This window comes from Eleutherodactylus coqui, chromosome 5, assembly GCF_035609145.1.
Source record: "Eleutherodactylus coqui strain aEleCoq1 chromosome 5, aEleCoq1.hap1, whole genome shotgun sequence".
NCBI classification, from domain to species: domain Eukaryota; kingdom Metazoa; phylum Chordata; class Amphibia; order Anura; family Eleutherodactylidae; genus Eleutherodactylus; species Eleutherodactylus coqui.
In genome coordinates, this window is record NC_089841.1 from 260,729,321 (window position 1) to 260,801,409 (window position 72,089).

The following is a 72,089-nucleotide window of genomic DNA, read 5'->3' on the forward strand; positions in this document are numbered from 1 at the left end:
ATTACATTGTTTGTCTATCCAATGATCATGCAGATGTAGGACAAATTAGTAGACAACACCGACTACCGCGTTTCCCCCAAAATAAGACCTACCTCGATAATCAGCTTTATCCTGATTTTCAGGGGGGGTCTTGATTGGTTCATCGAGTGCCAGCTTTGATTGGCTGAGGCGCTGTTCCTGAACCAATTAGAGCAATAGCTTGCTGGAGGCATGGATATTCAAGCTCTGTCGGCAGTGAGGACTACACAGAAGTCTGCAGAAGCACCGCAGCCTAGCAGGAGGGACCTGAAAGGGCAACTACTAGGTAAGTATAAGACACCCCCTGCAAATAAAACCCTGTGCCTCTTTAGGGGAAAAATTAATATAAGACAGGATCTTATTTTCAGGGAAACACGGTATTTAGAAAACTAATCCCAATACTGCAAATATTTGGTCAATCAAACCAATGCGGCACAAGCCCACTTGATTGTGGTAACCAATAAACATACCATAGTACCAGATGATTTTACAGCTGCCCAGAGTTGGATATGCCAAATTACAGGAACAAGTTGTTGCAGTTTTGTGGATTTTAACCCCTTACTGACGGAGCTTTTTTGTTTTTTTCCATTTTCGTTTTTTCCTACTCCCTTTTAAAAAATCGTAGCTCCTTAATGTATCCATCGACGTCGCTGCATGTGGGCTTGTTTTTTGCGGGATGAGTTGTATTTTTCAATGGCACTATTTATTGTACCATATAATTTACTGAAAAACTTTTTAAAAATTCTAAGCGGAGAGAAATGGAAAAAAAACCGACATTCCACCATCTTTCGGTGCATCCTGTTTCTACAGCGCACAAACTGCAACAAAAACAACCTGATATTTTTATTCTATGGGTCAGTACGATTACTACGATACTAAACTCATATAGTATTTTTTTTGCTGTAGTACTTGTATTTTTTTTTAAAGATATTTAATTTTCTTCAATTATTTTCTGCGGTCATTTTGTACGCGCAATACCTTTTTTATTTTTTCGTCAACGTAGTTGAACAAGGACTCATTTTTTGCAAGATGTCCTGAAGTTTCCGTTAGTATCAATTTGGAATACATACGACTTTTTGATCGCTTTTTATTGCATTTTTTCTGGGAGACAGGGTAACTAAAAAAGTGTATTTCTGGCGTTCTTTATTTTTTTTTTCGGACGACGTTCACCGTGCAGGAAAAATAATGCACTACTTTGATAGATCGGACTTTTACGGACGCGGTGATGTCAAATACATATTTTTATTTTATGATTTAGATTTTTTAATAATAGATATGGCAAAAGGGGGGTGATTTAAACTTTTACAACTTTTTTTTTTTTTTTTAACAATTAAAAAAAGTTATTGATTTTTTTTTTACTTTACTTTGAAGTCCCCCTAGGAGACTTTAACATGCAATGCTGTGATCGCTCCTGCAGTATGACGTAATGCTATACCATTACGTCATACTGCTTTTTGACAGGCAGTCTATCAAGCCACCTTGTGTGGATGGCTTGATAGGCAGTCTGTTAAGGCAGGCCTGGGGCCATTCATTAGGCCCCCGGCTGCTATGGCACCTGCACAGCTCCCCCGATCTCACCGCGGGGGGGCGTGCGGGACCCCCGAACAGCGTTCGGGGCATTTAATGGGTTAGTAGCCGAACGGCCGAGCGCGGCTATTGCCCGCGGGTGTCAGCTGTAATAAACAGCTGACGCCCGCGCTGTATGGAGGGAGATAGCGCCGCTACCTCCCTCCATACACATCCTGCAACAGCAGGACGTAGTTTTACGATAGCTCCGTCACTAAGGGGTTAAAGGTAATGTGCAAATTAAAGTTAGTGTGCAGGTAGTGGCTGATATAAGAGATAAAAGAACATGAGCAAAAGTAGGATACATGGTATAGTGACATATTTTCAGTATTCAATCCTAGTAATTGGTTCAAATCCATTGAAGGATGCATTATGGGTATAGTTCAAGCTTTATTCCAAATATTATTGCTATGCATAGCTGTTTATGCTGCATTTAAAATTTTATTGGTTTGTAAACCTTCTTTGCCAAAAATGTGTAAGAAAAACAAAATGAGTTACCAAAGTTGTACGCCCTTAGGAGTGTCCAAGTGATCAAGGTTTCTCTTTAACTCAAGAGTTCTCAAATTGGGGAATGGAGTAAAGACAAGTGCTCCCTAGAGGAAGATGAAGCACCTAAGTCTTCCCTGTGGGATTAGCCTAAGGGATATACTTGGTTAGAGAATAAAAGTGTAATCAAAAGGGGTAAAAGATGTCCAAGTAAGATGATCTGGGTTACACTTATTATTCATGGATTAATACAGCTAAGTCTGAAGCTCTTAAGGCAGCACAAACCTGACTGCTTTGTCCTTGGTAGTGGGGTATAAAGGGACATAGGCGTAGCGTCAGGGGGTGCTGGGGTCGCCATGGCGACCCGGCCCGTGAGCTCAGGGGGCCCCGGGGGCCCCGGGGCTGCCCTCCCCATACCTCCATGCACATTCAGTGCATTAATGGCTGACCGTTCTTTCCCCCGCATGATGCGGCAGTCAGAACAGCCAGCCTGAGAGGAAAAGCAGGGATGTACTTACATGGGCCGGCAGGGGAGGAGAGAGGAGGTCACATGGGACGGCAGGGGAGGAAGTCACATGAGACGGGAGGGTACAGGGATCATGTGCTGCCCCCCCCCCCCCCCCCCCTCCCTGCTCCCTGCTGAACGGGGAAGCTTCTGAGTTTACCTCTCCTGCTGCTGCTGTCACATGGAGGAGAAGTGGACCGAGCCCTGGGGTAAGTGTATATATGTGTGTGTATCTGTCTGTCTCCCTCCTCTATCTATCTATGTATCTATCTATCTCATATCTGCTATCTATCTATCTACCTACCTACCTACCTACCTATCTCATATCTATCTATCTCCTATCTATCCCATATCTGTCTATCTATCTATCTATCTATCTATCTATCTATCTATCTCATATCTATCTATCTATCTATCTCATATCTATCTATCTACCTATCTCATATCTATCTATCTATCTATCTCATATCTATCTATCTAATATCTATCCCACATCTATCTATCTCATATCTATCTCCTATCTATCTATCTATCTATCTATCTATCTATCTATCTATCTATCTATCTCCTATCTATCTATCTATCTATCTATCTATCTATCTATCTATCTATCTATCTATCTCCTATCTATCTATCTATCTATCTATCTATCTATCTATCTATCTATCTCCTATCTATCTATCTATCTATCTATCTATCTCCTATCTATCTATCTATCTATCTATCTATCTATCTATCTATCTATCTATCTATCTATCTCCTATCTATCTATCTATCTATCTCCTATCTATCTATCTATCTATCTATCTATCTATCTATCTATCTATCTATCTATCTATCTATCTATCTCCTATCTATCTCCTATCTATCTCCTATCTATCTACCTATCTCCTATCTATCTATCTATCTATCTATCTATCTATCTATCTATCTATCTATCTCCTATCTATCTATCTATCTCCTATCTATCTATCTATCTATCTATCTATCTATCTATCTCCTATCTATCTCCTATCTATCTCCTATCTATCTATCTATCTATCTATCTATCTATCTATCTATCTATCTATCTATCTATCTATCTATCTCTCTCCTATCTATCTATCTATCTATCTATCTATCTATCTATCTATCTATCTAATATCTATCTCAAATCTATCTATCTATCTATCTCCTAAATATCTATCTATCTATCTATCTATCTATCTATCTATCTATCTATCTATCTATCTATCTATCTATCTATCTATCTATCTATCTATCTATCTAATATCTATCTCATATCTATCTATCACATCTCTCTCTCTCTCTCTCTCTCTCTCTCTCCCTGGTATAAGTTATAAATCTCCCTGGATTTACTGTATTTATTTGCACCCTTTACACAGAATTAAAAAACGCATCAAAACTGCATGCGGTTATTAATAGTGTCTGCAGCTCCTTTAGGGTGACTGCCCACTACATTTTTTTTCACGGTGAAATTCGCAGCGGTTTTTTTTTCTGCAGGGGTCTATGGGACTTGTAATGCTAAAATAGCGATCGCGCAAAATCGCAATTTACCGCGAAATCGCGATTTTGTGTGATCGTGATTTTAACATTACAAGTCCCATAGACCCCTACAGAAAAAAAAACCGCTGCGAATTTCGCCGTGAAAAAAACCTCTAGTGGGCAGTCCCCCTAATACCGTACGCGGTCTTTAAATACTGCATGCAGGTTTTTTATGTGTCTTAATTGTGGTTCTAAAGTACAACATAAACATGACCCCCCTGAGGCCGCTCTCACATATGTGTTCAGAAAACGCAGCACAAAATCGTGGCATTTTTACCGTAATTTCGAGCAGCGTTTTTGAACACAGGTTACAGCGTTTGACAGCACTCTTCAATGCACCCCATCGTTGTGATGGGTGATGAGATGTGTTAAAAACCACAAAAATGCAGGAACAGAACAGACAGCTCTCGAAAATCGCAGTGTTAGAAACACCGTGTTCGAGCACAAATTTGAGTAACTTCATTAAAATCTCTGGGGGAGTTGTACCGCGGTTAGTACGGCACTCGGGGCGCTGTGCTAATAGCGGTAAAAAGCGGTGTGTGTGAGAGTGGCCTGCGGGGCTACAAACAAATATTCATGTAGTGCAGGAAATGCATCATGTTTGGAAAGATTACGCAAGGGACAGATCATGTATGCAGCACGATCTAGGTATGGGTATGGGGGCGTGTGGGGTGGAGGCCCGGGGTGGGGGGCCCCGAGCTGAACTTTTGCACCCAGGCCCCTGAGCCTTTAGGTACGCCCCTGTAAAGGGGGTTTGAGAGTTTCCTGGAGAACATATTATCTCCACTGCTTTTAGACAGAATGATTGTCGTTCAAGCAAGCGAAAGTGAACGATAATCGTTTATTCTAAGCGCGAGCCAACGGTTCGACGACGAATGATAATCGTTCACTTTTCGTTAGTCGTTCATTGTATGGAGACATAAAAATCATCATTGGCTTGTTCACTCATTGTTCGGTTTAAACAACAATTGTTCAGTCCCACTCATTCACTTATATAGCAAATGTAAGAGCTATTTTTGAGTCAGACCAAGACTTCAATGGAAAGGGGGTTATGGGATACATAATTATTTAAGGGTAGAATTTCAACAGAAATTGATAGGCGCAGTCATTTCTTCAATACCTGCAACCATTTTCAAGTTATGGCTACTATCATGTTGAGTATTCCGCACAAATGTGAAATTTTCCTCGACCATTCTTTAATAGGAAAAGTAAAGGGGTCACAATTTCAATTTTCAATTCTAAGCATGAAAAAGTATCCGAAAATCTGCGTTACATGAGTTCAATTCTCAAAAACCATAAAGCCTAGGAAAATGATTTGTATACTGAGAAGAATCTTTCGCACCTCTATATGTATATACTGAGAGGAATCTAATGCTCCTCTGTATGTACTGAGAAGAATCTACCTCACCTCTATGTGCATATACTGAGGAAAATCTACCTCACCTCCATATGTATATACTGAGGAGAATCTACCTCACCTCTATATGTATATACTGAGGAGAATCTACCTCACCTCCATATGTATATACTGAGGAGAATCTACCTCACCTCTATGTGCATATACTGAAAAGAATCTACCTCACCTCCATATGTATATACTGAGGAGAATCTACCTCACCTCTATGTGCATATACTGAAAAGAATCTACCTCACCTCCATATGTATATACTGAGGAGAATCTACCTCACCTCTATGTGCATATACTGAAAAGAATCTACCTCACCTCCATATGTATATACTGAGGAGACTCTACCTCACCTCCTATGTGCATATACTGAGGAGACTCTACCTCACCTCCTATGTGCATATACTGAGGAGACTCTACCTCACCTCCTATGTGCATATACTGAGGAGACTCTACCTCACCTCCTATGTGCATATACTCAGGAGACTCTACCTCACCTCCTATGTGCATATACTGAGGAGACTCTACCTCACCTCCTATGTGCATATACTGAGGAGACTCTACCTCACCTCCTATGTGCATATACTGAGGAGAATCTACCTCACCTCTATATGTATATACTGAGGAGAATTTACCTCATCTCCTATATGAATATACTGAGGAGAATCTACCTCACCTCCTATATGTATATACTGAGGAGAATCTACCTCACCTCCTATATGTGTATACTGAGGAGAATCTACCTCACCTCCTATATGTATATACTGAGGAGAATCTACCTCACCTCCTATATGTATATACTGAGGAGAATCTACCTCACCTCCTATATGCATATACTGAGGAGAATCTACCTCACGTCCTATATGTATATACTAAGGACAATCTACCTCACCTCCTATGTGCATATACTGAGGAGACTCTACCTCACCTCCTATGTGCATATACTGAGGAGAATCTACCTCACCTCCTATGTGCATATACTGAGGAGAATCTACCTCACTCCTATGTGCATATACTGAGGAGACTCTACCTCACCTCCTATGTGCATATACTGAGGAGACTCTACCTCACCTCCTATGTGCATATACTGAGGAGACTCTATCTCACCTCCTATGTGCATATACTGAGGAGACTCTACCTCACCTCCTATGTGCATATACTGAGGAGAATCTACCTCACCTCTATATGTATATACTGAGGAGAATCTACCTCGCCTCCTATATGTATATACTGAGGAGAATCTACCTCACCTCCTATATGTGTATACAGAGGAGAATCTACCTCACCTCCTATATGTATATACTGAGGAGAATCTACCTCACCTCCTATATGTATATACTGAGGAGAATCTACCTCACCTCCTATATGTATATACTGAGGAGAATCTACCTCACCTTTTTGTGCATATACTGAGGAGAATCTACTTCACCTCTACGTCTATATACTGAAGAGAATCTACTTCACCTCTACGTGAACGAATGATAATCGTTCACTTTTCGTTAGTCGTTCATTGTATGGAGACATAAAAATCATCATTGGCTTGTTCACTCATTGTTCGGTTTAAACAACAATTGTTCAGTCCCACTCATTCACTTATATAGCAAATGTAAGAGCTATTTTTGAGTCAGACCAAGACTTCAATGGAAAGGGGGTTATGGGATACATAATTATTTAAGGGTAGAATTTCAACAGAAATTAATTGGCGCAGTCATTTCTTCAATACCTGCAACCATTTTCAAGTTATGGCTACTATCATGTTGAGTATTCCGCACAAATGTGAAATTTTCCTCGACCATTCTTTAATAGGAAAAGTAAAGGGGTCACAATTTCAATTTTCAATTCTAAGCATGAAAAACTATCCGAAAATCTGCGTTACATGAGTTCAATTCTCAAAAACCATAAAGCCTAGGGAAATGATTTGTATACTGAGAAGAATCTTTCGCACCTCTATATGTATATGCTGAGAGGAATCTAATGCTCCTCTATATGTACTGAGAAGAATCTACCTCACCTCTGTGCATATACTGAAGAGAATCTACCTCACTCCTATATGTATATATTGAGGAGAATCTACATCACCTCCTATGTGCATATACTGAGGAGACTCTACCTCACCTCTATGTGCATATACTGAGGAGACTCTACCTCACCTCCTATGTGCATATACTGAGGAGACTCTACTTCACCTCCCATATGTATATACTGAGGAGAATCTACCTCACCTCCTATATGTATATACTGAGGGGAATCTACCTCACCTCCTATATGTATATACTGAGGAGAATCTACCTCACCTCCTATATGTATATACTGAGGAGAATCTACCTCACCTCCTATATGTATATACTGAGGAGAATCTACCTCACCTCCAATATGTATATACTGAGGAGAATCTACCTCACCTCCTATATGTATATACTGAGGAGAATCTACCTTACCTCCTATATGTGTATTCTGAGGAGAGTCTACCTCACCTCCTATATGTATATACTGAGGAGAATCTACCTCACCTCCTATATGTGTATACTGAGGAGAATCTACCTCACCTCCTATAAGTTTATACTGAGGAGAATCTACCTCACCTCCTATATGTATATACTGAGGAGAATCTACCTCACCTCCTATATGTAAATACTGAGAGGAATCTAATGCTCCCCTATATGTACTGAGAAGAATCTACCTCACCTCTATGTGCATATACTGAAGAGAATCTACCTCGCCTCTATATGTATATACTGAGGAGCATCTACCTCACCTCCTATGTGCATATACTGAGGAGACTCTAGCTCACCTCCTATGTGCATATACTGAGGAGACTCTACCTCACCTCCTATGTGCATATACTGAGGAGACTCTACCTCACCTCCTATGTACATATACTCAGGAGACTCTACCTCACCTCCTATGTGCATATACTGAGGAGACTCTACCTCACCTCCTATGTGCATATACTGAGGAGACTCTACCTCACCTCCTATGTGCATATACTGAGGAGAATCTACCTCACCTCTATATGTATAGACTGAGGAGAATCTACCTCACCTCCTATATGTATATACTGAGGAGACTCTACCTCACCTCCTATATGTGTATACTGAGGAGACTCTACCTCACCTCCTATATGTGTATACTGAGGAGAATCTACCTCACCTCCTATATGTATATACTGAGGAGAATCTACCTCACCTCCTATACACATATACTGAGGAGAATCTACCTCATGTCCTATATGTATATACTGAGGAGAATCTACCTCACCTCCTATATGTATATAATGAGGAGAATCTACCTCACCTCTATATGTATATACTGAGGAGAATCTACCTCACCTCCTATATGTATATACTGAGGAGAATCTACCTCACGTCCTATGTGCATATACTGAGGAGACTCTACCTCACCTCCTATGTGCATATACTGAGGAGACTCTACCTCACCTCCTATGTGCATATACTGAGGAGACTCTACCTCACCTCCTATGTGCATATACTGAGGAGACTCTACCTCACCTCCTATGTGCATATACTGAGGAGAATCTACCTCACCTCTATATGTATATACTGAGGAGAATCTACCTCGCCTCCTATATGTATATACTGAGGAGAATCTACCTCACCTCCTATATGTGTATACAGAGGAGAATCTACCTCACCTCCTATATGTATATACTGAGGAGAATCTACCTCACCTCCTATATGTATATACTGAGGAGAATCTACCTCACCTCCTATTTGTATATACTGAGGAGAATCTACCTCACCTTTTTGTGCATATACTGAGGAGAATCTACTTCACCTCTACGTCTATATACTGAAGAGAATCTACTTCACCTCTACGTGAACGAATGATAATCGTTCACTTTTCGTTAGTCGTTCATTGTATGGAGACATAAAAATCATCATTGGCTTGTTCACTCATTGTTCGGTTTAAACAACAATTGTTCAGTCCCACTCATTCACTTATATAGCAAATGTAAGAGCTATTTTTGAGTCAGACCAAGACTTCAATGGAAAGGGGGTTATGGGATACATAATTATTTAAGGGTAGAATTTCAACAGAAATTAATTGGCGCAGTCATTTCTTCAATACCTGCAACCATTTTCAAGTTATGGCTACTATCATGTTGAGTATTCCGCACAAATGTGAAATTTTCCTCGACCATTCTTTAATAGGAAAAGTAAAGGGGTCACAATTTCAATTTTCAATTCTAAGCATGAAAAACTATCCGAAAATCTGCGTTACATGAGTTAAATTCTCAAAAACCATAAAGCCTAGGAAAATGATTTGTATACTGAGAAGAATCTTTCGCACCTCTATATGTATATGCTGAGAGGAATCTAATGCTCCTCTATATGTACTGAGAAGAATCTACCTCACCTCTGTGCATATACTGAAGAGAATCTACCTCACTCCTATATGTATATATTGAGGAGAATCTACATCACCTCCTATGTGCATATACTGAGGAGACTCTACCTCACCTCTATGTGTATATACTGAGGAGAATCTACCTCACCTCCTATGTGCATATACTGAGGAGAATCTACCCCACCTCTATGTGTGTATATACTGAGGAGAATCTACCTCACCTCCTATGTGCATATACTGAGGAGACTCTACCTCACCTCCTATGTGCATATACTGAGGAGACTCTACCTCACCTTCTATGTGCATATACTGAGGAGACTCTACCTCACCTCCTATATGTATATACTGAGGAGAATCTACCTCACCTCCTATATGTATATACTGAGGGGAATCTACCTTACCTCCTATATGTATATACTGAGGAGAATCTACCTCACCTCCTATATGTATATACTGAGGAGAATCTACCTCACCTCCTATATGTGTATACTGAGGAGAATCTACCTCACCTCCTATATGTATATACTGAGGAGAATCTACCTCACCTCCTATATGTATATACTGAGGAGAATCTACCTCACCTCCTATATGCATATACTGAGGAGAATCTACCTCACGTCCTATATGTATATACTGAGGAGAATCTACCTCACCTCCTATATGTATATACTGAGGAGAATCTACCTCACCTCCTATGTGCATATACTGAGGAGAATCTACCTCACCTCCTATGTGCATATACTGTGGAGACTCTACCTCACCTCCAATGTGCATATACTGAGGAGAATCTACCTTCCTTACCTCCTATGTGCATATACTGAGGAGAATCTACCTCACTCCTATGTGCATATACTGAGGAGACTGTATCTCACCTCCTATGTGCATATACTGAGGACACTCTACCTCACCTCCTATGTGCATATGCTGAGGAGAATCTACCTCACCTCTATATGTATATACTGAGGAGAATCTACCTCACCTCCTATATGTATATACTGAGGAGAATCTACCTCACCTCCTATGTGCATATACTGAGGAGAATCTACCTCACCTCCTATGTGCATATACTGAGGAGAATCTACCTCACCTCCTATGTGCATATACTGAGGAGACTCTACCTCACCTCTATATGCATATACTGAGGAGAATCTGCCTCGCCTCCTATATGTATATACTGAGGAGAATCTACCTCACCTCCTATATGTGTATACAGAGGAGAATCTACCTCACCTCCTATATGTATATACTGAGGAGAATCTACCTCACCTCTATATGTATATACTGAGGAGAATCTACCTCACCTCTATATGTATATACTGAGGAGAATCTACCTCACCTCCTATATGTATATACTGAGGAGAATCTACCTCACGTCCTATGTGCATATACTGAGGAGAATCTACCTCACCTCCTATGTGCATATACTGAGGAGACTCTACCTCACCTCCTATGTGCATATACTGAGGAGACTCTACCTCACCTCCTATGTGCATATACTGAGGAGAATCTACCTCACCTCTATATGTGTATACTGAGGAGAATTTACCTCATCTCCTATATGTATATACTGAGGAGAATCTACCTCACCTCCTATGTGCATATACTGTGGAGAATCTACCTCACCTCCTATGTGCATATACTGAGGAGAATCTACCTCACTCCTATGTGCTTATACTCAGGAGACTCTACCTCGCCTCCTATGTGCATATACTGAGGAGACTCTACCTCACCTCCTATGTGCATATACTGAGGAGAATCTACCTCACCTCTATATGTATATACTGAGGAGAATCTGCCTCGCCTCCTATATGTATATACTGAGGAGTATCTACCTCGCCTCCTATATGTATATACTGAGGAGAATCTACCTCACCTCCTATATGTGTATAGAGAGGAGAATCTACCTCACCTCCTATATGTATATACTGAGGAGAATCTACCTCACCTCCTATATGTATATACTGAGGAGAATCTACCTCACCTCCTATATGTATATACTGAGGAGAATCTACCTCACCTCCTATATGTATATACTGAGGAGAATCTACCTCACCTTTTTGTGCGTATACTGAGGAGAATCTACTTCTCCTCTACGTCTATATACTGAGGAGAATCTACTTCACCTCTACATGAACGAATGATAATCGTTCACTTTTCGTTAGTCGTTCATTGTATGGAGACATAAAAATCATCATTGGCTTGTTCACTCATTGTTCGGTTTAAACAACAGTTGTTCAGTCCCACTCATTCACTTATACAGCAAATGTAAGAGCTATTTCTGAGTCAGACCAAGACTTCAATGGAAAGGGGGTTATGGGATACATAATTATTTAAGGGTAGAATTTCAACAGAAATTGATAGGCGCAGTCATTTCTTCAATACCTGCAACCATTTTCAAGTTATGGCTACTATCATGTTGAGTATTCCGCACAAATGTGAAATTTTCCACGACCATTCTTTAATAGGAAAAGGGGTCACAATTTCAATTTTCAATTCTAAGCATGAAAAAGTATCCGAAAATCTGCGTTACATGAGTTCAATTCTCAAAAACCATAAAGCCTAGGGAAATGATTTGTATACTGAGAAGAATCTTTCGCACCTCTATATGTATATGCTGAGAGGAATCTAATGCTCCTCTATATGTACTGAGAAGAATCTACCTCACCTCTGTGCATATACTGAAGAGAATCTACCTCACTCCTATATGTATATATTGAGGAGAATCTACATCACCTCCTATGTGCATATACTGAGGAGACTCTACCTCACCTCTATGTGCATATACTGAGGAGACTCTACCTCACCTCCTATGTGCATATACTGAGGAGACTCTACCTCACCTCCTATGTGCATATACTGAGGAGACTCTACTTCACCTCCCATATGTATATACTGAGGAGAATCTACCTCACCTCCTATATGTATATACTGAGGGGAATCTACCTCACCTCCTATATGTATATACTGAGGAGAATCTACCTCACCTCCTATATGTATATACTGAGGAGAATCTACCTCACCTCCTATATGTATATACTGAGGAGAATCTACCTCACCTCCAATATGTATATACTGAGGAGAATCTACCTCACCTCCTATATGTATATACTGAGGAGAATCTACCTTACCTCCTATATGTGTATTCTGAGGAGAGTCTACCTCACCTCCTATATGTATATACTGAGGAGAATCTACCTCACCTCCTATATGTGTATACTGAGGAGAATCTACCTCACCTCCTATAAGTTTATACTGAGGAGAATCTACCTCACCTCCTATATGTATATACTGAGGAGAATCTACCTCACCTCCTATATGTAAGTACTGAGAGGAATCTAATGCTCCCCTATATGTACTGAGAAGAATCTACCTCACCTCTATGTGCATATACTGAAGAGAATCTACCTCACCTCTATATGTATATACTGAGGAGCATCTACCTCACCTCCTATGTGCATATACTGAGGAGACTCTAGCTCACCTCCTATGTGCATATACTGAGGAGACTCTACCTCACCTCCTATGTGCATATACTGAGGAGACTCTAACTCACCTCCTATGTACATATACTCAGGAGACTCTACCTCACCTCCTATGTGCATATACTGAGGAGACTCTACCTCACCTCCTATGTGCATATACTGAGGAGACTCTACCTCACCTCCTATGTGCATATACTGAGGAGAATCTACCTCACCTCTATATGTATAGACTGAGGAGAATCTACCTCACCTCCTATATGTATATACTGAGGAGACTCTACCTCACCTCCTATATGTGTATACTGAGGAGACTCTACCTCACCTCCTATATGTGTATACTGAGGAGAATCTACCTCACCTCCTATATGTATATACTGAGGAGAATCTACCTCACCTCCTATACACATATACTGAGGAGAATCTACCTCATGTCCTATATGTATATACTGAGGAGAATCTACCTCACCTCCTATATGTATATAATGAGGAGAATCTACCTCACCTCTATATGTATATACTGAGGAGAATCTACCTCACCTCCTATATGTATATACTGAGGAGAATCTACCTCACGTCCTATGTGCATATACTGAGGAGAATCTACCTCACCTCCTATGTGCATATACTGAGGAAACTCTACCTCACCTCCTATGTGCATATGCTGAGGAGACTCTACCTCACCTCCTATGTGCATATACTGAGGAGAATCTTCCTCACCTCTATATGTGTATACTGAGGAGAATTTACCTCACCTTCTATATGTATATACTGAGGAGAATCTGCCTCACCTCCTATGTGCATATACTGTGGAGAATCTACCTCATCTCCTATGTGCATATACTGAGGAGAATCTACCTCACTCCTATGTGCTTATACTGAGGAGACTCTACCTCACCTCCTATGTGCATATACTGAGGAGACTCTACCTCACCTCCTATGTGCATATACTGAGGAGAATCTACCTCACCTCTATATGTATATACTGAGGAGAATCTGCCTCGCCCCCTATATGTATATACTGAGGAGTATCTACCTCGCCTCCTATATGTATATACTGAGGAGAATCTACCTCACCTCCTATATGTGTATACAGAGGAGAATCTACCTCACCTCCTATATGTATATACTGAGGAGAATCTACCTCACCTCCTATATGTATATACTGAGGAGAATCTACCTCACCTCCTATATGTATATACTGAGGAGAATCTACCTCACCTTTTTGTGCATATACTGAGGAGAATCTACCTCACTCCTATGTGCTTATACTGAGGGGACTCTACCTCACCTCCTATGTGCATATACTGAGGAGAATCTACCTCACCTCTATATGTATATACTGAGGAGAATCTGCCTCGCCTCCTATATGTATATACTGAGGAGTATCTACCTCGCCTCCTATATGTATATACTGAGGAGAATCTACCTCACCTCCTATATGTGTATAGAGAGGAGAATCTACCTCACCTCCTATATGTATATACTGAGGAGAATCTACCTCACCTCCTATATGTATAAACTGAGGAGACTCTACTTCACCTCCCATATGTATATACTGAGGAGAATCTACCTCACCTCCTATATGTATATACTGAGGGGAATCTACCTCACCTCCTATATGTATATACTGAGGAGAATCTACCTCACCTCCTATATGTATATACTGAGGAGAATCTACCTCACCTCCTATATGTATATACTGAGGAGAATCTACCTCACCTCCAATATGTATATACTGAGGAGAATCTACCTCACCTCCTATATGTATATACTGAGAATCTACCTTACCTCCTATATGTGTATTCTGAGGAGAGTCTACCTCACCTCCTCTATGTATATACTGAGGAGAATCTACCTCACCTCCTATATGTGTATACTGAGGAGAATCTACCTCACCTCCTATAAGTGTATACTGAGGAGAATCTACCTCACCTCCTATATGTATATACTGAGGAGAATCTACCTCACCTCCTAAATGTATATACTGAGGAGAATCTACCTCACCTCCTATATGTAAATACTGAGAGGAATCTAATGCTCCCCTATATGTACTGAGAAGAATCTACCTCACCTCTGTGTGCATATACTGAAGAGAATCTACCTCACCTCTATATGTATATACTGAGGAGCATCTACCTCACCTCCTATGTGCATATACTGAGGAGACTCTACCTCACCTCCTATGTGCATATACTGAGGAGACTCTACCTCACCTCCTATGTGCATATACTGAGGAGACTCTACCTCACCTCCTATGTAGATATACTCAGGAGACTCTACCTCACCTCCTATGTGCATATACTGAGGAGACTCTACCTCACCTCCTATGTGCATATACTGAGGAGAATCTACCTCACCTCTATATGTATAGACTGAGGAGAATCTACCTCACCTCCTATATGTATATACTGAGGAGACTCTACCTCACCTCCTATATGTGTATACTGAGGAGACTCTACCTCACCTCCTATATGTGTATACTGAGGAGACTCTACCTCACCTCCCATATGTGTATACTGAGGAGACTCTACCTCACCTCCCATATGTGTATACTGAGGAGAATCTACCTCACCTCCTATATGTATATACTGAGGAGAATCTACCTCACCTCCTATACGCATATACTTAGGAGAATCTACCTCACGTCCTATATGTATATACTGAGGAGAATCTACCTCACCTCCTATATGTATATACTGAGGAGAATCTACCTCACCTCTATATGTATATACTGAGGAGAATCTACCTCACCTCTATATGTATATACTGAGGAGAATCTACCTCACGTCCTATGTGCATATACTGAGGAGAATCTACCTCACCTCCTATGTGCATATACTGAGGAGACTCTACCTCACCTCCTATGTGCATATACTGAGGAGACTCTACCTCACCTCCTATGTGCATATACTGAGGAGAATCTACCTCACCTCTATATGTGTATACTGAGGAGAATTTACCTCACCTCCTATATGTATATAGTGAGGAGAATCTACCTCACCTCCTATGTGCATATACTGTGGAGAATCTACCTCACCTCCTATGTGCATATACTGAGGAGAATCTACCTCACTCCTATGTGCTTATACTGAGGAGACTCTACCTCACCTCCTATGTGAATATACTGAGGAGACTCTACCTCACCTCCTATGTGCATATACTGAGGAGAATCTACCTCACCTCTATATGTATATACTGAGGAGAATCTGCCTCGCCTCCTATATGTATATACTGAGGAGTATCTACCTCGCCTCCTATATGTATATACTGAGGAGAATCTACCTCACCTCCTATATGTGTATACAGAGGAGAATCTACCTCACCTCCTATATGTATATACTGAGGAGAATCTACCTCACCTCCTATATGTATATACTGAGGAGAATCTACCTCACCTCCTATATGTATATACTGAGGAGAATCTACCTCACCTTTTTGTGCATATACTGAGGAGAATCTACTTCACCTCTACGTCTATATACTGAGGAGAATCTACTTCACCTCTACGTGAACGAATGATAATCGTTCACTTTTCGTTAGTCGTTCATTGTATGGAGACATAAAAATCATCATTGGCTTGTTCACTCATTGTTCGGTTTCAACAACAGTTGTTCAGTCCCACTCATTCACTTATACAGCAAATGTAAGAGCTATTTCTGAGTCAGACCAAGACTTCAATGGAAAGGGGGTTATGGGATACAATTTTCAATTCTAAGCATGAAAAACTATCCGAAAATCTGCGTTACATGAGTTCAATTCTCAAAAACCATAAAGCCTAGGGAAATGATTTGTATACTGAGAAGAATCTACCGCACCTCTATATGTATATGCTGAGAGGAATCGAATGCTCCTCTATATGTACTGAGAAGAATCTACCTCACCTCTGTGCATATACTGAGGAGAATCTACCTCACCTCCTATGTGCATATACTGAGGAGACTCTACCTCACCTCTATATGTATATACTGAGGAGACTCTACCTCACCTCTATATGTACATACTGAGGAGAATCTACCTCACCTCCTATATGTACATACTGTGGAGAATCTACCTCACCTCCTATATGTATATACTGAGGAGAATCTACCTCGCTTTCTATATGTATATACTGAGGAGAGTCTACCTCAGCTCTTTGTGCATATACTGAGGAGAATCTACTTCACCTCTACGTGAACGAATGATAATCGTTCACTTTTCGTTAGTCGTTCACTGTATGGAGACATAAAAATCATCATTGGCTTGTTAACTCATTGTTCGGTTTAAACAACAATCGTTCAGTTCCACTCATTCACTTATACAGCAAATGTAAGAGCTATTTTTGAGTCAGACCAGGACTTCAATGGAAAGGGGGTTATGGGATACATAATTATTTAAGGGTCTAATTTAAACAAATTGATTGGCGCAGTCATTTCTTCAATACCTGCAACCATTTTCTAGTTATGGCTACTATCATGTTGAGTATTAATAAAGTTGTTGCTGTGTGGTATGTAAAACACTAATCACATGTCTTTTCAGGTACCAGAAGGGGTCTTTAACAATCCAAGATAGAATTGAGATCATGCTGACAGAAGTTCAAGTGAGATCACTGAGGCTTTCAATCAGGAACACAACCAGTGAGTGCACGTACTGTTAGAAAACTGATTCAGAAGTTCATGCATATTGGTAGTGTCCAGGACAAGCCAAGAGCTGGTCATCAGGGCAGTGTTTCTGATGCTGAGGGGCATCTTGTTCACAAATTTATAAATGCCCATTGACAGAATTTCAAGGGCCATGTTCATGCTGCTGAGGAGAATCTACCTCACCTCTATATGTATATACTGAGGAGAATCTACCTCACCTCTATACGTATATACTGAGGAGAATCTACCTCACCTCTATACGTATATACTGAGGAGAATCTACCTCTCCTCTATATGTATATACTGAAGGGAATCTACCTCACCTCTATACGTATATACTGAGGAGAATCTACCGCACCTCTATATGTATATACTGAGGAGAATCTACCTCACCTCTATACGTATATACTGAGGAGAATTTACCACACCTCTATACGTATATACTGAGGAGAATCTACCTCACCTCTATACGTATATACTGAGGAGAATCTACCTCACCTCTATACGTATATACTGAGGAGAATCTACCTCACCTCTATGTGTATATACTGAGGAGAATCTACCTCACCTCTATATGTATATACTAAGGAGAATCTACCTCACCTCTATGTGTATATACTGAGAAGAATCTACCTCCCCTCTATGTGTATATACTGTGGAGAATCTACCTCCCCTCTATGTGTATATACTGTGGAGAATCTACCTCCCCTCTGTGTGTATATACTGTGGAGAATCGACACACCTCTATGTGCATATACGGAGGAGAATCCACCTCACTTGTATGTGTATATTCTGAAAACAATCTAACTGACTTCTATGTACATATACTGAAAGGATGTAAAGTGCATAAGGAAGCTGCTATTGACTGCAGGCATATAGCATGCCTTTAAGGCCAAGAAGGTGCTGCAACCTCCAGTATGGGGGTAAATTTGAATAAAAAGGGTAGTTTTCTTTTTAAGGGTATAAAGTGAGGAGTGGGAGCCTTGGAACGTTCTGCAGAGGGACATCGGTACATGCAGGCTGAGGAGAATCTAATGCGCCTATATGTGTATTCATATTTTATTCCTCTGAAGTAACCACGACTTCATAAAATTTTGCGTGCGAACAACAGGTAAACAATATAACTCAAGCAAAGCCAGTTATATCAGCTAGTACTGTGTATATAGCTTGCAAAGGTTATAAGAGAATACAGTACAGTTAAATCCAGTGACTCGCTGATGTTATCTCTGATTACAGTTGTTCACTCTCACTTTTCCTCTGCATCTTGATCAAATATCTAGATTGCATTAAGCCCTGACCCATCTCTGCAAAATTTATAAAGGAGCCGGTCAGAAGTTTCGACTTGCAAAACTGCTGAAAACACAACGTAACTTTAACAGATCCAAAGGTTTTCACTGGAACTTGAATGTGACATTTTAAAAGTCTTTTTGCTTCATATGTCAAGTTTTCGTCGGGATCTGTTGCTTTATTTAAAAAGATAGAATGTGAAAGAAAGAAAAAACAATCCTGCGCTCTGGGTGACCTCAAAGGAGTTTTTTTGTGCAAATTGCTAATGATTAGCTATCTCCTGGAGTGAATGGAGTGAGCCCAAGGAGGTGACATATAAAGGTGTTTATTGAGTAAAACGGGAAGGTGCAACGAGTTTCGGAGCTGAAACAAGCTCCTTTCTCAAGCACAATAATCTGCTTGAGTTCTGCAGGCATCTATGCAGCTGAGTGCAGCCTCCGTGCGTGGCCACAGGTCACTAGAGATGGCGACAGCCTCTACTGCTGGATCCTCCTCCACATGAACACACAGCCCGCTGGAATATCCCCAAAACCGGCGCCCTAGAGCCCGAGCCTTCCCGAAAGATACTCCAGCCGAAAACAGATCCTTTGTACGCTTCACGTTCCCTTCTTCTCCCGTCCCTGGCAGAATGCCGCCCAACAGCGAATGAACAGTCCCCCTCCTCGTCTTAAAAAAGATTTAATACATGTGTTAATACATTAATTATTCAACACCACTCCGTATATGATTTTTCTGTTGTGCATGCTGAGGCTTTGTGAATGTATGCACATTATCAAGAATTTCTTACATTTATAATAAATACTAGCTGATATACCCGGCTTCGCCCGAGTTAATTTGGTACTGGTGTTTATCTGGTTTTTCACGTGGAAAATCTTATGAAGTCGTGGTTACTTTAGAGATACTGAGGAAAAACATATGTTCACCATTTTGCATAGTTCTCTGCGTTACTCAGGAAACACCACGTGGAGGTAACCATGCGACGTTTCCTTCATATAAAATGACATCAGGAAGTGAGAGAATTAGATTACGTACATAAAATTTGGACACTAATTCTTTTGCGCTTAGAATTGAATAATCGAGTTGGGACCCATTAACTTTTCATATTTATGACACAATCAATGCTCGTGCCAAATTTCCCGTTTCTATGACACCGGAAAGTGAGAAAATTACATTCCGCACGTAAAATTTGGACGCTAATTCATTTGCGCATAGAATTGAATAATCGAGTGGGGACACATTAGCTTTTCCTATTTATGACATAATCAATGCTCGTGCCAAATTTCCCGTTTCTATGACACCGGAAAGTGAGAAAATTAGATTCCGCACGTAAAATTTGGACGCTAATTCTTTTGCGCATAGAATTGAATAATCGAGTTGGGACCCATTAGCTTTTCCTATTTATGACATAATCAATGCTCGTGCCAAATTTTCCGTTTCTATGACACCGGAAAGTGAGAAAATTAGATTCCGTACGTAAAATTTGGACGCTAATTCTTTTGCGCATAGAATTGAATAATGGAGTTGGGACCCATTAGCTTTTACTATTTATGACATAATCAATGCTCGTGCCAAATTTCCTGTTTCTATGACACTGGAAAGTGAAAAAATTACATTCCGCACGTAAAATTTGGACGCTAATTCTTTTGTGCATAGAATTGAATAATGGAGTTGGGACCCATTAGCTTTTCCTATTTATGACATAATCAATGCTCGTGCCAAATTTCCCGTTTCTATGACACCGGAAAGTGAGAAAATTACATTCCGCACGTAAAATTTGGACGCTAATTCTTTTGCGCATAGAATTGAATAATCGAGTTGGGACCCATTACCTTTTCCTACTTATGACATAATCAATGCTCGTGCCAAATTTCACGTTTCTATGACACCGGAAAGTGAGAAAATTACATTCCGCACGTAAAATTTCGATGCCAATTCTTTTGCGCTAGAATTGAATAATCGAGTTGGGACCCATTCGCTTTTCCTATTTATGACATAATCAATGCTCGTGCCAAATTTCCCGTTTCTATGACACCGGAATGTGAAGAAATTACATTCCGCACGTAAAATTTCGACACCAATTCTTCTGCGCTAGAATTGAATAATCAAGTTGGGACCTATTAACTTTTCCTATTTATGACATAATCAATGCTCGTGCCAAATTTCATGTTTCTATGACACCAGAAAGTGAGAAAATTAGATTCCGTACGTAAAATTTGGACGCTAATTCTTTTGCGCATAGAATTGAATAATCGAGTTGGGACCCATTAGCTTTTCCTTTTTATGACATAATCAATGCTCCTGCCAAATTTCACGTTTCTATGACATTGGGAAGTGAGAGATTTAGATTATGTACGTAAAATTTTGATGCCAATTCTTTTGCGCATAGAATTGAATAGTCGAGTTGGGAGCCATTAACTTTTTCTATTTATGACATAATCAATGCTCCTGCCAAATTTCACGTTTCTATGACATTGGGAAGTGAGTGATTTAGATTATGTACGTTAAATTTCGACGCCAATTCTTTTGCGCTAGAATTGAATAATCGAGTTGGGACCCAATTTATTTTCCTATTTTGGAGATAATCTATGCTTGCGCCAAATTTCATGTTTCTACGACATTGGGAAGTTGGAGAACTTTTGGCGAGTCAGTCAGTGAGGGCTTTCAGCTTTATATATATAGACTAGCTGATATACCCGGCTTCGCCCGAGTTAATTTGGTGCTGGTGTTTATCTGGTGTTCACACGGAAAATCTTATGAAGTCGTGGTTACTTTAGAGATACTGAGGAAAAACATATGTTCACCATTTTGCATAGTTCTCTGCGTTACCCAGGAAACACCACGTGGAGGTAACCATGCGACGTTTCCTTCATATAAAATGACATCAGGAAGTGAGAGAATTAGATTACGTACATAAAATTTGGACACTAATTCTTTTGCGCTTAGAATTGAATAATCGAGTTGGGACCCATTAACTTTTCATATTTATGACACAATCAATGCTTGAGCCAAATTTCATGTTTCTATGACATTGGGAAGTGAGAGATTTAGATTATGTACGTAAAATTTGGACGCTAATTCTTTTGCTCATAGAATTGAATAATGGAGTTGGGACCCATTAGCTTTCCCTATTTATGACATAATCAATGCTCGTGCCAAATTTCCAGTTTCTATGACACCGGAAAGTGAGAAAATTAGATTCCGCACGTAAAATTTGGACGCTAATTCTTTTGCGCATAGAATTGAATAATCGAGTTGGGACCCATTAGCTTTTCCTACTTATGACATAATCAATGCTCGTGCCAAATTTCCCGTTTCTATGACACCGGAAAGTGAGAAAATTACATTCCGCACGTAAAATTTGGACGCTAATTCTTTTGCGCATAGAATTGAATAATCGAGTTGGGACCCATTAGCTTTTACTATTTATGACATAATCAATGCTCGTGCCAAATTTCCTGTTTCTATGACACCGGAAAATGAAGAGATTACATTCCGCACGTAAAATTTGGACGCTAATTCTTTTGTGCATAGAATTGAATAATCGAGTTGGGACCCATTAGCTTTTCCTATTTATGACATAATCAATGCTCGTGCCAAATTTTACATTTCTATGACACTGGAAAGTGAAAGAATTAGATTCCGTACGTAAAATTTGGACGCTAATTCTTTTGCGCATAGAATTGAATAATCAAGTTGGGACCTATTAACATTTCCTATTTATGACATATCCAATGCCCGTGTCAAGTTTTAAGTTTCTATGACATTGGGAAGTGAGAGATTTAGATTATGTACGTTAAATTTCGACGCCAATTCTTTTGCACTAGAATTGAATAATCGAGTTGGGACCCAATTACTTTTCCTATTTTGGAGATAATCTATGCTCGTGCCAAAATTCATGTTTCTACGATATTGGGAAGTTGGAGAACTTTTGGCGAGTCAGTCAGTCAGTGAGTCAGTCAGTGAGTCAGTCAGTGAGTCTGTCAGTGAGTCAGTCAGTGAGTCTGTCAGTGAGTCAGTCAGTGAGTCTGTCAGTGAGTCAGTCAGTGAGTCAGTCAGTGAGTCAGTCAGTGAGTCAGTCAGTGAGTCAGTCAGTGAGTCTGTCAGTGAGTCTGTCAGTGAGTCTGTCAGTGAGTCTGTCAGTGAGTCTGTCAGTGAGTCTGTCAGTGAGTCAGTCAGTGAGTCAGTCAGTGAGTCTGTCAGTGAGTCTGTCAGTGAGTCTGTCAGTGAGTCTGTCAGTGAGTCTGTCAGTGAGTCAGTCAGTGAGGGCTTTCAGCTTTATATATATAGGTTACTTTTTAGAGGCCCTGCCTGTCTGACTGCTTAATGTTTACTCATCTCTATACTAGTTTTTGTGCCCAACAACCTAATCGAGAAGGTTGGGGTGGTTTACAGTGCTGCTTCCAGAGTCAAGAAGAGGTCACTATGGTGCCTATTCGATAAAGCACCTTCACACATTACAGAGCAGTATTTACATCATAGAAGACAACTAACAGTTTTAGTTGATTTGTGATTGCATTTTCTTATTCCATGGCTAATGCTCAGACGCTGTAAGCATTAGGCAGGGGTCACACAGGGCGGATTTGCCGCGGTTCTGCCGCAGCAGATCCGCCCGCGGCAAAACCGCCCGCGGCCGCTAATCTCGGGATTAGCCAGCCATGTGGACGAGGTTTCCCCGAAACCTCGTCCACACGGGACGGCTAATCCGCTGCGGTAAATCCGGTTGAAACCGCGGCTGCGGCGGCCGCAGCCGCGGTTTCAAAAGAAGCAGCATGTCTGTTTACAGTCGGTTTTTTGTTTATTTATGTTACGGCCGCGCTCTCCTCTATGGGAGAGCCGGCCGCAACGGAAAAGCATGCGGTTCTCCCAGCAGAAATCTCGCGGTTTTTGCTGCGGCCAAACCGCGAGATTTCCGACGAAAATCCGCCCCGTGTGAACCCAGCCTTATGGTTCATCAACTGGTACAAAATGTGAGAAAAACTAAATTGAAATTTCACTACACTATCTTGAAAAATGCTTTGTGTTTCTCTTACTTCCTCATGTGGCGCAGCGTGTTAAGGCAGCAGAATGCAGTCTTATGCTCTCGCTCATGAGCTGAAGGTTGCAAGTTCACATTAACTATGAGCCTGCATGATTCAGGCAGCCGGCTCAAGGTTGACTTAGCAGCCTTCCATCCTTCCGGGGCCGGTAAAATGAGCACCCAACTTAGTGGAGGCTAATAAATAAATTACCTGAAAGCGCTGCGGAATAAGTTGGTGATATACAAACAAGTCCCTTTCCCCCTATTTAATTATTTTTTTATAACTACTTGTTCAAGTCCGCTAAAGGTCTTTATGAAGCCCTAAAAGTCTACATTTCCATCACTTCTATGACCTGCTCGTCATGCACAATTCTTGAGATCCCAGGAGAACGATCACATGTATTAATATGGGAACCAGGAAAATCTTCAAAATCTTACATAAAAACTGTTCTAAGGAAAGTGTTACCGCTTCCCTAAGTAAAAAGTGAGATTTCAATTTTATTTGGGAAAACTGCTGCGTGCGAACGTAACTCAAGGAGTCCTCCGCCTTCAGCAAGGTGGTCACAAAACATGAAAAGAAGTAGAAACATGTACATTGAACGGTAGACAAATATAGGATGTCAATGTTAGTCTTTATAGTCATGAAAGAGAATAGTGACAATTATTCATTTACACAGGTTACAGGATTTTCAGCCCAACCTAAAGGATATAAGGCAAGTGCAGGAAAAAAACACAGTACGACTGGAAACAGATCATAAGGCACACTTCACGTACCCAATAAAAACTATTGGAAAGAAAAATGCACATTATGCCTCAAACTCATTTGGAGAGATTACAGCACAAAAGACGTATCCCTCCCATGTCTGTTAGGCAACACCTACTGACAGCGAGCCAGAATGTCACCCAAGAGGGCAGCCGATGAAGCAGAGCTGGCTCAGCTACAATGCAGATCCAAGTAAGTGGTCCAGACGAGGCTCCGCTCTCCATTCTGTGGCTTCCAAGGGGGCAGACGTCATTCTATTTCTTCACAATCATACTTGAAATCCTGCAGTACTTCACTGATTGCTTCCACGGTTTTAATTATCCTGCAGGAACAGATGGGAACTATAAATAATATACATCTGGCATACATTACTCACAATATAGAAGTTTAGGTAGTGTTTATGAAACACCCAGAAAAGGGCCGCGCTCCTTGTTTAGAACTGAGGCGCTTTCAAGTGTTGGCGTAGTGATATATATCTGTCACAATAACAAGGAAAACAAATACTATCCTTTATGCCAATTTAATCGCATTTATAAAAATGTCATCTTCGGCATAATCAGCTAATATGTAGCAGCAACAGCCCCGAATATAAACTGACATATCAAATATTTACTAAAAATGTGCAAACACCGTGGCTTCTCCTGGATAGAGAATGATAAACGTATATAAGTGCATATACTATATATATATATATATCTTATATGAGGGAGTTAGGAAATTAGCGGTACAGTGTTAAAGAGCCACTCCAGCAAAAACATATTTTTCCATCTCTAACCCCTCACTTTATTGCCTGTCACGCTCTAGCAGTCTCATCTGTGCATTCCAGCCACTTCCCTGTCTGATACTTATCAGGCACCATCTTGAAAGCGAGACACACTAGTTTCACTTTCACATCTATCCCATGATGCATCAGCACATTCTTTTGTGCATGCAGGGTGGGGTAGCAGTTTAACATTAGCTCCTATAGTTCTCTAAATACACTACAGACCATAGGTATAGAGTTAGGGTGATGAGCTGTGATCTCTATTATAAGGGTGTGACAGAAGCTGTGTGATTATCAGTAACTGTTACAGGAATTACATTTTTAATGGTGGGGGACTTTAACTCCCTTATCGGCCCATACTGGGATAGAACACGTGTGGAGGAAGGTATGGGGGAGGGACAACTAACCCCACTGGGACGCCTACTACATGAAACATTACTTCTAGACTTATGGTAAACCAGAAATCCAGGGATCACATATTACTCCTACCAATCCCTATCACGATTGATGTGGCAGTTGGTAACGCCTTGCTGCATAGTCACATAACAGCGATCCAATACCTGCCCAGATCGATATCTGACCATTCACCTGTTACCGGAAGTACAGCATGCTGAAAGAGCCAGATTAAAAGGCCCCCAATGGAGACCTTTTGACTAAACATAATAGATTGCCCAATAGGGGGATTAATGGAGAAATACTTTATCTTAAACAGTGGCCCTTTATTATCTCATATGTGAATTTATAGATATGACAAGCTAAGTTGAAAGAGACCTTTCTAAATATGGAACAAAACAACCTGGAGAAGATAAGAGGAATATAACTTCAACAGTTAAAGGGGTTGTCCCGCAGCAGCAAGTGGGTCTATACACTTCTGTATGGCCATATTAATGCACTTTGTAATGTACATTGTGCATTAATTATGAGCCATACAGAAGTTATAAAAAGTTTTTTACTTACCTGCTCCGTTGCTAGCGTCCTCGTTCCCATGGAGCCGACTAATTTTCGCCCTCCGATGGCCAAATTAGCCGCGCTTGCGCAGTCCGGGTCTTCTGCTCTCTTCAATGGAGCCGCTCGTGCAGAATGCCGCCTCCGTGTAGCTCCGCCCCGTCACGTGCCGATTCCAGCCAATCAGGAGGCTGGAATCGGCAATGGACCGCACAGAAGAGCTGCGGTCCACGGAGGGAGCAGACCCCGGCGGCCATCTTCAGCAGGTAAGTATGAAGACGCCGGACCGCCGGGATTCAGGTAAGCGCTGAGCGGTTTGTTTTTTTAACCCCTGCATCGGGGTTGTCTCGCGCCGAACGGGGGGGGGGTTAAAAAAAAAAAAAACCCGTTTCGGCGCGGGACAACCCCTTTAACTAAAATGAAGCATTGAAGGAACAAGTCAGAAGCTCAGAAAATGATAGAAATAACAGACAGTGAAGTCAAGAGTGCAATGAACCAATCCTTGACCATCACAGAAGGATAAAGGTGTCTTAGAAAGGAAACCATCAAAGTTAAGGATCTGAAGTAAAAGTGAACCTGCCAGATTCACTAAGGGGTCCGGGCTGCGGGCAGCAGGGTATAGTGATAGACACTCTTGACTATTTCTATGGTCTGTCACTTATATGGATCAGTTTAGTGGATTTGCACATCTTACTTTGGAAACGTTGTAGGGACGGACTGGAGAGGAGCCCAGAGAAGCTAATGTTTTTTCATATATGCACGCTCCACCTCCAGATGTACAGTAACACCGAAGGCTCAGAGTAGGGGCAGCGTACATGAATCAATATACAAGAGCTTCACTGGACTCCTCTTGTTAGTGCAAATATTGCTACTTGGTATGTTTTTAGGTATCCAGATTAATAGTTAACCCCTTAACGACCGGCCCATAGTCTTTTTACGTCCTCCCTTGCTGGGCCTTATTCCCTGAGGACGTAGAAATATGTTTCCTGCAGGGATTAAGGCCCTGCAAGCTGAGGACGTGACAGCTTCATGCTGCCGGCTCCGGGAGGTAGTCGGCAACCTGGAGCTGTCATTCCAGGCCGCGGGTCCCCTCCCCCGGTCACATGATCGCCGGCATTTACCAAATGCCGGCGATCATATAAAAGTTAGTAAAAAGTTTAAAAAAGTGAAAGATCCAGCTGCCCCGATGGATCAGATCCATCGGGGCAGCTGAAAGTACTCACCTGCCTTCGCCGCGATGACCGGCGGTGTCCCAGCCTCCAGGTCCCGTCGGCGCCTTCTGCGCATGCGCGCCAGACGTCATACGTCGGGCGCGCGTTAAGAAGGCGCGTGCGGCCCGGGAAATTTATAAATTCTTCTGCTCCCGGCTCCCATGTGTAGCATAGAGCAGAGGGATGTCACCAGGAGCCGCTGTATGCGGTTCCCGGTCACATGATCGCTGCTATCCAATGGATCATGTAAAGTAAAAAAAAGTTTTTAAAAAGTTAAAAAAAAAGAAAAAAAAGTTTGTTTCATCTCCCCTCACGGATCATATCCGTGAGAGGAGATGAAATAACGTACCTAAGGCACCACATTTATCCGTGGACTCCACCACGGCTTCTGCGCACGGGCCCGCCGCCAAGATGGCGGATGCATGTGCAAAAGGCGCAGATTGCCAGGGTAATTTAAAATCTCCCTGCTCCTGGCTACCAAATGTAGCCGAGAGCCTGGAGATTTCACCGGGGCCCGCAAAACGCGGTTCCTGGTCACGTGATCGCCGTTTTCCAATTTAAAACAGCGATCACGTAAAAGTAAAAAAAAGTGAAAATTTCACCTCCAATCACAGATCAGATTCGTGAGGGGAGGTGAAATTACTTACCTAAGGCCTCTGGTGATGTCCCCCGATGGGATCTTTATCCACGGACCTTTCCCCAACTTTGGCGCATGTGCCCATTAGCAAAATGGCGGACGCAAGCACAAAAGCTGTTGAGAGCCTTGGAAATTCAAAGTCTCCTTGCTCCTGGCTACTAAATGTAGCCAAGAGCCTGGAGCAGTGACCGAGGGCCGCAGTGAGCGGTCCCCGGTCACGTGATCGCCGTTATCCAATAGATAATGGCGATTACGTAAAATTTAAGACACAGTTGAAATTTGATGCGCCTTTCCTTTTGAGCCCCTTCGTGCATACAGACATAATATTAAGGCCACAATGGGTATGTCTCTGAAAACGGGACAAAATGGGGTATCCATTTTGGGGTGAACTTTTTCATTCTTATGTACGCTATACAAAAAAAAATGCTTTTAAAATGACACAACTGCCAAAAAAATTAAAATCGTAATTTTTTCCTTCTGCTTTGCTCAGATTCATTCAAAAACTGTGGGGTTAAAATATACAGTACACCCCTAGGTGTATGCGTTAAGTGGTCTAGTTTTCAAAATGGGGTCATTTGTGGGGGTCCTCTGTCGTTTTAGCCGCTCAAGGGTTCTACAAGTGGGCAATGGGGCCTAAAACGCCTTCACGCAAAATATTCTAAAAGCCACCGTCTGCTCCTTTCGTTTTGGGCCCCGTTGTGAATACGGACATAATTTTAGGGCCACAATGGGTATGTTTCTGAACACGGGACAAACAGGGGTATCTATTTTGTGGTACAAGTCTTCATTCATATGTGTGCTGTACAAAAAAAACGGGTTTAAAAGTGACATGATTGCCAAAAAAATGAAAATCGTAATTTTTTCCTTCTGCTTTGCTTAGATTCATTCAAAAACCGTGGGGTCAAAATACACAGTGCACCCTTAGAGGAATTCGATAAGGGGTCTAGTTTTCAAAATGGGGTCATTTGTGGGGGTTCTATATCGTTTTGGTCCATCAAGGGCTCTACAATTGGGCAATGAGGCTGAAATCGCCTTCAAGCAAAATGACTGTTCTGAAAGTCACCGTCTGCTCTTTTCGGTTTGGGCCCCGTTGTGCATATGGACAGAAGATTAGGGCTACAATGGGTATGTTTCTGAACACTGGACAAACAGGGGGATCCATTTTGGGTGCAAATACGCATTTTCATGTGCATTATAGAAAAAAAATCCCATCTTTTAAATGGCATATTTGCAAAAACAAGAAATTTTATTTTTTCTCCTCTAAATTGCATTAATTCCTGAAAAAAATCTGTGAGGTAAAAATACTCCTGCCCCCCCCCCCCCTCAGTGAATACGTTAAGGGGTGTAGTTTTTAAAATGGGGTCATTTGTGGGGGTATCTATCATTCTGACACCTATGAGCCTTTGTAATCTTGGCTTGGTGCCGGAAAATAAAGTGTTCCTCAAAATGCTGAAAATCAATGTTAAATCTGCACATCTCTTAAATGGTTAAAAAAAACCTGAACTTCTTCTAATGTGCGCCCAGAATAAAGTAAACAGATGGAAATATATATCTTATCAAGAATTTGTACAGTATGTTTACACATATTTGAGATATGGCAGTTGAAAATGTGAAAAAATGAAATTTTTTTTAAAAATTTTCCCAATTTTGGCGCTTTTAATAAATATACACAAATTCTATCGGACTATTTTCACCACCTAAATGAAGTACAACATGTGGCGAAAAAACAATATCAGAATCACTTGGATAAGCAACACCTTTATGGAGTTATGCTATGTCAAAGTGACACATGTCAGATTTCCAAAATTTGGTCTGGTCATTAAGGCGCAAACAGGCTTGGTCACTAAGGGGTTAAAATGCTTGAGCATCGAGGAAGCTTACATACAACACACACCAAATGTGATTGGAAATCATCTCTGCTTTATTAGCCGGTACGTCTCACTTTTATAGGGTAAAATAAAACATATTTTATCGTGCGTAATAAGCTTCTCAAAAAAAAAAAAATTACAAAATGAGATGTCACTTTGTCTTGGAGAACTGGTGCAGATGACACCAAGGCTGTGTAGTCTGGTATTCTTGTCTCAAAATACGGAACGTACCGGATGTACTGGACAATCCAGGTTGTTCTGGATGTACATCTGCAAAATTCTTGTTAAAAGAAACTGTCAACAATATGATATAACAGACTGAGGCATATAAGATGGATACATATTTACTGCTCTAACACTCTCCAGTCCAGCCCTGCAAAACTTCAGAAGAAAAACTTGCACAACCACTAAAAAGATCGGTAGAAGTGAGAAGACTGCTGAAAATCAGTATGACTGTCACTATAGTGTGCTGCCCATAGCCCAGGCAGCTTGAGGAACCTGGTGGTTCTCTGTAAACATAAAATCCCTCTAAATGCAGGAATGGTTTAATTTATTCGTATAAAATCAATGGCCACAAAGACTTGTAGGAAACTGTAAGAAAATCTTATAAGGGTATGACCACACGAAGTGGAAAAGCTGTGGTGAACCAGCAACAAGAAAAAATGCATCAAATGTGTTTTTTGGAGCGGATTTGCATCAAGAAATATGCTGGATTTGCCTCAGAGTTCACCTTTTGCATTGCATAGGGTGAAGTTCACACTGAAAATGCACAGTATACAGTATATCACCAAGCTGCAGACTTGAAATCTGCACCACAGGACAATTTAAGCTTTGAATTTTCAGCAGTGCACATGGGATTTCACATCCACTGTAAAACGCTGTAGATTTTTCAGTCAATTCCAAGACGGAAAATCCACAGCACGTGTGGCCATACCCCAAGGCTGGGGCTACATGGTGACTTAGCTGCGACAGGGGTTGTGTAACCAAAAACTGCTGGTTACATTAATGTCAATGGAGTCATAGGTTGCTGCGGTCACATAGTAAAAAACACAACCTTGGCCCCTGTTGCCGTGTAGCCCAAGCCTAAAGATTTTGGATTATATGCAAAGATTAATTTTTGGACAAACTATGGAGTATCTTCATTTTGTGTTCATGTTGCTTCTAAATTACAGCAAAGTGGGCCTCCCTTTGACTGATACGTGTCAGATATGCTCCTTCTTCTCACTGTAAACTGCATTGTGGTACATACTATAGTAACATAGTATGTAACGCTGAAAAAGACCCATGTCCATCCAGTTCAGCCTATTACCCCCCCCCCCCCCCTCAATGTTGATCCAGTTCAGCCTATTACCCCCCCAATGTTGATCCAGAGGAAGGCAAAAAAAACCTAAAGAGGTAGAAACTAATTTTTCTCATTTAATGGAAGACAATTCCTTCCTGACTCCAATCTGGGCAATTGGAATAATCTCTGGATCACCTGTACACTCCCCATATCCACCTAGTGGAGTGTGAGATTGTGTTCTTCTGCATTGAGGGAGCCCACTTCTTCCTATTCTCCCTCACCCTTCTAGGCTGTAACATCTCCTCCGCCCTCCCTTTTCTGTGTAAGGGAGCATTCCCATAGTGTTACTTAATGCGCTATGCAACTACGCTTGGTGGTTCCACAACAGCTGCTGAAAATAGCGCTATGATGGAATCCCCAGAAGGAAACCATGCAGGCCATTCACTTCAATTGTGACACCTCTTTAGTGTCTGTTTCACAAGGTTCCTGTTTGTTTCCACTTTATTTGGGGTATAGAATGGCATACTCAACTAACTGCATTATTCTGGGCACTAGTAACATTTCCTCTTTAAATCCTATCAGATACAGTGTTGTCATGTAAGCCTCATGTCGATCCAAATCATCCCACACAAAAATATCTGCTTCTAACATCAGGCTCTTCCGGATCTGGAACTTTAAGTGGTCATAAATGGCCTATTTCCCCTTCTGGTGTGAATTCTTTGTATACTTTTTTTTCTGGGACTAAAACAGGAAGAGGTAAATCTGCCCTTACTTGTGTTTCAGAAGCTGAACCTCCTCTTGATGGGACTCCTCACTGGGATGGTCTTGGGCATTCTGCTTAGCTAGCTGTAATCTTGCAGTCTGACAAGAAAGCAAGCGTTACAAAGCAATCTACAAGATGTAACAAGCGCTGCGAGCGCCGCACCTTACCATCTCCAACTTCTCTTTCTCCAGCTCCTGGATCTTTTCTAGGTGCTCAGACAGATCGGGGCGATCATGCAGCTCCCTGAAGCGATCCTTTATCTGGATGAGCTCTTTGCTGATGCCGCTGAACGCTTGAGTAATCTCATGAACCAGCTGCCGGTAGCGGATAAAGTCATAGTGGGGCCCCGATTTCAGATAAGCCTGATGCCCTCTGGAAAGAAAACAGATGAAGATGATCTGCAGCCAACATTGAACTTACCATTTCAAAATATGCTAAACGGTATAAAGGCTTGGATTTCAAGTTTAGAGAGTTGATGGGATCTACAACTGGCTACCGGAGATACCCACTGTAGCGCCATCTGTAGTTGGCACAGGGGGTGTTGTGGGACCGCCTGATGTTTCAGCCCCCGCTGTGGAGTTTGCTGAGCAAACAGGGCATCTTGGATAGAATGAAGTCTGACACAGAAGCAGATGTGCAGCTCTACATGGAAGCCACTGCAAGACTAGCGCTCTGTGATAGCTCGCATTAGATTACAGTATGGAAGGACAGGGTGTTCTGTTACCTAGACTATACCCTTAGAAGAAATAAGAACCAATATCACACCCCACCAATACAATCAACCCCGTCAACTAGTACCTGCTTCAAGTTTCTGTTCCAATCATGTCTTTTACAGTCACTTATGTTTTTCAGAATACAACTTTGGATGGTGTCAGTTCATTTTAGTCCCTAGACCATTATCAGTGCTTAATTTGCCAAATACATTAGTGTTGAAGGGGGTTTTCTCTAAGAAAAAAAAAACAAACTTGATGACCTACTCTCATGATAGGTGAACAGCAACTGATTGGCTGGGATCCACCTTTCCAGGCCCTAGCCTATCAGCTGCTCACCATGTATGGAGCAGGAAGCAGACAGCGCCATGAATTATGCAGTGGTCCCGCATGGTATCACAAGTACAGCTCCAAGTCAATGGGACCTGTGCCTTTAATACCACACCAGGGCACTCAACAATGTACAAAGCAATCTGGTCCCTGCTCCGCGCACAGTGACAGCAGCCCAGTAAACATCTGATCGACCAGGGTCCCGGGCTACAGTACTGGTTTAGCGTTCTATCCCCTGCGTAGCAATGCTCCCAGCTAGCCGGCTGTGCATGATACTGCAGCCGGACCCATTCATTTGACTGGAGCCATGCAGAAGTTCCCTGCACCGGTGGCTGCTCATGCAGGGAAAAAAAAACCTGTGAAAGCGTTCCCAGAATAGGCGGGTGTCCCAAAAGTTGTAATGTTGCAAAAAGATATAATGCCCCTTTTACGAGTGGATAAGTAAATGAATGTTCTCATTAATTGCTGGTGACAAATTAAGCCAGACAATATGAATGTATTCCAGCGCTGCTATAACAGCTCACAAGTCCTTATGTCTTAGCGCATGGAGCTGACACTGCCAGTCATTCTGCTCGATATTTCTTATTACATTTGGTTAAATCCCACACGTTATTAGCAACAAGATCTTGCAGACAATAAACCGCACAATTTCTAGAGTGGATTTATGAGCGTGTTTGTTGTTTAATCCTCAGTAACACAAATATGATTAACACATTGCAGAAATACCTCCATATTTTATACGGACGAAGGTTGGAAGACATCGAGCCAGCAGATGTCTAAAGTCAAGCAATCCTCCAATATCCTGTCATGTGGGAACGTTTAACTTTTTATTATTATATACTTTTATTTTACTGTTATTATTTTTTTCAAATAAATATTCCAGATATATAAAATAAACAAGCCAATGATTTGGGGCAGAAGTGTTAAAATTGGAACTCTCCACATTTTCTGTCTTTGAAAAATTGACTTGCGGATTGACCCTGAAAGATTAACCTTCAGACTCCGGTGTGCGCACATAAAGGACTGAAGTAAGCTGCAGATGCGTTCTCCATAGATGTGTGAAAAAATAATATTGGAGTCCTGCAGCTGAAAGATGGAAAATCTGGTTTACACATTGTAGTAGATACGGCTGAGACAATATATACACTATATATCTGGCAGGGTTTCCACCTTCTACACGTCTCCGAGTCAGCAAGGTGAAAAGTCTTCTTCACATAGCATATGAAACATTAATACTTCACATTCCCACAATTGTTTCTAGGTTCGAACATATCTATAAGCTATAGGCCTCATGCCCACGGCCGGCTCGGATTCTAACTGCAAATATCGCAGCAGATTAAGACCCGGCGCCACCCAGAAACCCTGTACTCACCTGTACGGATCGGCCGCAATCGTCTCGACAGGCGAGCAGACACACGTGCGCAGTGCAGCGCATGACTCCCGGGCGCTGACGCGGATTCTCACGATACTTCCGCATTGCTCACAGCGGAAGTATCACGGGACGGATGGCTTCTATTAACTGCAATGTAAGCCATTCTTGCGATCTTCCGCACAAAATAGAACATGCTGGGCTTCTCCCTGCGAGCGGAAAAATCGGCAGGGGATGCACAGTGAGATGCGCTACACGTCCAAGAATAGAACAGACTTCGGCGCTGCGATCGAGCGGCTGTCTGAGAGGCTCCAATGAAAACAATGGGAGTCTGACAGCGTTTAGCTAAAAGCGCAGCGCTAAACGCTGAAGAAAATTGTCTGTGAGGGAGGCCTAAGTGTATTGATCATGGTGTGAGCAGAGCTTTCCCTATTACTGTACAGTCCTGTATGGACGTAAGGATTATGTTCAGGTATCACACGAACTACAACTTAATATTTGATCTAAGCATATATTTGAAGCTAGCAGCAACTACTCACGGTAAAAATGCCATTTACAAGCCCATTTCCAAAAAAGTTTGGCTGCTGTGTAAAGTGTAGGGGCAATGATCTGTCCCCTTTGCTTCACCGCCTACCCCGGTACCTTCTGTATCACCCCATCCCCTTGGTTTCTAAATAATTGAATACCACATGCAACTTTTATAATCTCTGTAATTTTCATATTGCCCCGAAAGCGCTGCGGAATAAGATGGCGTAATACAAAGATTATTAAATCTCATCTAGCCATATTTTACTCACAATAGAACATATCAGAGGGGGAGGGGCGACATTGTTCAATTTAATTTAAAAAATATTAACTGATTTATAAATTGATGGCAGCAACACATCTGACAAGTTGTGGCGGGGCCGTGTCTACCATTGTGTACAATCCCTTCCCTCTTTTTGGGAGTGAGGAGACCAATCGCTGGAGTTTTAGAAGAGGAATTTTGTCTTAGACAAAAAGCGCCGGCTGTGATTGACATATGCAGTAATCTGCATATGTGTATATATGTATATACACATACACACACATACACCCCTCTTCGGATATATTCCATTTAGCCTGAGGAGGAAGGGTGGAAAGCTTGATACAACATGTATTTGTGTTAGCCGTTAAAGGGGTTGTCCCGCGGCAGCAAGTGGGTCTATACACTTCTGTATGGCCATATTAATGCACTTTGTAATGTACATTGTGCATTAATTATGAGCCATACAGAAGTTATCAGAAGTTATTCACTTACCTGCTCCGTTGCTAGCGTCCTCGTCTCCATGGTGCTGTCTAATTTTCAGCGTCTAATCGCCAGATTAGACGCGCTTGCGCAGTCCGGGTCTTCTTCTTTTCTGAATAGTGCCGCTCGTGCCGGAGAGCGGCTCCTTGTAGCTCCGCCCCGTCACGTGCCGATTCCAGCCAATCAGGAGGCTGGAATCGGCAATGGACCGTATAGAAGACCTGCGGTCCACCGAGGGAGAAGATCCCGGCGGCCATCTTCACCAGGTAAGTAAGAAGTCACCGGAGCGCGGGGATTCAGGTAAGCACTGTGCGGTTTTCTTGTTTAACCCCTGCATCGGGTTTGTCTCGCGCCGAACGGGGGGGCTATTGAAAAAAAAAAAAAACCCGTTTCAGCGCGGGACAACCCCTTTAAATGTATATCTACAAGACTGCTTGGTCTCTCTTGCTTGGAACAATCACAAAAACTATGTGTAATACATTTCCTGTGTGGTCTATTTTCCACAGGTCTCCTTTCCATAGATTTCAATTATTTGAGTCCAGCTAATCTCGGTCACAAAACACAAGCAAGACTCAATATGCTTTTGTAGCTAAATTGTTAATTCAGAAATTTTGGGGAAATCCTATATAATTCACATCAGAAAGGTACTGTAACTGGCAAACCAATACCAAATATTACCTAGTGTTATGGATACACCAGGAAGAACAAGGCTGCAGTAAGCAAACAAAATTAAAATCAGGCGCTCCTCGGCTCTGTTATTCTTTACAAAAGTGAAAAAAAAAGAGTTTAAATAGGCGGAACAAGAAGTGAAGCATTATGTCGGATTGCTGATGAAGTCCAGATGAGAAAAAGGAGACATCTCGTATTTTATTTCAAAGACGGCCACATGCAAATGTATCCAAGTTCTAATCACATTGTATACACTACTCCTAACGCACTTATGTCTGGGGATGTGCCACACTAATGGTCTCCCGTTGGGTAAAACATGGCGGCGCTAACATCAACACCCGCCTGATAGAAGCATAACTCCGTGGAAGGCGATTATAAAGATGACAATGTTAGCTAAACATCGGAAGAAAACACCTCATAAAACATGAATGTTGTACATCCAAACACCTCGTCTCCTACTGGTCACAGCGCAGTCTCTGCTCATTATACTAACGGGACGGCACCACCTCGGACCCGAGAGATGCACAAATAGCAATTCCCTAAAACACCTCCAGAGGCGCTGGAACTACAGAGCAGAAACGTGAACCCCAGCAGCTTACCTCTCAACAGATGTTTTGTCAAGGTATCCCCACCGTATGGTCAACGAGCTCGATAAGAGATCACAGAAACTGATACACGTTAGGCAATTGTGGGTTGTGCAGCCTTATATTATGTGTACAAACACATCAATCCCTCAAATACCCGTTTGTACACAGGCAGGTGAAGCCACTCACATGGAGAGCTGTCATAGAATCCAGTGGGGCCTGGCAGCGGAGCCATGTGCCTATAGGGTACTCCATGTGGCGCTGGAACCATCGTAGGGTAATGTGCATGAGGTTAAGCACAAGCTATGAGGGCATGCAACATCTGCACTTTCTTACAGACTAAGGCTGGCTGTCCACGGTGGGTGCGATATACCACCGCAAGGGAGCATTACGTCACCGCGATTTTCTGCGATGAACCCATCTTTGATAGGTTCATCGCGGAAAATCACGGCATGCTGCGATTTTTACACGCGAGCGGAAAATCGCCAGGATTTTCTGCTCGTTTACATCGGGCTGAGTTTTCTTTAGTTATCCTATGAATGGCGTTCATTACTTTACCCGCATACGGATTATTACCGTGAGTAATGCAGTGAAATATCGCCAGAGGATAGGAGGCCTAAGATGACTAAATAGCCAACTTTAACCAAAAGAATCCGAATGATATTTACCAACTTTATCGATGTATATTGAAAAGTGATGCAACTTTTTAATATATTATTTGTATTTCAACACCATTTTCCAGATGTTCTTACCCACACACTGATTCATTGTAGCAAACCCCCAGAGCAGGAGAGACTTGTACTGTCCTTAAAGGGACACTGTCCCCACGGATGAGCACCAGAAACCAAGTTATGTGCCATTCTGTCCAGATGTATCCTGTAAAACATCTCGTCATTAAACAGATACCACAAGTGTTCTGGGAAGCCATGGGATGTATCTTTTATACTCACCAGCTCCCCAGTTCCCGCAGCGCCCCCACCCCCATTAAGTCTTTACATGGACTACGGAAGTCTAAGGGAGAGTGGGCACACAGATGTGACAGAACACAGCAGCAAGCGGGTGAGTATAAAAGTTAAAGGGGTTGTCCCGCGGCAGCAAGTGGGTCTATACACTTCTGTATGGCCATATTAATGCACTTTGTAATGTACATTGTGCATTAATTATGAGCCATACAGAAGTTATAAGAAGTTTTTCACTTACCTGCTCCGTTGCTAGCGTCCTCGTTTCCATGGAGCCCGTCTAATTTTCGGCGTCTAATGGCCAAATTATACGCGCTTGCGCAGTCCGAGTCTTCTTCTTTCCTCAATGGGGCCGCTCGTGCTGGATGTCGGCTCCGTGTAGCTCCGCCCCGTCACGCGCCGATTCCAGCCAATCAGGAGGCTGGAATCGGCAATGGACCGCACAGAAGCTCTGTGGTCCACCGAGGAAGAAGATCCCGGCGGCCATCTTCAGCAGGTAAGTAAGAAGTCACCGGAGCGCGGGGATTCAGGTAAGCACTCTCCGGTGTTCTTTTTTAACCCCTGCATCGGGGTTGTCTCGCGCCGAACAGGGGGGGGTTGAAAAAAAAAAAAAACCTGTTTCGGCGCGGGACAACCCCTTTAAATCTCCCATCACCCCCCAACAGCACCATACACAAGTACAGCACTGCATAATTTATTCCAGTAAATTTGGTAGAATCAGATGGAGGATCGTAGTCTATATATATAAAAATGAATGTGTGTGTGTCTGTCTGCGTGTCTGTCTGTTTGTCCTTTACGCATTACTACACCATTCATCCGATCGCCATGGGAAGGTTTCAGTCATAGTACATCTATCCTACGATAGGTGGCGCACGTGTCGCACCAAATATTCCGGAATAGGCGCAGTTCTCCAAACATGTGAACTTATCATATGGGACGAATGCACAATGGCTCTCACATGGACAACTGTATGTGGCCAGCTCACGCCTCGGAAAAGCTCCTGATTAATTCGCGTACGCACGGAAAAACAAAAACTATCGTGGATCCACAAGCACTCAAATAAATAAATAGGATTAGAACGACACTTTGAAATGTTTCCATATGAAAATGAATAAGTTTCAATAAAGATGACACAATGTAAATTCACTTTTATCAGAACAAGTTTCCTTGAATTTCCTTTCTTCAGAGATCGCAGCAACGAGTATACTATATATTATAAAGCTGAGGTAACATGAAAGCTGCGCTGCAATTGGTTGTTATATATTATACCGCTGAGGTAACATGAAAGCTGCGCTGCGATTGGTTGTTATATATTATACCGCTGAGGTAACATGAAAGCTGTGCTGCGATTGGTTGCTATATATTATACTGAGGTAACATGAAAGCTGCGCTGCGATTGGTTGCTATATATTATACCGCTGAGGTATAATGATAGATGCACTGTTACTTGTTGCTATTTCTTATACTGCTGAGGTAACATGCAAGCTGCGCTGTGATTGGTTGCTATTTCTTATACTGCTGAGGTAACATGCAAGCTGCGCTGTGATCGGTTGCTATTTCTTATACTACTGACGTAACATGGAAGCTGCTCTGTGATTGGTTGCTATTTCTTATAGTACTGACGTAACATGGAAGCTGGGCTGTAATTGGTTATTTCTTATACGGCTAAGGTATAATGAAAGCTGCGCTTTGGTTGCTATTTTTTAAACTGCTGAGGCAACATGAAAGCTGTGCTGTGATTAATTGCTATTTCTTATATTGCTGAGGCAGAATAAAAGCTGCACTGTGATTCGTTGCTATTTTTGATACTGCTGAGGTAACATAAAAGCTGTGCGGTGATTGGTTGCTATTTCTTATACTGCTGATGTAACATGAAAGCTGCGCTGTGATTGGCTATCTACCTCAAAATATGATATATATATACACACACACGAATGTATGTCTGTCTGTCTGTCTTCACAGCAACGCGTAATATTCATTAAACAATATACCAACCAGACAATTATCACCCAAAAGTGCCTTGTCTGGTGAATGGGGCCTCCGGAGCCAAGTGACGTGTGCTCAGAGCCTTCACAGTGTATGTAGTGTGAAACCATCATTAGATCTTTCCTGGTCTTTAGCACTTGTATGTAAACAAGGATAATCTCCTTCGCTGACAGCAAACAGGACAACTGTTACTTATATAATGGCCCTCTTACACGGGCTGACAGTCTGGTAAACGACAGCACGTGCGCCGATGTCACTACGAAGGTAGTTGGCGCTCGTGCAGCGTTTACACTGACCGACTTCGCTGCTGATTGCAGGCTTCTCGCTAAGCGCTTCACAGTCTATGTGAGTGTTTGCTCTGAACGACAAGCCAGCAATCCAGCGATAAAGACTTGTAAATGAATAGTGAGCGATTTCTGTGCATTTACATGTAACGATTATCATTCAAATTCATTTGTCGGAACAAATTTTAAGCTACAACACTGGGGAGCACAACTTTCATTGACTTCGATCTTAGACTTGTTTTTTACTGACTTTTGGCTTCTGAATCCTAAAAATGACCACAGTTTTTCTGTAGCACATCAACCTTGAGATACACGATGGCCTCGCGGAGGACAAGACGACCAGACTCCGACTCGCGGAGGACAAGACGACCAGACTCCGACTCGCGGAGGACAAGACGACCAGACTCCGACTCGCGGAGGACAAGACGACCAGACTCCGACTCGCGGAGGACAAGACGACCAGACTCCGACTCGCGGAGGACAAGACGACCAGACTCCGACTCGCGGAGGACAAGACGACCAGACTCCGACTCGCGGAGGACAAGACGACCAGACTCCGACTCGCGGAGGACAAGACGACCAGACTCCGACTCGCGGAGGACAAGACGACCAGACTCCGACTCGCGGAGGACAAGACGACCAGACTCCGACTCGCGGAGGACAAGACGACCAGACTCCGACTCGCGGAGGACAAGACGACCAGACTCCGACTCGCGGAGGACAAGACGACCAGACTCCGACTCGCGGAGGACAAGACGACCAGACTCCGACTCGCAGAGGACAAGACGACCAGACTCCGACTCGCAGAGGACAACACTCCTATTCATTTCAATGGGGCTGTTCACACAAGCGCAAAACGCAGTATCTTTAACAGCGATATATGTTGTGTTTGGGCCGTTTTCAGCCCTGTGTCACCCATTGAAATGAATGGACAGCAGTTTCAGTGCTGCTGAAAATGTGGCACAACTTAGTACCACATCTTTGGAAGCACTAAAAGCCAGCGCTAGCTGCACTACCAAAAAAAAAAGGGGGATACTCGCCTAGCTGCCGCTGTCTGGTCCCTGTGCTGCTCTCTGGAGCTCTGGGCACTTGTCAAGCCGGCAGAGTTTTTTTTTGCTAATGACGAGTTTTGAAATCCCCCGCCTCCAGCAAGAGATTGCTCTGATTGACTGAGACAGCTGAGTGTCAGCTTGCTCCGCCAATCACAGCCAGCGCTGGATGCATGGCTAAGATTGGTGCATCCAAAAAAAGTTTTTCTATTTTCATTTTTTCCTCTCCCGTTTTAGAGAATTGTAACTCCTTTATTTATCCATCGACGTCGCTGGATAAGGGCTTGGTTTTTGCGGGACGAGTTGTATTTTCCAATAGTACTATTTAATGTACCTCACAGCATTCTGAAAGACTTAAATAAGATTCTAAGTGGAGAAATATGGAAAAAAAAATAACATTCGGCCATCTTTCAGTGCGTCTTGTTTCTATGGCACACAAACTACAACAAAAAGGACATGATAACTTTATTCTATGGGTCCCACATAGTGCTCTTCCATTGTGCACACACAGTTCCCCCACACAGTGCTCCCAAATAGTGCCCACACATAACATACTGCCCCACACAGTGCCCACACATAACATAGTACCCCCACAGTCCCCCCCCCCCGTGACCCCACATAACAGTGCTCCCACATAACAGTGCCCACACACAGTACTCCCCTATGACCCCACATAACATAGTTCCCCCACATAACAGTACCCCCACTTAGTGCTAATACATAGTGCCCCCACATGACATAGTGCTCCCACAGTACCGCCACATAACATAGTGCCCCCAAATGGTACTCCTACAGTGCCCCCACAATGGTGCTCCCCCACATGGTGCCCAGACAATAGTAGTGACAGCAGCAACAGTGCCCCCTCCATATTAGCCACAACAGTAATAGTGCCCCCACAATAGTATCCCCAGCAGCATCAGTGCCCCCTCAATTGTAGCCAATGCAGTAATAGTGCCCCCACAATAGTAGCCCCAGCATCAGTGCCCCACAAAAGCAGCCACAGCAGTAACAGTGCCCCAACAATTATAGCCACAGCAGTAATGGTGCCCCCACATTAGTAGCCGCAAAAGCATCAGTGCCCCAATAATAGTGGCCCCAATAGTAATAGCGACCCCCCCCAATAATTGACCCAGCACTAATAGCGACCCCCAATAATTGCCCCAGCACTAACAGCGACCCCCAATAATTGCCCCAGCACTAACAGCGACCCCCAATAATTGCCCCAGCACTAATAGCGACCCCCAATAATTGCCCCAGCACTAATAGCGACCCTCAATAATTGCCCCAGCACTAATAGCGACCCTCAATAATTGCCCCAGCACTAATAGCGACCCTCAATAATTGCCCCAGCACTAATAGCGACCCTCAATAATTGCCCAAGCACTAATAGCGACCCCCAATAATTGCCTCAGCACTAATAGCGACCCCCAATAATTGCCTCAGCACTAACAGCGACCCCCAATAATTGCCTCAGCACTAATAGCGACCCCCAATAATTGCCCCAGCACTAACAGTGACCCCCAAATAGCTGCCCCAATAGTAATGGTACTCACTCATCAAAGAGCCGGTAGGTCTCCACACGCTCCGCCTGTAGCTGGTAAAATCTTTGTATAAGGAGTCGAAATTCATCTGTCTAAAGAGAGCAGAGTAATAAAGGAGTGTCAGACCGCAATACTTTATAGTAGGAACAGTCATTCTTGCTACCAAGACTAGCGCATCGCAGGGTGGTCCGTGTCCCCTCGTCCTCCAGCTAAACATACATGCTCCGTCATGAGAGAGATGGGTTGATTGTCAGCTGAATGGGTTTCTTCCACAAAAAATAACAAATCCCCTATACAAAGGATCAGGAATACGTATGTGATCAGTGGGGTCCAGCTGCTGGGACCCCCACAATCATAAGAGCAGTGCCGAGTGCCCCCATCATACTAGCGCTCCATTTTTTTCTGCAAGCACTCTGCTGACAGTCTATTGCAGTGAATAAAGCGATACAGCTCACATGTGACCACGGCTCCATTTATTTAGGGACACTCTCGACCCCCGGTTACGTGATTGTGGGAGCCCAGAGGTCGATCCGCACCGATCAGATACTTCTACCCCATCCACAGAACCTGGGGTAAGGTCATTTCATGGGAAAACCTTTTTAAATGTCCTGTGAGTGCGGAGCCTGCGGGTATTTGCGGAGATTTGTGCCGTCCTCGGATGCGGCAGCGCCCTCAGAATGATGGACAAGTAGTGTAGCCATAACCGTAGGCGCTGTTCACACGGCAGCATTAAACCGGACGTGTATTTACTGCGGGTACACAGCGGGGCAAATCCTCAACCTCATCATCCAAATCAAGTGATATTCCACTAACTCCCACAGCGAATTTTACTCCGCGAGGACAAAACTTCACGTGTTCAGCAAGTAACTGTGGTTGTGGAAGCCCCTCCTCGCGCATGGGCCGCAGGTCGCCATCGAATCCGCTCTGGGTCTCAGAACGGATCCTATGCTGAAATCTGTGTCAACCTGGGCGCATCTGAACAAGGTCCAAAGCAGTCCGTATGAAATACCCATCAACGCTATGCACGACCCCAACAGGCGGTTCACAGAAAGCAGAAGAGGCCATTTACAGGTAATTCAGGATGAAACAAGAAGGACTAGGACAAACTACAGAACACTTAGTGCAGTGATGGGCAACCTTTTGAGCTCGGTGTGTCAAAATTCAACCAAAAAACCGAGCATAACTAGGGTGCTGTGTCACTTCGAGAAAAAAATCCATAAATTTGCGATATTTATAGTTTAAATAACAAATATGTATAATTGTAATGTATAACTGTATTTAATAAACCCAAAACACCCCACAGAGGCCCCCCAGGCAGTATCTGCCCCACCCCACAGAGGCCCCCCAGGCAGTATCTGCCCCCCCCCACAGAGGCCCCCCAGGCAGTATCTGCCCCCCCACAGACCCCCCAGGCAGTATCTGCCCCCCCCCCACAGAGGTCCCCCAGGCAGTATCTGCCCCCCCCACAGAGGCCCCCCAGGCAGTATCTGCCCCCCCCACAGAGGCCCCCCAGGCAGTATCTGCCCCCCCCATAGAGGTCCCCCAGGCAGTATCTGCCCCCCCCCACAGAGGTCCCCCAGGCAGTATCTGCCCCCCCCACAGAGGTCCCCCAGGCAGTATCTGCCCCCCCCACAGAGGTCCCCCAGGCAGTATCTGCCCCCCCCCCACAGAGGTCCCCCAGGCAGTATCTGCCCCCCCCCCACAGAGGTCCCCCAGGCAGTATCTGCCCCCCCCCCACAGAGGTCCCCCAGGCAGTATCTGCCCCCCCCACAGAGGTCCCCCAGGCAGTATCTGCCCCCCCCCACAGAGGTCCCCCAGGCAGTATCTGCCCCCCCCCCACAGAGGTCCCCCAGGCAGTATCTGCCCCCCCCCCCCCCCACAGAGGTCCCCCAGGCAGTATCTGCCCCCCCCCCCCACAGAGGTCCCCCAGGCAGTATCTGCCCCCCCCCCCCACAGAGGTCCCCCAGGCAGTATCTGCCCCCCCCCCACAGAGGTCCCCCAGGCAGTATCTGCCCCCCCCCACAGAGGTCCCCCAGGCAGTATCTGCCCCCCCACAGAGGTCCCCCAGGCAGTATCTGCCCCCCCCCACAGAGGCCCCCCAGGCAGTATCTGCCCCCCCCCCCACAGAGGCCCCCCAGGCAGTATCTGCCCCCCCACAGAGGCCCCCAGGCAGTATCTGCCCCCCCACAGAGGCCCCCCGGCAGTATCTGCCCCCCCCACAGATGCCCCCCAGGCAGTATCTGCCCCCCCCCACAGAGGTCCCCCAGGCAGTATCTGCCCCCCCCACAGAGGTCCCCCAGGCAGTATCTGCCCCCCCCCCACAGAGGCCCCCCAGGCAGTATCTGCCCCCCCCCCCACAGAGGCCCCCCAGGCAGTATCTGCCCCCCCACAGAGGCCCCCAGGCAGTATCTGCCCCCCCACAGAGGCCCCCCAGCAGTATCTGCCCCCCCCACAGATGCCCCCCAGGCAGTATCTGCCCCCCCCCACAGAGGTCCCCCAGGCAGTATCTGCCCCCCCCCCACAGAGGTCCCCCAGGCAGTATCTGCCCCCCCACAGAGGTCCCCCAGGCAGTATCTGCCCCCCCCCCCCACAGAGGTCCCCCAGGCAGTATCTGCCCCCCCCCACAGAGGTCCCCCAGGCAGTATCTGCCCCCCCCACAGAGGTCCCCCAGGCAGTATCTGCCCCCCCCCACAGAGGTCCCCCAGGCAGTATCTGCCCCCCCCACAGAGGTCCCCCAGGCAGTATCTGCCCCCCCACAGAGGTCCCCCAGGCAGTATATGCCCCCCCCACAGAGGCCCCCCAGGCAGTATCTGCCCCCCCCACAGAGGCCCCCCAGGCAGTATCTGCCCCCCCCACAGAGGCCCCCCAGGCAGTATCTGCCCCCCCACAGAGGCCCCCAGGCAGTATCTGCCCCCCCCCACAGAGGCCCCCCAGCAGTATCTGCCCCCCCACAGATGCCCCCCAGGCAGTATCTGCCCCCCCAGAGGCCCCCCAGGCAGTATCTGCCCCCCAGGCAGTATCTGCCCCCCCCAGAGGCCCCCCAGGCAGTATCTGCCCCCCCCAGAGGCCCCCCAGGCAGTATCTCCCCCCCCCCATAGAGGCCTCCCAGCAGTATCTGCCCCCCCCCCCACAGAGGCCCCCCAGCAGTATCTGCCCCCAAACACGCAGAGGCCCCCCAGCAGTATCTGCCCCCCACCACAGAGGCTCCCCAGCAGTACCTGCCCCCCCACAGACCCCCCAGCAGTATCTGCCCCCCACCACAGAGGCCCCCCAGCAGTATCTGCCCCCCCACAGGCCCCCCAGCAGTATCTGCCCGAGGTCCCCCAGGCAGTATCTGCCCCCCCTCCACAGAGGTCCCCCAGGCAGTATCTGCCCCCCCCCCCCCACAGAGGTCCCTCAGGCAGTATCTGCCCCCCCCCCCACAGAGGCCTCTCAGCAGTATCTGCCCCCCACCACAGAGGCTCCCCAGCAGTACCTGCCCCCCCACAGACCCCCCAGCAGTATCTGCCCCCCACCACAGAGGCCCCCCAGCAGTATCTGCCCCCCCACAGGCCCCCCAGCAGTATCTGCCCCTCCACAGAGGCTCCCCGGCAGTATCTGCCCCCCCCCACAGAGGCCCCCCAGCAGTATCTGCCCCCCCCCACAAACACAGAGGCTCCCCAGCAGTATCTGCCCCCCCCTACAGAAGCCCCCCAGCAGTATCTGCTCCCCCTCCCTCACAGAGGCCCCCCAGCAGTATCTGCCCCCCCCCTCACAGAGGCCCCCCAGCATCTGCCCCCCCCCCCCACAGAGGCCCCCCAGCAGTATCTGCTCGCCCCCCCCCTACAGAGGCCCCCCCAGCAGTATCTGTCCTCCTACAGAGGCCCCCCAGCAGAGACTGCGGATGCTGGCTGCACACGGATATCGCGGTGTGCGCCGGGATCAGCGCTGCTAGTAGTGCTGGTTAGTGAATACCAGCAGGGGAGTCACGGCCCCTGCCGGTATTCATTAACGGGGTAAGCGGCCGCGTGTCAGCGGTTCACCATCACAGACTTAGTGCTCCCCTGCTACCTCAAGGCTGGGCTCATGCGGGCGGATCTGCATAGCATAATACATGGTAAGTGGCGCCAATGAAGATACTTGACACTCACTGGCATATATTTATTGCGTATGTTACGAGTTTAAAAGAGCGCAGCATGTTCTATTCGGCCGTGTATTACTTGCATAAGAGCCAAATTGTTCTCTATGGGTGCATTTGAAACACCGTTCATACACTGCGGATGTGTGGCGGCTTTTATTCATGTTGCTAGGAAACTTCCCGTTCCCAGAAAAAGTGCCCTAAAAAAATGTAATTTTTATTGATTTAACAGAGTATACCACACGAGTTAATCCAGGTCGGCTACACTGTAGTCTCTCCAGAACTGGATGAAAATAATCCAGAAAGGCCTGAGACCCTATACTCATCTGTCAGGATCTCGGACGGCGCATATGCGCAGCGCAGGGCATGACGCTGTGCCAGCGATTACGCGGATCCGCGGTGGCTAGCCGTGGGACGGACGGCTTCCACTGACACATGCGCGGGGGGGGGGGGGGGGGGGGGGGGGGGCGGGATACAACAAAGTAAAATCGCAGTTGATTTCAGCTCGTTGGCAGGGAAGAATCTATTAACATGTATGGACGGCATTGCTGCAGAATCCACGGCGGGCATCTGGCCATGAATTCTGTAGCGATAATCTGTCCGTGGACATTGGGCCTTAGTCATACACCTCTTAATATTTATGGGCGACAGCCTGAGCATTAACACCTACATTCAAGTAGTAGAACAAACCTGGGGCAATAACTACTACAAATTATGCCTGTTTGCTGGATTAACCCTGCTGACATGGTTGAATCACAGAATTCTTCAGTCAGAGCAGGAGAGAAGGGATTTTGAGGAACTCTGTACATCAGAGTTCAAATCTAGGGGATCCAATTAAACAGACTGAATGAGGACGTACAATGTGGTTCGCCGCAATTAAGTTGGAGCTACAACTTAACCAAGAGCGGGGAGCCCGATATAAACCGCACCCCTACCAATCAATCCCCCCAGACCCGAAACACTGGCAAAAGATAATTAATACAAAGGAGGACAATATACGGCTGCAAACGGACCTGGATAAGCTGGGGACTTGGGTAGAAAAATGGCAAATGAAGTTCAATATTGATAAATGTAAGGTTCTGCACATGGGCAGGAGGAACGGATGTCGCCAATATACACTAAATGGCTGTTGACAAAGGCTACTATAGCCGAAACGCGTTCAGCGCGAACCTGTGAGCTGTATGCTTTTTTTTATTCAATAAAGAATGACATTTTTTTAACGGTAGCAGCTCCCCTCCACTTCTATTTTTTGTTTATATGGAATTTGGCCGTTTGCCGTCGGCTGCTTGAGGACGGAGCTCCTGTTGAATTTCAGATCTCCCTGCAACACTGAAAGATACTGCTGGTGAGGTGAGCCCATATTTCTTTTTTGGCTTATACACTAAATGGGGTACACGTAGGGAAAAGTGAGATGGGAAAAGAGCTGGGGGTACTAGTGGATTGTAGACTAAACTGGAGTAACCAATGCCAGTCAGCTGCTGCAAAAGCAAATAGTCTTGGGGTGCAATAAAAGAGGCGCAGGGGTGAGGGGCGAGAACATTATCCTCCCACTATATAAGGCACATTGCAGGCCTCACATGGAATACTGCGTACAATTCTGGTCACCGGTGCTCAGGAAAGATGTTACAGTGCTGGAGGGGGTTCAAAGAAGGGCAACTAAACTAATACATAGAATGACGGGACTGGAATACCCAGAGAGCCACCAAAACTGGGATTATTTACCCTGGAAAACAGACGGCTAAAGGGTGATCAAATAACTCTGTATAAATACATGAGGGGACAATAAAAGGATCTCTCCCATGATCTGTTTATACCCAGGACTGCGACGGTAACAAGAGGGCATTTGCTACGTCTAGAGGAAAGCAGATTTCAGACACCAACACAGAAAAGGGTTTTTTACTGTAGAGCAGTGAGATTGTGGAGTTTAACCCCTTAGTGACAGAGCTTTTTTGCTTTTTTCCATTTTTGTTTTTTCCTACTCCCTTTTAAAAAATCGTAGCTCCTTAATGTATCCATCGACGTCGCTGTATGAGGGCTTGTTTTTTGCGGGATGAGTTGTATTTTTTAATGGCACTATTTATTGTACCATATAATTTACTGAAAAACTTTTTAAAAATTCTTAGCGGAGAGAAATGGAAAAAAAAATGACATTCCACCATCTTTCGGTGCGTCCTGTTTCTACAGCACACAAATTGCAACAAAAACAACCTGATATTTTTATTCTATGGGTCAGTACGATTACTACGATACCAAACTTGTATAGTATTTTTTTTGCTGTAGTACTTTTATTTATTTTTTAAGATATTTAATTTTTTTCAATTATTTTCTGCGGTCATATTGTGCGCGCAATAACTTTTTTATTTTTTCGTCAACGTAGTTGAGCGAGGGCTCATTTTTTGTGGGATGTCCTGAAGTTTCCAGTAGTATCAATTTGGAATACATACGACTTTTTGATCACTTTTTATTGCGTTTTTTCTGGGAGACAGGGTAACTAAAAAAGTGTATTTCTGGCGTTATTTTTTTTTTCACACGACGTTCACCGTGCGGGAAAAATAATGCACTACTTTGATAGATCGGACTTTCACGGACGCGGCGATACCAAATACATATTTTTATTTTATGATTTAGATTTTTTAATAATTGATATGGCAAAAGGGGGGTGATTTAAACTTTTATAACTTTTTTTTTTTTAACAATTAAAAAAACTTTATTGATCTTTTTTTTTACTTTACTTTGAAGTCCCCCTGGGGGACTTTAACATGCGATGCTTTGATCGCTCCTGCAGTATGACGTAATGCTATAGCATTACGTCATATTGCTTTTTTACAGGCAGTCTATGAAGCTACCCTGTGTGGATGGCTTGATAGGCAGTCTGCTAAGGCAGCCCTGGGGCCATTCATTAGGCCCCCAGCTGCCATGACACCTGCACGGATCCCCCGATCTCACCGCGGGGGGGGGGGGGGGGGCCGTGCGGGACCCCCGAACAGCGTTCGGGGGATTTAAATGCCGCTGTCAGAATTGACAGCGGCATTTAAAGGGTTAATAGCCGCGATCGGCCGAGCGCAGCTATTGCCCGCGGGTGTCAGCTGTAATAAACAGCTGATGCCCGCGCTGTATGGAGGGAGAGAGCGGCGTTACCTCCCTCCATACACGTCCTGCAACAGCAGGACGTAGTTTCCCGATGGGGCGGTCGTTAAGGGGTTAAGAGGGACTAGACGTCTTTCTAGAGCGCTACAATATTACAGGATATAGACATTAGGTGACCAGCGGGTTTGTAGTTCTGGGTATACAGACAGGTAGGAACTAACAAAGGTTGATCCAGGGATTAGTCTGATTGTCACTATGGAGTCGGGAAGGAATTTTTCTCCCGAATGGGCTAAATTGCTTCTGCCTCATTGGGGTTTTTTGCCTTCCTCTGGATCTACAAGGGGGAGGGGGGGGGGGTGGAAACAGGCTGAACTGGATGGTAACTGTCTTCATTCAGCCTAACATACTATGTTGCTATGTCTAAGGGGCCGTGCCAGGATTGTAACGCTCCAATGTAGAGAAAAAGTGCTCTAATAATTTTTCTGCCTAAATGATAGGGACGCTACTACTGGCTCCCCACAATACATAGGAACTCTACGGCTGCAATAGTCCTGGATCCCCATAATACAAAGGATCCCTATAACTACAATAGTCCTGGATCCCCACAATACATCAGAACCCTACGGCTGCAATAGTCCTGGATCCCCACAATACATCGGAACCCTACGGCTACAATAGTCCTGGATCCCCACAATACATCAGAACCCTACGGCTGCAATAGTCCTGGATCCCCACAATACATCAGAACCCTACGGCTGCAATAGTCCTGGATCCCCACAATACATCAGAACCCTACGGCTGCAATAGTCCTGGATCCCCACAATACATCAGAACCCTACGGCTGCAATAGTCCTGGATCCCCACAATACATCGGAACCCTACGGCTACAATAGTCCTGGATCCCAAGAATACAAAGGATCCCTACAACTACAGTAGTCCTGTATCCCCACAATACATAGGAACTCTACGGCTGTGATAGTCCCAGATATCTGGCTGCGATAGTTCTGGATTGCCATAATACTAAGGAACCCTACGGCTACAATAGTCCCAGATTTCTAATCTAAGGGTACCCCCTACTGAGATACGCGATAAGAGACCGAGTAAGTAGCATGGCTGCCAGCCCTGATTGTGGAGTGGCACCTGTATGAGTACTTTGCCCCAGCGAATTACTTGCTAGGAGACATGAGATTTATTTTTTATTTTTTAAGAGACCTCAGGCCAGCGCATGTAAAATAGACGGTATGTGCGCAGGCATACACAAGAAAAAAAAAACGCAACAATACGCAAGGATACGCAATTCCATATAGCTGCAATTTTTATGCAGTGCATTATGATAGTTGTGTGAGCCCGGCCTAAGATCCACAGAGGCAAAAACCCCACCACATGGTGCCGCTGCATCACGGACTTTGGTCCAAAAATGCTGCACATTTGAATACCTCCCCTGCATTGCAAAGGCTAAGGCCTCACTGAAGATGGCGGCACGAACGGACGCGTTAGACGCAGAGCCCGCACCACAACTACCGTATGTTCCTCCAGTTTGTATGGACGTCTTCTACAATGTGCATCCGGGGATCTCATCCACCTCGCTTAGATTGGAAATGGAAGCAGATTTTTCCCTCAAGAATCTTCAAGGTTTGCGCTGTGTGCGGACCCTCCACGAAGTACCACACCGATCCCTGCAAGATATCCCCTACAGCAGCAAGCATCCCAACCGCTGTATGCAAGTATCTAAAGGGCAAGATCCACCATAAGAAGGTCCTCCTGCACGGCTTCTGATCCGTCCCTCGCCCTGTGAATCCTCCCATATTGTGCCGTGGCTGGAGCTCCTACTCACCGGTCTAGTCCTGGGCGAGCAGCTCGTGGTTGGAGTAAGAATCACATCAACTGGATGAAACTGTCCACCTCTGCAGGGGTATCACAGAGGCTATGCAGCACAACTTACACTGTCTGCGGCTTGTTCCATGTCTATATGAGCGTCACCTCCTTGGGGACCTCAATGACGTCTGTAAGCTAAAAGCTGAACGCCGCCTTCACGGACCTTTCTGCAAGTTCTATAGATGCAAATGTCATTAACAAGGTGTTTATAGAACCTCCTGCTGGAACCCCGGAACTTCTGAGATGGGAATATCCCCTTGACAGACACCTTCTTCTCCAATAGGAGCCTGGTCACTCAACAGCTGGCGTGTGATTAGCGGTGCTTTCGAGGTCGCGGATCACTCCAGTAGTACACATGTATACCTGCTAAGTAAGGGGCATTACTGCTAGCCGTTCTGCGGTACTTCCCCCTACGAGCCTTCCGACATCAGACCTTAAGTAGTAGCAGGCTTCCCTTCCATTCACATGCTGCAGTCGCACAAAGATTATTCTCCATAATACTGCAGTAAAAAAGGCACACGAGTGCAACAGGTGAAGACGGGGCGGCCATGCTTGTTCCCCGAAGACCTTGGCGAAAACCATTCCAGTATCCCAAGGGGTTACAGCAGCAAAGTACAGCAGGGGCAATTCCAGGGTTTCCCCTTATTCTGTCTGTGTCACACGATCACCGCTCCCCCCTCCTGTGACAAGACCACCGCCCCCCATGTGACACGACTATTCATGACCTATCCTAATATGTCATCGATAGCATTTCCCTAGAAAACCCCTTTAAGCTACATTGTGATTTAGGCTGCGACACGACAACCAGGCTTGAATATGTTGCGATCTCTGATAACAGCACCTTGTTAATCGCACCATGGCCCCATTGAATTGTATGAGAGCACAAGCTACACGGAGCTACACAGCGCACTTAAATTGTGAGACCAATGTCACTTTGCGGCCTCCCCCGAGCTGACCGCGCCACAGGCGCGACAGCGGCCTCCCCCGAACTGATCGTCCCCTCACCTGAACTGATCCCGCCCCAGGCGCGAGAGCGGCCTCACCTGAACTGATCCCGCCCCAGGCGCGAGAGCGGCCTCACCTGAACTGATCCCGCCCCAGGCGCGAGAGCGGCCTCACCTGAACTGATCCCGCCCCAGGCGCGAGAGCGGCCTCACCTGAACTGATCCCGCCCCAGGCGCGAGAGCGGCCTCACCAGAACTGATCCCGCCCCAGGCGCGAGAGCGGCCTCACCTGAACTGATCCCGCCCCAGGCGCGAGAGCGGCCTCACCTGAACTGATCCCGCCCCAGGCGCGAGAGCGGCCTCACCTGAACTGATCCCGCCCCAGGCGCGAGAGCGGCCTCACCTGAACTGATCCCGCCCCAGGCGCGAGAGCGGCCTCACCTGAACTGATCCCGCCCCAGGCGCGAGAGCGGCCTCACCTGAACTGATCCCGCCCCAAGCGCGAGAGCGGCCTCACCTGAACTGATCCCGCCCCAAGCGCGAGAGCGGCCTCACCTGAACTGATCCCGCCCCAGGTGCGAGAGCGGCCTCACCTGAACTGATCCCGCCCCAGGCGCGAGAGCGGCCTCAGGGCTTGTTCGCATTAATGTAATTTCACCACTCTTAGGCCGGCTGCACACAGCCGTGACGGGCTCCGCCGCAAAATTCTGCGGCGGAGCCCGTCACGTCGCCCCCCAAGAGACCCTATACTTACCTGCGGATCCGGCGTCCTCGCTCCATGACGCTTCCCCGCCCACCTCTGCCGCATCATGTGACACGCCCACCGCATCACATGATGCGGCCGGCAGTGTCATATGACACACCGGCCGCGTCGGGCGGGGAAGCGTTTTCACGCTATCTTCTGCTGTGCTACTGTCACGGCACCCCCCCAGAGGCATATTTAGGATTCCAGCCCCAGTTCAGCATCGCTGCTAATTAGAGCCACCTGATTGGCTCTTCGGCACCACGTGACTACACAGCGTGCACGCGGATTGCCTTCAGCAGCCGTGTAGTCACGTGGTGCCAAAGAGCCAATCAGGTGGCTCTAATCAGCAGCGCTGCTGAACTGCGGCTGAAATCCTAAATATGCCCCCCAAACTTACCTGCGGATCTGGCGTTCTCGCTCCCGCATGACGCTTCGGCGTGACGCGTCATGTGACACGCCCGCCACGCCACATGACACGCCCACCGCGTATTGCCTGTCACCATAAACCACACTAGTCACACCGGGCAGCACACCTCCCCGCCACACGCGGGGTCTGTGAATAAGGCCATACACACCGAGAACCTGCAGTGCCGCAGGACGCCCACCCGAGCCCCTCGACTCCGGGACCGCTCACCATTCTCTCACAGCCTGCCGTGCACCAACGAAGAGTGAGCCAGTCCCGCCGAGACAAGACGGAAACGGTCCTCCTCATCTGTGACTCCGGAGCGCCCTCTGGCGGCCGAATGACTTACAACACAGGCGTCTGCTGCCGGACCCACCATGATACAGCATGATACACCTATACACTAATATATAATGTACAGAATAATATGCACGATACTGAATATATACTGCACATTATACTATATACTACATATCACATTCTATATACTGCATATTACATTATTCCATATACTGCACACTATACTATATACTGTACTGCATATCACATTATTCTATATACTGCGCATTATACTATATATTGCATATTACATTATATTATATACTGCACATTATACTATATACTGCATATATAGTATGCCATGATACATCATGATACACCTATACACTAATATATAATGCACAGAATAATATTCATGATACTGAATATATACTGCACATTATACTATATACTACATATCACATTATTCCATATACTGCACATTATACTACATACTGAATCACATTATTCCATATACTATATACCATATACTGCACATTACACTATATACTACATATCACATTATTCCATATACTGCACATTATACTATATACTGCACATTATTCTATATACTGCACATCACATTATTCTATATACTGCACATCACATTATTCTATATACTGCACAATAAACTATATACTGCATATCACATTATTCTATATACTGCACATTATACTATATACTGCATATCACATTATTCTATATACTGCACATTATACTATATACTGCATATTACATTATTCCATATACTACATATTATACTATATACTGCATATTACATTATTTCATATACTGCACATTATACTATAGACTTCATATTACATTATATTATATACTGCACATTATACTATATACTGCATATTACATTATTCTATAAATTGCACTATATACTATAATTATACTATATACTGAATGGTATGTTAAAGCTCATACTGCACATTATACTATATACCGCTCATTATACTATATACTGCATATTCTACTATATACTACCATATTATATCATATACTGCATATTACATTATACTATATACTGCATTTTATGTTATATTATATACTGCACATTATGCTATATACTGTATATTATATTATATCCTGCATATTACATTATACTATATACTGCACCTTATAATATAATATACTGCATAATATGTTATAGCATATACTGGACATTATACTATATAGTGCACATACTATATACTAAATATTATGTTATACTATATACTGCACATTATACTATATACAGCATATTATATACTGCATGATATGTTATACTATATACTGGAGATTATACTATATACTGCATATTATATTATACTATATACTGCATATCATTATTTACTGCATATTATTTTATACTATATACTGGACATTATACTATATACTGCATATCACATTATTCTATATAGTGCAGATTATACTATATACCGCATTTCACATTATTCTAAATACTACATATTATACCATTATATTGCATATTACATTATTCAATATACTGCACATTATACTATATACTACATATTACATTATTCTATATACTGCATATTACAATATATACTGCACATACTATATACTGCATATTACATTATATAAATTGCAAATCTACTAAATGGTATGTTAAAGTACATACTGCACATTATATTATATACGATATATTACATTATACTATATAGTGCACATTATACTATATACTGCACCTTTTAATACTGCATATAACTTATAGCATATACTGTACTTTTTAGTATCTACTGCATATTACATTATACTATATACTGAATATTATGTTATACTATATAATGCACATTATACTATATACTGAATATTATGTTATATTATATAATGCACATTATACTATATAATGCACATTACATTATACTATATACTGCATTAAATGATATACTGCACATTATACCATATACTGCATATTACATTATTATATATACTTCATATTACATTATAATATATACTGGACATTATACTATATACTGCATATCACATTATTCTACATATTGCAGATTATACTATATACTGCATATCACATTCTGTATACTGCACATTATATTATACTATATATTACATTATACCATATACTGCACATTATACTATAGACTGCATATTATATTATTTTATAGACTGCATATTACATGATATTCTACACATTATAGTATACTTTATACTGTATATTACATTATACAATATACTGCACACTATGATATATACTGCATATCACATTATGCTATATACTGCACATTATACTATATACTGAATATTCGATTATACATAATGTATATTATACATTATAAAACCTACTGAACATTATGTTATATAGAGTATATTACATTATGCTAAATACTGCACATTATACTTCATACTGAATATTCTGTTAAAGCACACACTGCACATTCTATTATATACTATATATTACATTATACTATATACTGCACATATTATATACTATATATTGCATATATTATGTACTATATATTACATTATACTATATACTGCATATATTATGTACTATATATTACATTATACAATACACTGCACATACTATATACTGCAAATTACATACTAGTGTATATACTGCATATTATAATATACTATATACTACACAAGCGGCTGAATTGGAACCAACGCTCCAATGAAAGCGGTCACATAATAAATAATCGCTAAATAATCACACCTGCAAAAGATAGGTCATGCGAGTGCAAATTCACCCATTCATGCAATTTTTCTACCCGCGATGTGCGATTTTTATTTATTTATTTTTTATTTTTTAGCTATTCATGTGTTAGAAAATCGCTTGTTTGACTTAAGGCTCATTCACACAAGCGCTTTCCATGTGCATTAGAGGTGTGCGCAGAATTGGTTCCTATAGAAATGGTCACATTAAGGAATGTTAGACGCGCTAAATTTGCGTAGCTGTCAGAGATAGGAGATGCATGGCTACAATGCCCGCATCTAAGCTCCGTGCTGCGCGCAAAGATAGGATCTGACCTAAGTGTGGTGCATGTTTTCTATAGACTCCTATGGGAGCTGGAAAGCACAAGAGTTCATGTGAATGGGCTAATCCAAGTAGCAGGAATTAACCTGTTCACGCGATCTTTAGTGCAGTCTGGCCACAATCTTTGCACGCGTCTATACTGCATATTACATTATACGATATACTGCACAATATGCTATATACTGCATATTACATTATACGATATACTGCACAGTATGCTATATACTGCATATCACATTATAAAACGTACTGCACATTATACTATATACTGAACATTATTACATTATACTATATACTGCACCTTATACTATATACTGCATATTATGTTCTAGCATATACTGCATATTTTACAATATAATGCACATTATAATATATACTGTATATTACATTATACCATCTACTGCATGTTTTAATATATACTGCATATTACATTATACTATATACCACAGGTGTCAAACACGCGGCCCGCCGCCTCATTTTCTGTGGCCCGCCAGCTGTGCAGCAAGTTCCCTCACCTCTGTGCTGCTGTCAGTAGGAGGCGATCTTCTATCGGCTTGTTCTGTCTAGTGCAGACAGTAAAGTAGACAAGTAGAGGAGGTGGCAGCATAAAATGATGCAGAAAATTATGTCATACAAAGGAACATGTTTATTGCGTCTGTGGGGGGTTAATTCAGGTTTATGCCTTTAAATAGAGAATGATACGTGTATTTCACAGAATACTTATGTGTTTATAAGTTACGTCTTCTTCTGCTAAAGGTTTAAGCTTATACGTGTAAGGGCTGACGCTTTAAAAATAGACTACAGAGACTCCATTTTGCCTCTTTGCTTGTCTGCTTTAATACAGATATATATATATATATATCTGTATTAATTTCAACTTTCACCTAGAAATATGTTAGATCTCAGTCTGAATAATCCACCTGGAAATATTAATTGGAATATAACAAGGTTTCTGTGCTGTTCTTATTTGTAAATAAGTTCTAGTTGAAACTTACTAACAAGCTCATAGGAATGTACCTCCCGATTAACACCCACCTGAGGAGGACATACTGATAAGAGGCTGACATGTTTTAAATCAATATATGTGCTTATTAATTTTAATTGTATCTGGCATAAAGCCACTTGCTTCGTAAGAACTGTATAAAAATTGAATACATTGTACATTAAACAGGCATTTTCTTGGGTTGACACCTACGGTGTGGAGTCCATAGAATTCCTCCGAGTATACTCGCATGTTCAACTAATTGGGAAGCAGACAGCATCAGCTGACGGGTCTCCTTGTGACCCCCCTAACACGTCCAAGTTAAGATAGGCAACGTTTCGACCTATAATTATGTAATTTGGCTTGAGAAAGACCTAAGTATCAGGATATGCAGTCCATGCGTCCGTGTTATGTCTGCGCAACGGCGTGTGTGCGTGTGCGTGTGTGTCAGTGTCAGTCATCACAATTTTTGGGTCCACGTCGTAGACCTTTTATTACAAAATGAGCAGTGTGAGCAGGTCCTGTCATGGATGGCAGAAAGTGCATCCAGCAATGTCTCCAGCAACCTGTCTTCTATGCCGTCCACTGCTGAAACTCTGAATCCTCTCGCTGCTGCTCCTCCTTCCTCCCAGCCTCCTCACTCCATGAAAATGACACATTCTGATGAGCAGGCAGACTCCCAGGAACTGTTCTTGTGCCCCTGCCCTGATTGGGGGAAAAATGGTTCCTCTCCCACCGGAGGAGTTTGTCGTGACCGATGCCCAACCTTTGGAAAGTTCCCGGGGTCCGCGTGATGAGGCTGGGGACTTCCGGCAACTGTCTCAAGAGCTTTCAGTGGGTGAGGAGGTCAATGATGATGATGAGACACAGTTGTCTATCAGTGAGGCAGTAGTAAGGGCATTAAGTCTGAGGGATGAGCACACAGAGGATTCGGAGGAAGAGTCGGTGGACGATGAGGTGACTGACCCCACCTGGTTTGATAAGCCAACTGAGGACAGGTCTTCAGAGGGGGAGGCAAGTGCAGCAGCAGGACAGGTTGGAAGAGGCAGTGGGGTGGCAAGGGGTAGACGCAGGGCCAGAGCGAATAATCCCTCAACTGTTTCCCAAAGCACCCTCTCGCGCCAAGCCACCGCGCAGAGGCCAAGGTGCTCAAAAGGTGTCACAGTTTTTCACTGAGAGCGCGGACGACCGACGAACAGTGGTGTGCAACCTTTGTCGCACCAAGATCAGCCGGGGAGCCACCACTACCAGCCTCACCACACCAGCATGCGCAGGCATATGATGGCCAAGCACCCCACAAGGTGGGACGAAGGCCGTTCACCGCCTCCGGATTGCACCACTGCCTCTCCCCCTGTGCCCCAACCTGCCACTCAGATCCCACCCCCCCTTGGTGGAAGCTGTCCAGCTGAGATCCACATACTCCCGGACTGATTTTGAACTGAATGATGAGGCCTTTACTTGTGATCGTCTTTGGTAATTCCTGACAAAGATGAGTGGTATAGCCAGAAGCTTGCATTGCTAACACTTTGAAATGGTCAACAGAAAACATATAAATGAAGCCTTTCCATATTTTTGAATTGAGATGAGGAGTAGTTCAGACTTTTAGTACCTAGAATATCCTTTTCATTGCTATCAAATGCCCCACTTCTTTCAGAAAATACTAGCTTTTCCACATAGCTGTTGTCGCTTCCAATTTTGTTCTGTGGTTTTACTTTTGTCCATTGGGTCTTATTCGTATCTGAAGGTTTGATTTTGCCCATGGAGGCAAAATCCAAGGTGGAGGCGTGGAACCGAGCCCGACTCTGGGCCCGCTAACGTGCTTCCCACACAGACTATAGCGGGTCCTGGTCATGGTGTCTTGGCCTTGTAATGCCACCTCCTCCTCCCACTTGGGGTCAGGGGATCAGCAATACGCATCATGTATTTTCTCTCATGTTACCACAGTTATCGGAGACACTTGTTTGGGCCAAAGGAGAGGAGCGTAACTGCATTAACGTTACAGGGGTCTGCCTATACTTCAACTGCAGAAATGTTACAGGGGTCTGCCAATACCGCTGCTACATAAATGTTTCTGGGGTCTGCGTATAGTTCTGCAACTAAAATGTTACTGGGGTCTGTCTGTACTGTTACCACTGAAATGTTACTATTACTAATACTGGGCTCTGCCTATACTGCTGCTACGGAAATGTTACTGGGGTCTGTCTATACTGTAACTACAGAAATGTTACTGGGGTCTACCTAGACTTCTGCAACATAACTGTTAGTGGGGTCAGCTTTGCTATACCTTTGCTACAGGAATATTACAAGGGTCTGTGCATAGTATGGGTGCACTAAGTTTTCCCATCGTGGTGTTCTACGTATCTGGCCCCCAAAAAAAGACAGCCTGACTAGGGCATGCAGTGTGGGCCGAAGCCAATCTGTATTTTATGTCACGTTACCTCAGCTATCTGGGGCACTGCAATGGGATTAATTTATGTACCGTCGGTGGCTTCCTGGGTCCCACCCATGCTGTGGGTCCACACAGACTTCCCATAGCGGAGTTGTACCTGCCTGTGACTATGAAAAAAACCTAGCCTGACTAGGGCATGAAGTGTGGGCCAAAGCCAACCTGTATTTTATCTCACGTTACCTCAGCTATCCGGGGCACTGCAATAGGATTTATTTAAGTACCGTTGGTGGGTTACAGGGAGCCACCCATGCTGTGGGTGCATACAGACTTCCCATAGCAGAGTTGTACCTGCCTGTGACTATGAAAAAAGGCCAGACTGACTAGGGCATGGAGTGTGGGCTGAAGCCAACCTGTACTTTATCTCACGTTAGCTCAGCTATCCGGGGCACTGCATTCAGACAAACAAGAGGAGCGATACAGAGCTAATGAGACATTCACAGCTACGCTAGCATTGGAGTCCGCTCTAGGCCCACAATTGCTGAGGGTTTGTGTAGAGGCCTATGTCCTGGGTGCAGTGAAAGTCCGTTTCCTGCCTACGATTGCTGAAGCTGTTGGCCGAGGCCTATGTCCCAGGGGAATTGCAACTGCGCCAGGTTGGGGCTGTGCAACTTTTCCCTGGCTAATCCAGTCATTGGTGCGGGTAAAGAAAACGTAACTGATTTACTGAGCCCGTCGCAGATGAACTAGCATCGAAGTTTTTGCAACTATATTTCAACTATATTAACAGCAAAAGGATTTGCAGGGAGAGCACTGGCCCTTTAACAAATAATGCAGGGGAAATCATTGAAGATGATGGAGGGAAGGCAAATCTATTAAATAGTTTCTTTTCAAGCGTATTCACAAACGAAAAGGAAATGCCACACGAGATACAGGGGAATAAAATAAACCCCTCGCAAAATATGTCATACCTAACGCAGGAGGAAGTGCGGAACAGGTTAAAGAAGATTAAAATCGATAAATCGCCAGGCCCAGATGGAATACACCCAAGGATACTAAGGGAACTAAGTGATGAGTTAGCTAGGCCGCTATACCTAATATTTCTAGACACTATCAAGACCGGTGTTGTACCATTGGATTGGCGCATTGCCAACGTGGTTCCAATTTATAAAAAGGGGACCAAAAGTGAGCCTGGCAACTACAGGCCGGTAAGTCTCACTACATTAACGGGAAACATTTTCGAGGGGATTCTGAGAGACGCCATCGATGAGCACCTCAAGGAGAACAAAGGAATAACTCCTCACCAGCATGGATTATTGAAAGGTCGCTCATGTCAGACAAATCTGATCAGTTTCTACGATGAAGTAAGCTCTAAGCTGGACCTGGGAGAGTCTATTGATCTCGTATATCTGGACTTCTCTAAAGCGTCTGACACCGTGCCACATAATAGGCTAATATACAAAATGAGACAGCTTGGATTGGGTAAAAACGTGTGTAATTGGGTTAAAAATTGGCTCAGTGATAGAAAGCAGAGGGTGGTAATAAATGGCTCATACTCCGATTGGGCCACAGTCACTAGTGGGGTGCCACAGGGTTCAGTATTGGGCCCCATTCTGTTCAATATATTTATCAACAACCTGATAGAGGGGCTGCACCGCAAAATTTCAATATTTGCAGATGACACAAAATTATACAATATAATTAATGCAATGGAGGACAATGTGCAGCTACAAACAGACCTAGATAAGCTGGGGGCTTGGGCAGAAAAATGGCAAATGAAGTTCAATGTTGATAAATGTAAGGTTATGCATATGGGCAGCAAGAATGGATGTTACCAATATTCGCTTAATGGGGTACCGCTAGGGAAAAGTGATATGGAAAAAGACCTGGGGATACTAGTGGATTGTAGACTTAAATGGAGTAACCAATGCCAATCAGCTGCTGCAAAGGCAAATAAAGTTTTGGGATGCATTAAAAGAGGTATAGGGGCGAAGGACGAGAACATTATCCTTCCATTATATAAGGCACTTGCCAGGCCTCACGTGGAATACTGCGTACAGTTCTGGTCACCGGTGCTCAGGAAAGATGTTACGGTATTGGAGGGGGTTGAAAGAAGGGCAACTAAACTAATACATGGAATGACGGGACTGGAATACCCAGAGAGGCTATCCAAATTGGGACTATTTACTCTAGAAAAAAGAAGGTTAAGAGGCGACCAAATAACCATGTATAAGTACATGAGGGGACAATACAAGGATCTCTTCCAGGATCTGTTGATACCCAGGACTGCAATGGTAACAAGAGGGCATCCGCTACGTTTAGAGGAAAGCAGGTTTCATCACTAACATAGAAAGGGATTCTTTACTGTTAGAGCAGTTAGACTGTGGAACTCTCTGCCTGAGGACGTAGTGATGGCAAAATCCGTAGAGGAGTTTAAAAGGGGACTTGATGTCTTTCTGGAGAGGAAGGATATTATAGTCTATAAATCTAAGATTATTTGTTAATCAGGGTATACAGGCAGGTAGGAACTATTAGGGGTTGATCCAGGGAACAGTCTGATTGCCATTAGGGAGTCGGGAAGGAATTTTTTCCCCAAAAGGGCTTATTGGCTTCTGCTCTTGGGGTTTTTTGCCTTCCTCTGGATCAACAAAACAGGAGGCTAGACAGGCTGGACTAGATGGACATGTCTTCATTCAGCCTTACGAACTATGTTACTATGAAGTTCACTTCATGCCCGCATTTGCTGAGGGTGTGGGCTGAGGCCTATGTCCCGGGGGAAGTGCAAGTACGCCAGGTTGGGGCTATGGAGTTTTTTTCTGCTAATCCAGTCATTGGAGCGGTGAAAGAAAACGTAACTGATTTAATGAGCCCGTCGCAGATGAACTAGCATCGAAGTCCGCTTCATGCCTACGATTGCTGAAGCTGTGGGCCGAGGCCTATGTCGTCGTCGCGGTGCAATTCTGCCATGTTTGGCCGCTCTGATTTATTTATTGTTCATGTCTTATGTTGCCTAGGACCTACCTATGCTGTTGGTGCACACTTAGTTCCCATCGCGGTGTTGGACCTGTCTGGCACAAAGACACCGACTTGGGTAGGGGGCAGAGTGCAGATGGCTTTCCCCTTGCGGTGTCGATTGAGCTATGCGACACCTAGACAGAATGAATATTGTGTGAGCACATGGATTCCCCATAGCTATGTAACTCCTGCCCACGTTTGCAGCTCCTGACGGAGGTGGCACAGGAGTGGAATGAAGATCGAACGTCAATTTCTCATTGATTCTCTACAGCATTATGGGCTATCGCCCCGCCCCTTTTAAAGAGGGTCGCTACCTCGCCCTGCCAACCCTCTGCAGTGTGTGCCTCTGGTTCCTCCTCATGGCAGACGCACTTATAAATAGACATGAGGGTGGTGTGGCTATGCAGCCAGCGTGTGGCATGAGGGCAGCTGAAGGCTGCGCAGGGACACTTTTGTGTGCACTGCGGACGCAGGGTCGTGTGGGGGGGGTTGGGCAGCATGTAACCCAGGAGAAGAGGCAGCGGTGTGTCCTGCAGGCGGTGCTTGTGCTTTCTTGGAGGTAGTGTGGTGCTTAGCTAAGGTGTGCTTTGCTAATGAGGGTTTGTCTGAAGTAAAAATTGTTGGGGGGGAGGGGCTCACTCTTGCCGCTATTGTGGCTTAACACTGGGACCTGGGAGCTTGACATGCAGCCCAGCATGTTGCACCTTGCCTGCCCTATCCATTTCTGTGTCGTTTCCATCACTTTCTTGGGTTTTTCCAGATTTTCACAAATGAAAACCTTAGCGGAGCATGGGTCATATACAAAAATGCTCGAGTCGCCCATTGACTTCAATGGGTTTCGTTACTCGAAACAACCTCTCGAGCATTGCGGAAAGTTTGACTCGAGCATAGCAGAAAGTTCGACTCGAGTAACGAGCACCCGAGCATTTTGGTGCTCACTCATCTCTAATAACAACCAATCACAGCGCAGCTTTCATGTTACCTCAGTGGTATAATATATAACAACCAATCGCAGCGCGGCTTACATGTTACCTCAGCTTTATAATATATAACACCCAATCACAGCGCAGCTGTCATGTTACCTCAGCAGTATGAAAAATAACAACTAGGGATGAGCGAGCGTACTCGGAAAAGCACTACTCGCTCGAGTAATTTGCTTTATCCGAGTATCGCTGTGCTCGTCCCTGAAGATTCGGGTGCCGGCACGGAGCGGGGAGCTGCAGGGGAGAGCGGGGAGGAACGGAGGGGAGATCTTTCTCTCCCTCTCTCCCACTCGCTCTCCCCTGCTCCCCGCTGTGACTCACCTGTCAGCCGCAGCGGCACCCGAATCTTCAGGGACAAGCACAGCGATACTCAGATAAAGCAAATTACTCGAGCAAGTAGTGCTTTTCCGAGTACGCTCGCTCATCTCTAATAACAACCAATCACAGTGCAACTTTTATTCTGCCTCAGCAATATAAAAAATAGCAGCGCATCACAGCGCAGCATTCATTTTACCTCAGCGGTATAATATATAGCAACCAATCATAGCACAGCTTTCATGTAACCTCAGTAGTATAAGAAGTAGCAACCAATCACAGGACAGCTTTCATTTTACCTCAGCATTCTCAATATCCAGCAATTGTCTTGCGAAACGTTCAGCGGATGCATCATTTTGTAGTTGAACATGCTTGCTCGTAATGCCTTTTGCTTTCGTGCTTGAGATATAAATCAAACGATCTTTGTCTGGGCGGCATAACTGTCGACGATGATCGCACGCGCGCCACCTATTATAGGATATATGTACTATGACAGTAATCTTCCCAGGGGTGTACTCAACAACTTCCCAAAGTTTCATGGCGATTGTCCTGTATGCATTACTACACCATTCATCCAAACAGACAGACATACATTCATTTTTATATATATTGATGACATCAGGAAGTGAGAGAATTAGATTACGTACGTAAAATTTGGACGCTAATTCTTTTGCGCTGAGAATTGAATAATCGAGTTGGGACCCATTAGCTTTTCCTATTTATAACATAATCAATGCTCGTGCCAAATTTCAAGCTTTTATGACATCGGGAAGTGAGAGAATTAGTGGCAATGATGGAAATCGAACGATCTACGTGGGGAGGGCGTAACTGTCGACGGCGGTCGCACGCGCGCCATTTATCATAGGATAGATGTACTATGCCAGTAATCTTCCCAGGAGTGTACTCAACAACTTCCCAAAGTTACATGGCGATCGGATGAATGGTGTAGTAGCGCATAAAGGACAAACAGCAGACAGACAGACACACATACATACATTCAATTTTATATATATACTACCTTACCCGTTGCGCGTTGCTGCAAAGACAGACAGACATACATACATTCGTTTTTATATATCTAGATAACAACCAATCACAGCGCAGCTTTCAAGTTACCTCAGCGGTATAATATATAACAACCAATCACAGTGCAGCTTTTATGTTACCTCAGTGGTATAATATATTAAAACCAATCACAGCACAGCTTTCATGTTGCCTCAGCAGTATAATATATAGCAATCAATCGCAGCACAGCTTTCATGTTACCTCAGCAGTGTAAGAAATAGCAACCAATCACAGCGCAGCTTTCAAGTTACCTCAGCGGTATAATATATAACAACCAATCACAGTGCAGCTTTTATGTTACCTCAGTGGTATAATATATAACTAGAGATGAGCGAACGTACTCATCCGAGCTTGATGCTCGGGCGAATATTAGGGTGTTCGGGATGCTCGTTACTCTTAACGAGCACCACGCGGTGTTCGGGTTACTTTCACTTTCATCTCTGAGACGTTAGCGCGCTTTTCTGGCCAATTGAAAGACAGGGAAGGCATTACAACTTCCCCCTGTGACGTTCAAGCCCTATACCACCCCCTGCTGTGAGTGGCTGGTGAGATCAGATGTCACCCGAGTATAAAAATCGGCCCCTCCCGCGGCTCGCCTCAGATGCGTTGTGAGTTAGCTGCGGGAAAGTGCTGTTGTGTTGGAGCTGCTGTAGGGAGAGTGTTAGGAGTGAGTGTAGGCTTCAAGAACCCCAACGGTCCTTCTTAGGGCCACATCTATCCGTGTGCAGTACTGTGGAGGCTGCTGTTAGCAGTGTTGCACAAATTTTTTTTTTTCAAAATCGGCTGTGCAGAGCATTGCGCCCTGCAGTAATACTACAGGGACAGAAGTGGTGGTTAGGCAGGGAGAGTGTTAGGAGTGAGTGTAGGCTTCAAGAACCCCAACGGTCCTTCTTAGGGCCACATTTAACCGTGTGCAGTACTGTGCAGGCTGCTGTGAGCAGTGTTGCATATTTTTTTTTTTTCAAAATCGGCTGTGCAGAGCATTGCGCCGTGCAGTAATACTACAGGGACAGAATTGTGTAGGCAGGGCCAGAAGACATATATTATTGATTGAATATAGTCAGTGGGCCTTCCCTTTAAAAAAAAAAAGGGAAACATTCTATTTGACCTGCCTCTGACAGTCCTCAGCGTTCTGAGTATGTGTGTGGTGGGTGGAGAACGTAAAGAAATCATACGCAGCCAGCTACGTTTAACAGCAGGCTTGCGCCAATTTATTTCCTGCCTGGGAAAAATCACCGCTCTGCTGCACTTCATATAACACTGCAGTTCTGTGGAACACATTTCTTATCTGATTGAATATAGTCAGTGGGCCTTCCCTTTAAAAAAAAAGGGAAACATTCTATTTGGCCTGCCTCTGACAGTCCTCAGCGTTCTGGGTACGTGTGTGGTGGGTGGAGAACGTAAAGAAATCATACGCAGCCAGCTACGTTTAACAGCAGGCTTGCGCCAATTTATTTCCTGCCTGGGAAAAATCACCGCTCTGCTGCACTTCATATAACACTGCAGTTCTGTGGAACACATTTCTTATCTGATTGAATATAGTCAGTGGGCCTTCCCTTTAAAAAAAAAAAGGGAAACATTCTATTTGGCCTGCCTCTGACAGTCCTCAGCGTTCTGGGTACGTGTGTGGTGGGTGGAGAACGTAAAGAAATCATATGCAGCCAGCTACGTTTAACAGCAGGCTTGCGCCAATTTATTTCCTGCCTGGGAAAAATCACCGCTCTGCTGCACTTCATATAACACTGCAGTTCTGTGGAACACATTTCTTATCTGATTGAATATAGTCAGTGGGCCTTCCCTTTAAAAAAAAAAGGGAAACATTCTATTTGGCCTGCAGGCTTGCGCCAATTTATTTCCTGGCTGGGAAATCACTGGTAATACAGCATGCTGAGGGGTAGGCCTAGAGGACGTTGATGTGGCCGAGGACGCGTAGGCCCAAGCGAGGGTGCGGGCACAGGCCGAGCTCCTGATCAAGGTGTATTGCAGCCGACTGCTGCGCGATTAGGAGAGAGGCACGTTTCTGGCATCCCCACATTCATCGCCCAATTAATGGGTCCACGCGGGAGACCTTTATTAGAAAATGAGCAGTGTGAGCAGGTCCTGTCGTGGATGGCAGAAAGTGCTTTGAGCAAGCTATCATCCACCCACAGTTCTGCGCCGTCCAGTGCTGCAAATCCGAATCCTCTGGCTGCTGCTCCTCCTTCCTCCCAGCCTCCTCACTCCACTACAATGACACATGCTCAGGAGCGGGAAGACTCCCAGAAACTGTTCTCGGGCCCCTGCTCAGATTGGGCAGCAGTGGTTCCTCTCCCACCAGAGGAGTTTATCGTCACTGATGCCCAACCATTGGAAAGTTCCCGGGGTCCGGGGGATGAGGCTGGGGACTTCCGGCAACTGTCTCAAGACCTTTCAGTGGGTGAGGAGGACGATGACGATGAGACACAGTTGTCTTGCAGTGAGGTAGTAGTAAGGGCAGTAGCTGCAAACGTGGGCAGGAGTTACATAGCTATGGGAAATCTATGTGCTCACACAGTATTCATTCTGTCTAGGTGTCGCATAGCTCAATCGACACCGCAAGGGGAAAGCCATCTGCACTCTGCCCCCTACCCAAGTCAGTGTCTTTGTGCCAGACAGGTCCAACACCGCGATAGGAACTAAGTGTGCACCAACAGCATAGGTGGGTCCTAGGCAACCCAAGACATGAACAATAAATAAATCAGAGCGGCCAAACATGGCAGACTTGCACCGCGACGACGACATAGGCCTTGGTCCACAGCTTCAGCAATCGTAGGCATGAAGCGGACTTCGATGCTAGTTTATCTGCGACGGGCTCATTAAATCAGTTACGTTTTCTTTCACCGCTCCAATGACTGGATTAGCAGAAAAAAACTCCACAGCCCCAACCTGGCGTACTTGCACTTCCCCCGGGACATAGGCCTCAGCCCACACCCTCATCAAATGCGGGCATGAAGTGAACTTCATAGTAACATAGTTCGTAAGGCTGAATGAAGACATGTCCATCTAGTCCAGCCTGTCTAGCCTCCTGTTTTGTTGATCCAGAGGAAGGCAAAAAACCCCAAGAGCAGAAGCCAATAAGTCCTTTTGGGGAAAAAATTCCTTCCCGACTCCCTAATGGCAATCAGACTGTTCCCTGGATCAACCCCTAATAGTTCCTACCTGCCTGTATACCCTGATTAACAAATAATCTTAGATTTATAGACTATAATATCCTTCCTCTCCAGAAAGACATCAAGTCCCCTTTTAAACTCCTCTAAGGATTTTGCCATCACTACGTCCTCAGGCAGAGAGTTCCACAGTCTAACTGCTCTAACAGTAAAGAATCCCTTTCTATGTTGGTGATGAAACCTGCTTTCCTCTAAACGTAGCGGATGCCCTCTTGTTACCGTTGCAGTCCTGGGTATAAACAGATCCTGGAAGAGATCCTTGTATTGTCCCCTCATGTACTTATACATGGTTATTTGGTCGCCTCTTAACCTTCTTTTTTCTAGAGTAAATAGTCAAAATTTGGATAGCCTCTCTGGGTATTCCAGTCCCGTCATTCCATGTATTAGTTTAGTTGCCCTTCTTTCAACCCCCTCCAATACCATAACATCTTTCCTGAGCACCGGTGACCAGAACTGTACGCAGTATTCCACGTGAGGCCTGGCAAGTGCCTTATATAATGGAAGGATAATGTTCTCGTCCTTCGCCCCTATACCTCTTTTAATGCATCCCAAAAATTTATTTGACTTTGCAGCAGCTGATTGGCATTGGTTACTCCAGTTAAGTCTACAATCCACTAGTATCCCCAGGTCTTTTTCCATATCACTTTTCCCTAGCGGTACCCCATTAAGCGAATATTGGTAACATCCATTCTTGCTGCCCATATGCATAACCTTACATTTATCAACATTGAACTTCATTTGCCATTTTTCTCCCCAAGCCCCTAGCTTATCTAGGTCTGTTTGTAGCTGCACATTGTCCTCCATTGCATTAATTATATTGTATAATTTTGTGTCATCTGCAAATATTGACATTTTGCTGTGCAGCCCCTCTATCAGGTCGTTGATAAATATATTGAACAGAATGGGGCCCAATACTGAACCCTGTGGCACCCCACTAGTGACTATGGCCCAATCGGAGTATGAGCCATTTATTACCACCCTCTGCTTTCTATCACTGAGCCAATTTTTAACCCAATTACACACGTTTTCACCCAATCCAAGCTGTCTCATTTTGTATATTAGCCTATTATGTGGCACGGTGTCAAACGCTTTAGAGAAGTCCAGATATACGAGATCAATAGACTCTCCCAGGTCCAGCTTAGAGCTTACTTCATCGTAGAAACTGATCAGATTTGTCTGACATGAGCGACCCTTCATGAATCCATGCTGGTGAGGAGTTATTCCTTTGTTCTCCTTGAGGTGCTCATCGATGGCGTCTCTCAGAATCCCCTCGAAAATGTTTCCCGTTAATGTAGTGAGACTTACCGGCCTGTAGTTGCCAGGCTCACTTTTGGTCCCCTTTTTATAAATTGGAATCACGTTGGCAATGCGCCAATCCAATGGTACAACACCGGTCTTGATAGTATCTAGAAATATTAGGTATAGCGGCCTAGCTAACTCATCACTTAGTTCCCTTAGTATCCTTGGGTGTATTCCATCTGGGCCTGGAGATTTATCGATTTTAATCTTCTTTAACCTGTTCCGCACTTCCTCCTGCGTTAGGTATGACATATTTTGCGAGGGGTTTATTTTATTCCCCTGTATCTCGTGTGGCATTTCCTTTTCGTTTGTGAATACGCTTGAAAAGAAACTATTTAATAGATTTGCCTTCCCTCCATCATCTTCAATGATTTCCCCTGCATTATTTGTTAAAGGGCCAGTGCTCTCCCTGAAAATCCTTTTGCTGTTAATATAGTTGAAATATAGTTTTGGGTTGTTGTTGCTCTCTTTGGCGATCAGTCTTTCCGCCTCCTCCTTGGCAATTTTGATCGTATCTTTGCAAAAACTTCGATGCTAGTTCATCTGCGACGGGCTCAGTAAATCAGTTACGTTTTCTTTACCCGCTCCAATGACTGGATTAGCCAGGGAAAAGTTGCGCAGCCCCAACCTGGCGCAGTTGCAATTCCCCCGGGACATAGGCCTCGGCCAACAGCTTCAGCAATCGTAGGCAGGAAACGGACTTTCACTGCACCCAGGACATAGGCCTCTACACAAACCCTCAGCAATTGTGGGCCTAGAGCGGACTCCAATGCTAGCGTAGCTGTGAATGTCTCATTAGCTCTGTATCGCTCCTCTTGTTTGTCTGAATGCAGTGCCCCGGATAGCTGAGCTAACGTGAGATAAAGTACAGGTTGGCTTCGGCCCACACTCCATGCCCTAGTCAGTCTGGCCTTTTTTCATAGTCACAGGCAGGTACAACTCCGCTATGGGAAGTCTGTATGCACCCACAGCATGGGTGGCTCCCTGTAACCCACCGACGGTACTTAAATAAATCCTATTGCAGTGCCCTGGATAGCTGAGGTAACGTGAGATAAAATACAGGTTGGCTTTGGCCCACACTTCATGCC

General features: G+C 44.4%; 1 protein-coding gene across 2 annotated transcripts; it reads right to left on the minus strand.

Annotated features, from left to right (window-relative positions):
* Positions 1-24,776: 24,776 nt before the first annotated feature.
* REX1BD (required for excision 1-B domain containing) lies at positions 24,777-54,772 on the minus strand. 2 transcript variants are annotated; one of them, XM_066604603.1, is made up of 5 exons: positions 54,681-54,772; positions 43,291-43,370; positions 32,698-32,902; positions 32,540-32,628; positions 24,777-25,383 (listed from the first exon to the last, which is right to left on the minus strand). In XM_066604603.1, exons 1-5 carry the CDS (start codon positions 54,756-54,758, stop codon positions 25,311-25,313), a joined length of 525 nt encoding a protein of 174 aa, XP_066460700.1. In that variant the 5' UTR covers positions 54,759-54,772; the 3' UTR covers positions 24,777-25,310. The 2 variants fall into 2 exon arrangements, with proteins under 2 accessions (XP_066460700.1, XP_066460701.1); XM_066604604.1 differs by lacking the exon at positions 54,681-54,772 and adding an exon at positions 54,056-54,172.
* Between the last annotated feature and the right edge of the window lie 17,317 nt (positions 54,773-72,089).

Excerpts from the sequence above, each read along its gene's own strand:
- REX1BD (XM_066604603.1), bottom strand. The coding sequence starts at position 54,758 with ATGAGGAGGACCGTTTCCGTCTTGTCTCGGCGGGACTGGCTCACTCTT. Across the intron at positions 43,371-54,680 it reads CGGCAGGCTGTGAGAGAATG|ACAGATGAATTTCGACTCCT; the intron begins GTGAGCGGTCCC and ends TGCTCTCTTTAG. Across the intron at positions 25,384-32,539 it reads GTTCAGCTTCTGAAACACAA|GATAATTAAAACCGTGGAAG; the intron begins GTAAGGGCAGAT and ends CTGTTCCTGCAG.